This window comes from Antechinus flavipes, chromosome 2 (genome assembly GCF_016432865.1).
Source record: "Antechinus flavipes isolate AdamAnt ecotype Samford, QLD, Australia chromosome 2, AdamAnt_v2, whole genome shotgun sequence".
NCBI classification, from domain to species: domain Eukaryota; kingdom Metazoa; phylum Chordata; class Mammalia; order Dasyuromorphia; family Dasyuridae; genus Antechinus; species Antechinus flavipes.
Genome location: NC_067399.1, coordinates 262649521 through 262721609, shown reverse-complemented (window position 1 = coordinate 262721609; position 72089 = coordinate 262649521). Strand labels below are relative to the sequence as shown.

The window sequence follows — 72089 nt, the reverse complement described above, 5'->3', positions numbered from 1 at the left end:
TAACTTGATAGAATTTTTAATTTTTTTTCTAGCTTATAATGAAAAGGGATTCTCATCTGGATGACTTTCACATAGTTTTGATCAATTTTTATTTAACTATCTCTTCTTTCTCTCTACCTTACATCCTCCATTTTTCCAGCCTACTTCTACTTCTACCATTTTCTCTTCAATTCATTTTTTAAAAAAACAGTTAACATTATTACTTTTGGATTATTTTAATGAAATAATACACTGCTTTAATCAATATAAGATTTAGTTTCATATTTATGTGGAAGGATATGTATTTGGGAAGATAGAGAATTGAGATCTTTTACATTTTAACCACTATTTTTCTTATTTTCTCCAGGAGGATTTATAGTAAAGACATGAATGAATGGCTGAAGTAAATCATTCTACAGTGTCTGAGTTTGTGCTGTTGGGACTTTGTGATTCCTGGGAACTTGAGATTTTCTTTTTTATTTTGATCTTGGTGATCTACTTGATCACTGTTTTAGGTAATATTTTCATTGTTATTTTAGTTATCATTGATCCCCATCTTCATTCCCCCATGTACTTCCTGTTGGCCAATCTCTCTTTTATTGATTTGTGGCTTTCCTCAGTCACTACTCCAAAGATGATCACAGACTTGCTCATGGAAAATAAAACCATTTTCTTTGGAGGCTGCATGTGTCAGATCTTCTTTGTGCATTTTATTGGAGGGGGTGAGATGGTGCTGCTTGTGGCCATGGCCTATGACCGCTATGTAGCCATATGCAAACCACTCTATTATATAACCATCATGAGCCAAAGAAAATGCATTTGTCTTGTAATGATTTCATGGACTATTGGATTTGTGCACTCTTTAAGTGAATTGGTTGTGATTATGGAGCTGCCTTTCTGTGGTCCTAGAGTAGTAAATAGTTTTTTCTGTGACATTCCTCTGGTGATTGAGCTTTCCTGCATCGATTCCCACTCCCTTGGAATCTTATTGAATTCTGATAGTGGTGTTCTTGCTATGACATGCTTCATTATCTTACTGATCTCCTATACTTACATCCTATTCACAGTTTGCCATCATTCCAAACGTGGGGCATCCAAGGCCCTCTCCACTTGCACTGCTCATATCATAGTGGTAGTGTTATTTTTTGGACCCTGTATCTTTATCTATGTGTGGCCACTTAACATAACATCAGTGGACAAATTTCTTGCTGTGTTTTACTTAGTCATCACACCTCTCCTGAATCCAGCCATTTATACATTTAGAAACAAAGAGATGAAAGTTTCTCTGAGAAAATTTAAAAGTCAGTATGTAGTCCTAGGTGTAATTTGTAAGTTTTGTAATAGGTAGTTCTAGATTTTACATCTTAGTGGATCTGAGATCAATGCAAGCATGTTGTATACAATTCCAGATTCTTGATTTGCAAATAAAAGTTTTCAATAGCCACATACACAAAATTAATGTGTTTATAATAAAATTAATAAATGTTATTCACTGCTATCATATTACTCGTTATTATATTATAATTTATAAAAGATAATCAAATAAATGTCTAACTCTAGAAATTTAATGCCTAATTCTCCATGAAGAATGTTCCATAATGACTTGTTTTGATGTCTCAAAAAAAATTCCATCTATCCTGATAAATCTTTATATAACTAGACTTTATCTCTCACATGATAACAGTGGATTCATTGAAACAGCAATTACTTTGGTAACTGTATTCATCCTGAAATTGAACATAGAACGTAAGCTCCAGGGACCATTTAATTTTTGTCTTTGTATCCCTAGCATTGAGTTCATCCCTTGGTTTACAATAGAAATTTAATAAATGCTTGTTGATTGATTGATTGAGGTCTTGTATTTAACTTTTATTATAATTGGGATCTTGAAAATTGTTGGTAATTATGAAAAATTTGTCAAATTTAAGTGACTTTTGGATAACTGGAAAAATAACAGAATCAATACCTTTTCCTTGTTAGCTTTTTCTCCCAGCCATGAAGAAAATGGGAAAATTTTTAAGGGGAAGAAAAAGGAAATATAAGAGACAACAAGGAATGTACAGCTTGTAGATGTCATTTTTAAATATTTTTACTCATTCAAAAAGAATGAAACAATTCTTTTCACTTCCCTTACTAGTCCCTACAGTTTTAAGCACAAAATATCTTATAATTGCTTTCTTATCCATTTGGCTGTGATCTATGAATTGTCTGTGGAGTCTAGTTATCAAAAGCACAATTTGAGAAAAGAACTGTTAGAGTACTAGTTTGTTTCAACTTGTTAATCTTCAAGGTAAAAAATCAAATATCAGAATCATTTTCTTCTGAGATAATTAAATTTGTCATGATTGAATTATAAGAAATTATCATTATTATTTTACCAAACTAATCAAAATATGTGAACAGAGATGATATTTTCTATGTTTTTTACTTTAGAGGGAAAAACCAAAATATAACAAAAGAATCAATGGGCAACAACAAAAATAATAAACAATGTACAACAAATTCTAGCATTTCCATAGCATTTCAAAGTTTGGGAAGTGCTATTTGCAAACTTACCTAATCTAGTAAACTAAATTACTTCATTTGAACTAAATACTATGGAGAACTTTTCCCTTAAAATAAAACTGTTGGAGGACATCATATAATCTCATTGTCATTCACTTTATCTTCACTGAACAGGATGCCAGGGACTAAGAGAATTAGAAATATCTTCATGGTTAATGTGACCCTATGTTGGACCAGTTTTATTATACCAAAGGTTATATAAAGTTAGGGAATTTAAATTAGTTCATTTTAGAGGAAATTGTATCTTTGTTTTGCTGAATCAAATTAGTTGGATAGCACGATTCACACCCCTCAATTTGCCTTTACTTGTACATTGTTAAATATTCCCCATCCTCCAGTCATGGAGGGACTATTTAGGGGCAATACTGTTCTGTATATATTCCCTGGCCTCATTCCTGAGTCTTCTTTATTGATTCAACTCAGTATTCTCCTAGACTTGGTATCAGGAAGACCTGGGTTTAAATCTCATTTTATATACTTACTAACTCTGTAATACTGGTTAAGTCAATTAATGTCTCAGATTCAATTTCTTCATTGAGTGAATAGCACCTACCTCACAGGATTGCTGTCAGCATCAAATTAATTAAATAAAGCTGTTTGTATATTTTAAATTGTCACCTAAGTGTTATTTATCTTCATCATCATCATCATTATCATCCTGATCTTTCACCTCATTTTTTTTATGAAAAACCCAAATAAATGATGATAATTTGAGTTTTGAAAATTCCTTTTGGAGGCCATATGAGTTTGAAAGAAGGAACATAAAACACTTTCAAGTCTAGGAAGTCCTATTTCAAATATGATTGGACAAAGCCATTCTGTCTCTGAGTACCAGTCATGCATGATCTGAGATGGGAGTAGACTCTCCATAGTTACACTGGCATATTTTATTGATTATCAATCCTCTGATTCCAATAGCTGGCTCTAAATTTCCATTGACACTTCTAAAGCATCTCTTATTCCCATGTCTTACTGCCACTGAGGCAATAAATACCCAAATTTGTTACCACTACTCAGGCTCTTTTCTTCATCAAGGTTAGTCCCAATCATGAGCTTTCTCTGTTCTCTCTTTTAACTGTCTCCTCTGAAATTCTCATATCATTTTCAAACAAACTTTAATTCATTTAAGATTTCTTCCTCTCTTGTTTATCTCATCTTCTTTTTTGTATAATAGAGCCTTCTTTCTCATAAAAACTTGGCCTTATGGAAGACACCCCTTGTTGATTACCTGCTTTAAGCAAGATATTCCTTCTCATACTTTTGACCCATTGGGCCAAAAGATTAACCATAGATAAGTCCTTAACTTCTGTTTGCTTCAGTTTTTTCAGCTATAAAATGTCAATGACAACAGTTGGCCAATAATTATTTCGCCAAAGCTGAGAAAGGGATTTAATTCAATCCAAGTGGCATATGCATTAAGCATGTAGTGTATAACAGTCTTTATGCAAATTCCTGAGGATATAAAACTTCATAATGCCACTGTTCTCAAGGAACACATATTCTATTGGTAATATCCAAAGAAATTGCTGAGAAGCATCTGACAAAATGGACTTCATGCTATGGTGAGAACTCTCTGGTCCATCCTTCAAGGAATTTTATTTACCATGGAGGATCTAGGATCAAAAGTTCTCATTAATACATGAGACCTACATCAAATAGAAAAACAGAAAATTTCAACCTGGAAAGTCTCTGTCATAGAAGATACAGGAATGTAATAAAACTGATTAATACATTAAAAAAATCAGAGGCAGACTTCCTAGAGGCAGAGGCAAGATGGAAGCATGAAAAAGGACTCACACTTTTCTAACATTCCCTTCTAAATGACTTTAAAGTAATCAAATCAAATTCTGGAGTGGAGGAGCCAACAACCAAAAAAAAAAAAAAACAACAACAGGATGAGACATTCTTTCAGCCCAAGACAATATAGGAGGTCAGAAAGAGAACTCTGTGATGTAGAGGTAGAGAGAGGCTGGCCTAGAGCTTACTTGGATGCAATATTAGTAATCGACTCAATGGTGGCAATAGACAGCAGCTTTGAGAGCTCTCAGGTCAGAGATGGCAACTTGTCAGAAAGATACTACAAATGACCAGTGTGTGAGTACTGAATGCAGGACTAGATGGTGTTTGGAAAATTCATTGCCTATAAACACTTTTCAGTCACAATTTAAGGGCATAGAGGAGCACTTTTTGTCAAGAAGTAGCAGAAACTCTGAGGAACAGTGTAAATTTTTATCACAAAGGAACAGTGTCCCTGATGGACAATATCACTTCTGGTCCCAAGTGATCAAGGATCTGGAGAAGCAGTATTGAATACAATCCCTGGAGATGAGGGACCCTTCCTCATTAGGAGCATTAGGAACAGAGAAAGGAGAAGCTTTTATTAACAGCTTACTATGTGTCATGTACTGTGCTAAGAGTCTTAAAAAGAAAGAACACAATCATTTGATAAATGTATACTATTTGCAAAGTACTTTGCTAAGATCTTTACAAAGGAAGAGAATAGGTATTTAGTAAACCATGTTCCAGAATTTTCTTTTTACAAATATTATTTCATTTGATCCTTGAGACAAACCTATGAAGTAGGTGTTAATATCACTATTTTTTAATTGAGTAACTTAAGGAAAACAGATTTACCTAGGATTACATTTTAAAATTTTATTTACATAAATTATATACATAAACTATCTATTGTATCAATATTTATATTTGTATATATACACATGAGTATTCTCTTTCCTTCCATTGTTTCCCTTCTGCATGATATATTAAAAATAATATTCTTGTGAAAATACACTTATTCTTCCAAAACTAGTTCCCATATTGATCATGTCCCAAAATGTGCATTTTATTTTGCCTTTTACATCCATCAACTATCTAGCAAGAGAATAGAGAACTACTGTATTTCATTTTTAGTCATCTAATGTTATGATTTGTCATTGTATTATTATTAGAATTATAAAGTGTCTTAAAGCTGCGTTTCTTTATGCTATTGTTGTCATTGTATAAACCATTCTCCATTTCTTATTTTTTCATTCTGCACCATTTTCTCTGACATTGATCATTTTGTCATTTTATGACACAATAATATTTCATTATATTCACATACAGTAATTTGTGTAGCCATTTTCCAATAAATGAACACACCTTATGAATTCTTAGCATCAATGAATGAAAAGCATGTATTAATAAAACAGAGGACTTTTAAGTGACTATTAGTTGGTTGAAGGCTATGTCTTCACATTAAGATTCCTTAAAGAAGATCTCATCTTTTCCAATTGCTTATCACATCTGCACAGGAAAAAAATATTTTCTATGTTTGGAATACAATATATTAATATTGGTCATTCATTATGAAAACTCTAAATGAAAAACTCAAGGACTTGTCTTCAGTGGACACACAGATTATCACTTTGTAGACTGTTAGACTTTTGCTATGGCCTTGGGAATTTATACGTATAGGAATTCTTTCTCAGACAGAGAAAAAGAGAGGAAACATCATTGTATAATAATGAGCATTGGCAGGTGTTAAACCCCAGAGAAATTTATTAAAGAACACCGTTGATTTCCTCTAGGCTTTAAAGCAAAGAATTATTTGTTGTTGTTATACAATTGCTTCAATCATATCTGACTCCTCATAACATCATTTGGGGTTTTCTTGGCAAAGATTCTGGAGCAGTTTGCCATTTCTTTCTCCAGTTCATTTTATAGATAAGAAAACTGAAGCTAACTCAGTTAAATGACTTGCCCAGGATCATATAGCACCTGAGGACAAATTTGAACTAAGGAAAATGAGTCTTTCTAATTTCAAGCCTGGCACTCCATTAGCTCAGGTGCCCTAAAGAATTATTTTCTATTCACTAAAGTGAATAGTGAATTTTGCCCCCCAAATGTAGGCAATTCAATTCAAAAAATCAAATCCCTTTATAATACATATTTGACAGGAGCACTGGAAACTGCTAATGATTTCATTAAAAATAACTTACTTTAAAATTCAATGTTTTCTGAGATAGATGCTTTGTAGTATGTAAATTCAGGATTTTGAATTGTAGTTTGAAACTTTTTTTTTTTTTTTTGGTTTTGCTGTTACTAGGTTCTTGAACGGCCATACCAGATAATAGGAAGCTACTAAAAATCTCATCAAATTGAAAAATCCATGAGGAAATGAATTACTAAGTCTACATGTAGATTAACTAAATCTTGTAAACTGAGGCACACACCCTAAGGATGACTTGCCCCAAGTTACAAATAACTGTCTGAATTTGGATTTGAACTCAGATTTTCCTGACTCAAGGTCCAGCTCTTTGTCTGTAAAGTCACCTAGGAGAACACTGGATTCATCTAGGAAAAGAGAAAATAGGATTCTCTGACTAGATTTGACTTATATGTCAAATCATGAATTCTAATTATTAAAAATTGCTGTCAGTAAGAAATCAAGTTAGCAGTGATGATCATGATTATTTCATTTAGTTTAGCCTTTACTATTTATATTCATTTTCTAACTTTGAGAATTGTCTTCTATTTAGAAAGTTATTTTTGAGTTTCTGGTGAACTCTCAGACTGCATTTTTAGTTTGGTTTTTCACAATCTTTGGTCCACATTTATCATATCACTTACTTTTCCTGAATTATCAGTTATCTTTATAAAGTGCAATTTATTAAATGCACACTTGTTACCTTACAACTGTACTCACTTTATCTCTTCAGTTAGATCAAACTAGTCTTGAGAGTAAAGAACATATTAGAATTTCCCCCCTCATTCTCCACAATGCTATGTATAACACTTGGGGATATTGGGGGTTCACTTAACATACTCTTCATGATAATTCTTTTTTTCAGTTAGTTTTTAAATTTAATATATTTCCCCAGGTATATTCAAAACTATTTTTATTTGTTTTTAAGATTTTTGAGTTCTAAGCTTTCTCCCTTATTTCCAACAATTAAAAAAAATGTGAATTTATCTAAAATATTCCATGGAAGACAAAAAAGAAAGCAGATCTCCCACCTTAAAGAAAATTAAAACCCTCAAGAAAAAATGAGTTAAAAATAGAGAATCAGAGAATGCTTTGATCTGTATTCAAACTCAGTTCCTTCTCTGGATGGGGTTTTTATTGTAAATTCTTCAGAGTTGTTGATGATTGCAATACTGAGAATAAAAAAGTGATTTACAGCTGGTCATAGCAGAACATTGCTACTAATTTGTATGTTTCACTTTGTTCATGGAGGACTTTACATGTTCTTTTTTTCCTGAGAGCCTTCTGTTCATCATTTCCTAGAGAACAATCATATTCCATGAGAGAATTTTTTTGCATTTACTATTGCTAATTATATTTTCCTTTCTCTCCTTTTTATTCTCTCTCCTTTCTCCCTGTCCCTCCTCAAAAGTGTTTTGCTACTGACCAATCCCTCCCTTAGTATGCCTTCTCCTTTGTCACCCCCTCCTTCCCATATTCCATTCCCCTCCTATTTTTCTACAGGGTAAGATAGATTTCTAAAGCCCTATTGAGTATGTATGTTATTTCCTATTTGAGCCAATTCTGATAAGAGTAAGGTTCATTCACTTCCCTTCTATTTCCTTCTTCCCCTCCACTGTAAAAGCTTTTCCTTGCCTCTTTTCTATGGCAGATAATTTGAAACATTCCATTTTTCTCTTTCCCTTTCTCCCAGTACATTCCTCTTTCACCTCTTAATTTCATAATTTTTTGAATACTCATAATTTTAAATACTCATAATTTTTTAAATATGCTCTCTGACCATATGCATTCCTTCTAAATGCCAAAATAATGAGAACATTCTGAATTACCAGTATCATCCTCACATTTAGGGAATATAAACAAATGAACTTTATTAAGTCCCTTATGATATCACTTTCCTGATTGCCTCCTTAAGCTTCTCCAGAGTATTTGAAAATCAAAATTTCTATTCCATTCTTGCTTTTTCATTATAAATGGTTGAAAATACTCTGCTCCTAGAATGACCATTTTTTCCTCTGAAGGATTATACCATTTTGCTGAGGAGGTGATTCTTGGTTCCAATCCTTGCTCCACTGCTCTCCAGAATTTCATATTCAGGTCCCTTAATGTAGAAGCTACTAGAGCTTGTGTTATCCCGAATGTGGCTCCACTATACTTCAATTATTTCTTTCTGGATGATTGCAATATTTTCTCCTTGATCTGGTAGTTCTGGAATTTGGTTATAATATTCCTGGGAATTTTTATTTTGGAACCTCTTTCAGGAAGAGACTTGGTGGATTCTTTCAATTTTTATTTTACCCTCTGGTTCTACAATATCATGACAGTTTTCCTTGATAATTTCTTGACAGATGATATTCAGGCTCTTTTTTTATCATGACTTTCAGGTAGACTGATAATTTTTAAATGATCTCTTTTGGATCTATTTTCCAAATCATTTTAAAATGAGATATTTCACATTTTTTCATGGTTTTCATTTTACTTTATTGTATCTTTATTTCTCATAAAGTCATTAGCATCCATTTGCTTAATTCTAATTTTTGAGGAATTATTTCCCTCACTGAACTTTTATTCCTCCTTTCCTAATTGGCCAATTTTGCTTTTCAGCCATTCTTTTTCTCATTAGCTCTTTGCATTTCCTTTTGCACCTCTCTCAATTCTTTCTCCATTTTTTCCCTCTATTTCTCTTACTTGATTTTAAAAGTTCCTTTTGAGCTCTTCCATAATCTCAGCCCAATTATTATTTTTCTTGGAGACTTTGGATATAAGACCTTAGACTTTGGTATAATCTTCTGAGTGTGTATTTTGATTCTCCTTGTCACCAAAATAACTTTCAATGGTAAGAAACTTTTTATTTTCTGCTCATTTTCCTAGGCTGTTACTTTGCTTTTAACTGTTAAAATAAGGCTCTGTTTCCAGGGTGGAGGGTGCACAATCCAAAGCTTCAGGGTTTTCTGCAGCTGTTTTTAGAAATCTCACCATAAGCACTCTGTCCTGGAGCTTTCAGGAGTGTTCTCATCCCACTGCAGCTGCAAGATTTAGTTCTACTGACTGATGACCGAGCTGTCCTGGACTACTCACTAGACTTCCATCCCATTGCTACAGATCTTCTCCATTGTTCTTCCAAGTCCACCCTGGTGTATCTGGGTTGAGAGGTCCAGATGCCCCCAGCACTATTTCAGATTCAGAAGTCCTGACTGGGGTCTGGGCTAGAGTTGGGCTCAGGGTTGGGCTTGCACTGAGATTGCATGCTTGGTCCCACTCTGGTGACACAGACATTTTCTGATGACCTTCCAGTTCCTGCTTCGTGTCTCTCAGCTGAAAGCTCTGGAAGCCACCAGTACTGTTGCTGATTCAGAGGTCAGAGTATGACTGGCTCTGGAGATTGGTCCAGGACTGCACTCTGGACTTCTACCTTTTATGCTGAGCTTCTAAGTTGCTTTCAGCTGGAAAATGTTTTTCTCCATGTTTTGGGGTGTTCTGATGTTCTCAAATTTGTTTAGAGTCATCATTTAAAGTAATTTGAAACAGTTGGGGTAATAGTTGAAGAAGTTCTTTCCTTTGCCACCTTGCATCCACCTCTGATAACTCTTAAAAAGCTTGAAGATTATACCAAAGTTGTCTTCCTAATATCAAATAAAATGAGCTTTCTATCAGTTAGGGTAGTACCAGGATGGGAAAGAAGCACATTTCTATTTCTTTCACCCCTAAGCCAGCCCAAATATAATAATCCCCTTGATAATTAGTTATTCAACTATTTTCTTTGTTGAGTGGTATACATTGGTTTGTGATTTATATAGGTAACATGGAATTACAATTCTAAGACTAAGGTAACCCCAAACTATTAAATCCAACTTCCTAATTTCACAGTTTAGGAAACTGAAATCCAGAGGTTTAATGACTTGCCAAAGATAATACCCAGTTAGTGAATGGCAGAACCAAAATTCAAATCTAGGTTTTATGAATTTAATTCCAGTGCTTTTTGCATTAAATAATACTAAAATTAGCAATAAGAACTGATTGCAATAATTTGCTACATAGGAATTTTGTTATTAATATTTGAACTATTATTTTTAATAATATTGTGCATATTTAATTTTTAGATTTTGCTGCTGCAACATTTCGACCTAAATTACAACTATGATTTTATTGGTGTAGGGTATACCCTCTACCAATTCAGATCAATAACTATTCTATTTTTTTCAATTTATAAAAATTTATGTTTTATTCATTTAAAATGATAATTGCTTTCATGAATTAAAGTCCTTATTTATTATAAAAGCTGAAAATCAAGCCCATTTTCTTTTCTGTCTAATCTGAATTTATATAACATCATTAATTTAGAACTAGAAGTGATCTTTAAAATCACATCATCCAATTCATTTTACAGATGAGGAAAATAAAAAGCCTAAAAAGATCAAGAGATTTGCCTAATTCTTTCTGTTTATATTTTTTTCTCTTTATTTAATAGTATATCGTTTTTCCAACTATATATAAACACAGCTTGCAACATTCATTTTTATCAGATTTTGAGTTCAAAATTTTCCTCTCCAACCCCTTCCAAAGATGGTAAGCAATCTCATATAGATTATACAGGTACAATTATAGTAAAACATATTTCTACATTAGTTATATTGTGAAAGCAGCATCAGAACAAAAGAGGAAAAAGCATGAGAAGAAGAAAATATTAAAATAACTTACCTTGATTTGCTTTTGGACTCCCTAGTTCTTTCTCTGGATGTGGAAAGCATCACAAGCCTATTGGAATTTTCTTGGATTTCTTTATGGCTGAGAAGAGGAAAGTCTATCAAAGTTTATAATTGTATAATGTTTCCATTACTATATATATAGTGTCCTCCTGTTCAGATTACTTCATTAAGGCATGAATTCATATAAGTCTTTCCAGATTTTTCTAAAATCTGCCAGAGCATCATTTCTTATAGAGCAAAAGTATTCCATTATATTCATATGCCACAATTGTTCGGCCATTCTAGAACTGATGGACATCCCTTCAATTTCTAATTCTTTGCCACCATAAAGGAGCTAATACAAATGTTTTTATTCAATTGAGTTCTTTTCACTTTTTATGATCTCTTTAGGATATAGTCTTAGTAGTACAATTACTCAATTAATGAGTATGGACAGTTTTATAGCCCTTTAGGCATAGTTCTAAATTGCTCTCCAGAATAGTTGGATAAGTTTACAATCCCATCAATAATGCATTATTGAAATTTCCCCACATCTTCTTCAACATTTTTCATTTTTCTTCTCTGTAATATTAGACAACCTGATAGGTATGAAATGGTATCTCAGAGTTGTTTTAATTTGCATTTTTCTAATCAATAATGTTTTAGAGCATTTTATGTGGCTATAGGTAACTTTATTATTATTTTTTAATAACTTTTTATTGATAGAACGCATGCCAGGGTAATTTTTTTTATTTTTTATTTTTTTAAATAACTTTTTATTGATAGAATGCATGCCAGGGTAATTTTTTACAGCATTATCCCTTGCATTCACTTCTGTTCCGATTTTTCCCCTCCCTCCCTCCACCCCTTCCCCCAGATGGCAAGCAGTCCTTTACATATTGAATGGGTTACAGTATATCCTAGATACAATATATGTGTGCAGAACCAAACAGTTTTCTTGTTGCACAGGGAGAATTGAATTCAGAAGGTATAAATAACCCGGGAAGAAAAACAAAAATTCAAGCAGTTTATATTCATTTCCCAGTGTTCTTTCTCTGGGTGTAGCTGCTTCTGTCCATCTTTGATCAATTAAGGCTCTCTTTATCGAAGAGATCCACTTCCATCAGAATACATTCTCAAAAAGTATCGTTGTTGAGGTATATAATGATCTCCTGGTTCTGCTCATTTCACTCAGCATCAGTTCATGTAAGTCTCGCCAGTCCTCTCTGTATTCATCCTGCTGGTCATTCCTTACAGAACAATAATATTCCATAACATTCATATACCACAATTTACTTAACCATTCTTCAATTGATGGATATCCTTTCATTTTCCAGCTTCTAGCCACTACAAACAGGGCTGCCACAAACATTTTGGCACCTACAGGTCCCTTTCCTTTCTTTAGTATCTCTTTGGGGTATAAGCCCAGTAGAAACACTGCTGGATCAAAGGGTATGCACAGTTTGAGAACTTTTTGAGCATAGTTCCAAATTGCTCTCCAGAATGGCTGGATGTGTTCACAGTTCCACCAACAATGTATCAGTGTCCCTGTTTTCCCACATCCCCTCCAACATTCCCCATTATCTTTCCCTGTCATTCTAGCCAATCTGACAGGTGTGTAGTGGTATCTCAGAGTTGTCTTAATTTGCATTTCTCTGATTAATAATGATTTGGAACATATTTTCATATGTCTATAAATAGTTTCAATTTCTTTGTCTGAGAATTGTCAATTCATATCCTTTGACCATTTATCAATTGGAGAATAGTTTGATTTCTTATAGATTAGAGTCAATTCTCTATATATTTGGGAAATGAGGCCTTTATCAGAACTATAGGTAACTTTAATTTTATCAACTGAAAAATGCCAGGTTCAACTCATTTAATTATTATTAAATGGGGAGTGATATTATGAATTTTATTCAGTTCTCAATATATTTTAAAAATGAGTCTTTTATTAGAAACTCTGGAAGTAAAAGTTTTTCCTAGTTTTCTGCTTTCCTTATGATCTTGGTTATATTGGCTCTCTTTTTGTGCATACCCTTTTTAATATAATTTAATCAAAATTAGTCATTTTGCATTTTATAATGTTGTATATCTTATGTTTGTTTTTAAATTACTCCTTTCTTTATAGATGTAACAGGTGAACTAGTCCTTATTCTCTTAATTTACTTATGTGTATTATCTTTAATGTATCTAAACCATATACTCTTTACAACTTCATCTTGGTATACAGTGTAAGGTCTATCACTTGTTTGGTGATATTACTATCACCAGTTGATAGTTGGTCTGTCACTAGTTTTTGCCATACTATTTTCCATTTTTCATAGAAGTTTTTGTCAAATGGTGAGCTCTTACTTAGAAGGTGGGCTCTTTGAATTTTTTTAAGCAGTAGATTTCTATAGATTGTTAAGTCTTTTGTACCTAACATTCCACTAATCCACCAATCTATTTCTTCACTAGTAATTAATAGTTCTGATGACTGATGGTTGATCATATAGTTTTAGCTCTGGTACAGCTAGGCCAACCACCTGTGCATTTCCCCCCATTAATTCCCTTGATATTCTTTTTGCTCTTCCAGATGAATTTTCTTAATTTTTTTTCTAACTCTACAAAATAACTTTTAGTTGTTTGATTGTATAGCATTAAATAAGTAGATTAATTTACAAAGAGTTGTCATTTTTATTGTATTACCTCAGGCTACCCACTAGCAATTGATATTTTCCCAATTATTTAGATTTGAATTGTTTTTTGTAAAAAGTGTTTTGCAATTATGATCATATATAGTATTTGTATATGTCTTGTGAGGTAGGTATCCAGATATTTTATTTTGTCTACAGTTATTTTAAATAGAATTTCTTTATCTCTTGCTGCTGGAATTTGTTAATAATAAATAGAAATGGTGATGATTTGTGTGCATTTATTTTATATCCTATAACTTTACTAAAGATGGTAATTATTTCAAGTAGTTTTTAAATTAATTCTCTGGGATTCTTTAGTGATTCCATCATGTCATCTGCAAAGAGTGATACTTTTGTTTCCTTATTGTCTTTTCTAATTTCTTAATTTTCCTTTTCATTATTTATTGTTAAAGCTAACTTTGCTAGTACTATATTGAATAAAAGTAGCAAAAATGGATGGCCTTTTTTCATCCCAGGTCTTATCAAACATGCTTTAGGTTATCCCCATTACATATAATTCTTGCTAATGGTTTTAAATAGATACTGCTTCTCATTTTAAGGAAATCTCCATTTATTCTTATGCCACTAGTACATTTAAATAGGAATGGGTTCTGGATTTTATAAAAAAAACTTTTTCAGCATCTATTGAAATATTCATATAATTTCTATTAGTTTTGTTATTGATATGGTCAATTATGCTGAACCAACTGTGTACTCCTGGTACAAATCCCACTTGGTCATAGTGTATTATCTGATGAAAAATTGCTATAATCTCTTTGATAATATTTTATTTAATATTTTTGCATTGATATTTATTCAGGGCATTATTTTGTAATTTTGTTTCTCTGTTTTGGCTGTTCATGATATCAGCATTATATTATATTTTTTATAAAAAAGAATTTGGAAGAACTCCTTTTTTGATGTGTTTTTTCAAATTAGTTTGGTACAATTCAATTGTAAATCCATTTCTTTCTTTCTTTTGTAAATGGGGATTAAATGACTTGCTTAGGATCACACAGCTAGGAAGTGTCTGAGGTCAGATTTGAACTCAAGTTCTACTGACTTCAGTGCTGCTGTTCCATCCACTGTGCCTCCTAGCTATCCCTGATTTCCAGTATTTCTAAGTTAGATTTTATTGGGGATTTAAATTTTTTTCCCCTAGCTTTTTTAGTTGTATGCTCTATTCACTAATCCTTCCTTATTTTATTTATGTAAGCATTTAGAAATATAAAATTTCCCCTGAGAACTTTTCTTTTCTGCATCACATAAATTTTGATGTGCTATCTCATTATTGTCATTCATTTTGATGAAATTATAGATTGTTCTTATGATTTGTTGTTTGATTCACTCATTTTTAGGTTTAGATTATTAAGTTTCCAATTAATTTTAGTCTATATTTCCATGGCCTATTATTACCTATAATATTGCATCATGATCTGAAAGCGATGTAGCTAATATTTCTGTCTTTCTGCATTTGTAACGTTTTTATGCCCTAAGATATAGTCAATTTTTGTATAAGTGCCATGTATTATTGAGAAAAAGGTATATTCCTTTATATCCCTTTTCAGTTTTCTCCATAGGTCCATTGTATCTAACATCTCCAGAATGTCATTTACCTACTTCATGTCTTTCATGTTTATTTTGTGGTCAGATTTATTTAGTTCTGAAAGAAGGAGCTTAAGTTCCCCCACAAGTATAGTTTTGCTCTATATTTTTTTCTTATAACTCTCTCAACTTGTCTAAGAATTTGAATATAGTGCCACTTGGTGCATATATGTTCAATATTGATAATTTTGTGTAAAAAACTGAGTGTGTATATTATTTCTTTTTTGAGCCAAATCTGATGACAGTAAGATTCAAACAATGCTTACCTTATCTATTTTTCCCTCTGTTGTAATAGGTTTTTGTGCCTCTTTATATGAAGTACTTTATTCTGTTTGGCCTTCCCTTTCTTCTTTATAATCATTTTTATCCATTTATTTTTTATATCATCACATCAAAGTAAACTCATAATCACATCCTTTGTCTATGTATAACTTTTCTGACTAGCCTATTAAGCATACAATTCTCAAAGATTCCAAGTATCATCTTCTCATTATATCCCTATAGGGATACAATTAGTTTATTGAGTTAGCATATTTTTTCCTTTCCTGTTTACCTTTTTATGTTTTTCTTGAGTTTTTTATTTGAAGATCAAAACTTCTGTCCAGTACTGATTTGTTCATCAGAAATAATTGAAAGTCCCCTATTTCATTGAATTTCTACCTTTTCCTTTGAACAATTGATTATGCTCACTTCTTCTTGGTAGTTGCTTCTCAGTTATAATCCAAATTCCTTTGCCTTCCAGAATATCAAGACCTCCAATCATTTATAATAGAAACTGCTAAAATCTGGATAATCTCAACTATGGCTCCATGATATATGAATTGTTTCTTTCTGGCTACTTGCATTGTTATCTTCTTGACCTTATAATCCTGGAATTTGGATAAACATTTCTTGGAGTTTTCATTTGGCAATTTTTTATTTGACCAATTGTATTTTTTAAAGAAGTTGAAAAATTCAGTTTTTGTCCTTCCTTTTCCAAGCTGGTGGCTCTCTCTTGCATATCTCTGATTTATTTTCCCAATTTTTCTTCTGCCACTCTAATTTGATTTTTAAAATCCTTTTTAGCTTTTTCCTAGAAGGTGTTTTGGGCTTGAGACCAATTCATATTCTCTTTTGAAGTTTTGTATGTCAGCATTTTGACAATGTTATCTTCTCAGTTTGGATTTTGATCTTTATTATAGCCATAACAGCTTTTTATAGTCAAGGATTTTTTTATTTTTATTTTTGTTTCTTACTCATTTTTTGGCTTATTTCATGGCTTCTATAGATCAGTTCTGTTGCTGGGCTTTAGGTGACATTGTCTAAAGCTTCTTGTGCAGAGGGCTAGGAGCACAGACTTTGTGCAGTGGAGCCTCAAGTGTTGAAAGATTGTTCATAACCCTGGGGTGGCCTAAGCCTGTGGTTATAAATTTGTCTTCTGTGCTGGATCTGAAAGCCTCATAGATAGCCTGCTGGGCTACTGGACTGCTGAATCAGAACTTAGAAGTTTTGGTTGCTGATCTGTGTTGTGGCTAAGAGCATTTTGCTGGCTTGCTGAGACACTGTCTGCAATGGGCTTTATTTCCTTTTTGCCCAAGTGAAACAAACCTTTCCTGAAGTCCTTCTAAGTTATTCCAAACTGGAAAATTGCTTCACTCTGACTTTTTGCAGATGCTGTCAATCCTGAATCCATTTAGATGCTTAATTTAATATTATTTCTGAGAAAATCAGGGAGAACTCAGGCAAATTCCTGTCTTCTCTTTCCCATCTTCTTGTTTTTTTTTTGTTTGTTTGTTTTTTTTTTGTTGTTGTTGTTTTTGTTTTTAATAGAAAGTTGTGTGGGGCACTGAGTAGAATATTGACTTCCATGCACAGTGTTACATATTCAATATAGGTTGGAACTGAACACAAATCATGAGTCTCTAAGACTGTATAACTATTTTAACATGCTTCTCTCCATATATGCCATATGGCAAAAAAAAAAAAAAAAAGACCAACAGTATCATAAAAAGTAAAATTTTCCAAGTGCTTTCACATCAATTTGATTACTGTACCTTTTGTAGAAATTATTTAGGAATGATTATGTCATTAAATATGTAGTGGTAGTCTTTCTAAATATTTTCTTTTATCTTACACACAATCCTAGCTTAAGAGGACTAATTATTTTCTCTCTCCAGTCATATAAAAATAAATTTCTGATGCTGAGCTTTGGAGTAACTTTTCTCCATTATGGTCTTAGAGAAAAATTACTATAAAGTCTATTTGATAACATACACATGACACTTTCTTCTTCCTTGTCATCAAGACATTTGAAGAAAAACTAATTATAATTACATAATATATATTTAGATTAAAAGCATAAATATAAACCCCACAAAGTAGAAATGAATTAATTCATTGAACTGAATATGAATGAATTAAATCATTCTGTTTGAATTTAAATCTTTAAAGTGTCTGTTTTCCCCCTTTCCACTCTACTTTTGTGTCAACATCACAAATCTAGATGAATCAACTTGTAAATCAACAAATACTCATTCGTGGTCAATTGAGTACAAAAAAACCAGAGAAGCAAGAGGACACAAAAGAATGTGACCAAAACATCAACTCCAAAATTAGATTAAAAATTAAGATTGAGAAAAGATAATCAGATTTGGCAGTTGGGTAATTATTGATAATTTTGAAAAGTGTAGTTCATTTGAGTTATGAAGTCAGAAGTCATATTGTTAAGGTTTGAGGTTAAGGGAAATGAACTAGAAGCAGCATATATTGAAAATTTTTTCAATATATTTGGCCGAGAAATGTAGGAGAAACAAATGAAATGGTAAATATTAATGGAGAGTTTTTTGTATTGATTTTTGGGATTGAAGGAGATGGGCATGTTTGAAGACAGAATGAATTGGTTGAAATAGGAGTTGAAGAACTGAAGGGGAAATGATGAGGATGCAATCTACTGGAGAAGAAAGTAAGAGATGGGATCAAGTGCACATGTAGAGGGATTGGCTTGGGCAGAGAGAAGGGTTACCTTGTTATTAGAAATTGAGGAGGGGGGTAGGAAATGATATCAAAATATGCAAATGTCAATAGCTGAGAGCAATGAAGAGGTGGAAATAAGCAGGGGGTGATGTTCAGAAGGGAAGAGAAGCTTGAAAGATCTTGTCATTTCTATCTTCACAGCATCCTTCTTATAAGTCTACTTCACTTCACTCACATAATCTAGTAAAACCATCGTTACTTCTTGTCTGCACTACTGAAACAGCCTTTTATTTATACTGCTCATTCCTCATACTAATTCCATTCTTACCATGTCACTCTCTTCCTATCCCAATCCCTCTCCCCTACTTTCACAACATTCTGCCTCTGTCCAGGGCTTCCTATGGTTTTCAGGTCAAATATAAAATCCTCTGTTTAGTATTTAAATATCTTCCCAATTGTGTCTTTTTTTTTTTTTTTTTTTTACCATTCCAGTCTTTCCCAGCCTTATTCTCCTTCATTCAGACAATGAAAGATCCAGTAATCTTGGCTTGTTTGCAATTTTTCTTCACATATAATGCTGCATAGCCCATCTCTATTCTTTGACATTAACATGACTTTTCTTCATACCTGGAATTCTCTATTCTTTTACTGACAGTTTTTAGTTCCCCTCAGTTTCTTCAAGTCTAATTACAAATATGACTTTCTTCAGAAGACTTTGTTCCTTAGCTGCTTATGCATTTTTGTCTTGGATTACTTCCCATTTATCTTTTTTATATATCTAATTACTTTCATGTTATTATAGGTATTATAATATGAGCAACTTGAAAGCAGACACTTATGCTTTTACCTTTCTTTGTATCTCTAACACTTAACATAGTATTTAGCATATAGTAAAGACCTGATCAATTACTTTCACTCATTTGGCAAAACATCCAGTTTTCATGACAGTGAAATAAGTATTTCACTTATTAAACCCCAAAAAGTTTCATTAATATTGAATTTGCTTCTACAAGTTTTTTTTTCTTCCTTTTGTGTTATGTGGAAGAACTATTTCTGGAAAGGAAGAATAGGAAAGGTAAAGAGGATTTACATTTAATCCTAGAAGCAGTGGAGAGCCATTGGAGTTAGCTGAATAGGGGTGGAGTGTGTTGGGGTGACACAGCTAGATTTGCACTTTAAAAAGATCAATTTGACAACCAAGTAAGTGATAAACAGCAGTGGGAATAGACTTAAGAAATGGAGACCAATCATCTTTCTAATGCAATAATCTAGCTAATGAAAATCTGTTACAGAGTAGTGAACCTTTTCTGGAACAAATCCAAATGGAAAATATATGTGTCCTTTTGATACAACTCACTGTCTACTTTAATGACTGGACTATACTTTGCTTTGAAGCCTGGGAAAATTTAGCAAGATTCTTTAATAATACTCATTGGGATTTGCTCTCCAGTTTCCTAGGCTCATTATCCAAAAAGAATATCTTTTTTTTTTTTTGTCTAAGAATAACTTCATATATAGGTCTTTATTAGTGGGGCCACAACAAAATAATCAGTATGGCAGGAATCTTGCTATGTCTTTGTCTCATTGAAGAAGTTGATTCTCAAGGTGTTATTTAATACAGGTAAGTTAAATGAGCAAGACCAAAATACTGAGAATCTTATATTTCTACCATTGAACACACTGATTTCTACATAGGTTTGATAACTATATGAAAAAGATGGAATTTTCCCAACTGGAAATAAAGATAAGGCCATAGTTATGGTCAGCTGCTTACTTGGAATTCTTGAAACTATGAAAACTAGGAGATCTACTCCAAAACATCACAGTTTCATATTATGAATAGAAGACTTTTGATTATTGCATGTATTTGATTAGTACATAGGAAGTAAAAGAGATATTATAGTTTGAGTGGAACACTATTCAATGTTTAATTTTTCCATTATAATTCTATTATTACTATTATAATATTCTATTATCATACTTCTATTGCAATTGTATACTAGAGCCTTAAATCCTCAACCAGGTCAAATTATTCCAGAGATTAAGAAGCTTGTTTCATATTAATTATTTCTCTGTAGTCTTGTAGTATTTAGAATTGTGTTTTGTTTAAACATATGAATATGCTAAATGATATTTAATAAATTGATTTATTGGTCAGATAACGTCCCCATTCTAGATATAGTTGAAGAGTGGAGGCTGTTTTAGACAGGGGCCTTACAGTTAAAATGGCCCAAGTTAAAATCCTGAATCTGGCACAAAATAGCTGTGTGTAAAATTGTTTAACCTCTTGGTGCCGCCAACAACTTTCTGAAACTATCAGTTACAAGTACTTGATGACCGGAATTGGTAGAGGGAGTTGTCACAATAGAATGACATCAATAAAATCATAGATACAAAGCAAAAATTTCAATATAATTTTTGGGATTGTGTTGCATCCATCCTAAATCATACAATCAAATCTATCAATTCAATTGGGAATAAAAAAAGAATTTAACTGTTCACTTTTCTACAAGACATTTTACTTTCTTCCCTCTTTTCTCCCTTTTCCAGGTCAACCCTCCTCTTCACCAAAACAATAGCAAAAGACAGCACCTCTTTTCTATGGTTGGGCAGCCAGGCTATTAGCATTTATTAAATGTCTCTTATGTGATTTTAAATAAATTATTCTGTTGCTAGTTAAACAGCACATTTTTGTGCAAATGATGGTCATACAGTTCTAAACCTTTGTCAGTTAAAAGCCATGGTAAAATCATGTATAGACTTTATCAGTGGCACAAACTGCTCTGTCATGTGCACAACTGTCTTTAGTGCTATTATTTTGTTATTATTGTTATTTTTGGACCAGATCTATATTTGAAGAGCATAGAAAATTCCTCATGTGAAACTTTCTCTAACAATGCAAATGGAACCAGTTTATGGTTTTAGAAAGTTTTCATGGGGCACTGAGAAGTTAAATGATATGTTAAGAGTTAATACATATCAGAAGCAAAGTTTGAATCCAAGAAGACTTTTAATTTGGCTCTTTACTCATTACAGAACATTTCCTTTTATTTTATTAATGTCAGTAATACAATTTTATGTGATTAATGGAGGCTATTTTCTTAAGGTTTGTTAAAATATATGAAAAAACAATCAGTTCATAAGATGTTAATTACAGTAAAAATAATTTCAACAATAGTCCCATAGAGAAAAGTGTATATCATACTTTCACATATGTACTTTCATTTTAAAAGTAAGCAGAATATTGAGTTTGAGGTTAGGAGGATGTGAATTCAAGCTTAGTGATTTTGGACAAGTTATTTTATCTCTTTTATTTTAATTTCTTCTGTACTGTTAGGATAACTACCACTCACTTCATAGTAGTACTGAGAAAATCAAATGACATATTATGTATAAAGTGCTTCGAAAACCTTAAAATGCTCATTAGTAGTAGTAATGGTTGTCATCAATGTAATAGTGTTGAAATCATCATTATTGTAGTAGTGGTAATTTTCTGTTGAGGCTTACAATTTGTGGAAATATTCTTGGAAATGATTATTTAATGTATCATTTAACAGTTAACATTTAGCCTCCATGGCACACAATCCCAGGATAGAAAGTTTTATATTTCCTCCTTTCAGTCATATGGAAAGAGAGTTTTAGGATTGAGCCAAGAGGGCTATTCTTTTTCCTTTTTAGGGAAAAAAAGAAAATTCAACATCTATATAACTATATGCCATCACATCTTACCTTGGAGACCTGGGAAAACTACTCTTTGTCAATACCTAAAATATTATTATTCTTTAAATTGGAGATATACTTTTATTTTTTTTAAGATATTTTATTTTATTTTATAATAACTTTATATTGACAGAATCCATACCAGGGTAATTTTTTTTACAACATTATCCCTTGCACTCGCTTCTGTTCCGATTTTTCCCCTTCCTCCCTCCACCCCCTCCCCTAGATGGCAAGCAGTCCTATATATGTTAGATATGCTGCAGTATATCCTAGATACAATATATGTTTGCAGAACTGAACAGTGGAGATCCACTTTTAAACCTAGAAAAACAAAAAAAAGAAACTAGTAAGTGATTATCTTTAAGGATGAATTTCTTGCAAGAGTCTATCCTTTTTTCCCTTTCAACTTTTCTGTTGGGTTTTGGTAGCATCATACATCTGAATGAAATTTCAAAAAAATTGTGATGACTATTTCTAAATATTTAGATCTTGTACATCATAGACACAAATATCTTTGGGATTTGTTTTTTCATTTTTGTTTCATTAGATATAATTTTACATTTATTCTTCTCTTTTTAAAGAATAATTTTCAAAAAGAAAAACCAATACCTACTTCTTAAATAAGAATGTCACTTTATTTCTGCAGCCTGATTTCTAAGTTAAATTTCTACTAAAAAAAAAGATTTTCTTTTAAATACTATTGCTTTTATACAATAAAATTTCCTTAAAGACAAGGACCATGCAATTTTGGCATCCAGTACACAAGGACTATGCAGCAAATTCTAAAAGTAACTGTTATAATGATGATCACATTATCCCTCATCTCCCACGGTTTATGCTCTTTGAGATATCTTTTATCACATAGAAATTTCTATATGATATTAATTCTTATGCTCAGATTTTAATATAATTCAATAGAATTTTTCTATCACTCATTTTTCATTTATTTATTTATTTTATTGAAGTTTGTTTTATTTTTGTTTTCAAAAGATATGCAAGGATAATTTTTCAACATTGACCCTTGCAAAACCTTGTGTTCCAATTTATTCCCTATTCTCCACGCCCCTTCTGTTAACTGCAATATAGGCATACATATTTGTACAATTATCTTGCTACACAAGAAAAATCACTTTAAAAAGGAAAAAAAATGAGAAAGAAAATAAAATTCAAGGGGCAGCTAGGTGGTGCAGTGGATAGAGCACCAGCCTTGAAGTCAGGAGGACCTGAGTTCAAATCTGGTCTCAGACACTTAACACTTTCTAGCTGTGTGACCCACTTAATCCCAATTACCTCAGCAAAAATAAAATAAAATTCAAACAAACTACAACAAAGAGAGTGAAAATGCTATGTTGTAATCCACTCTCAGTTTCCAAAACCCTCTCTCTGTGTGTAGATGGCTCTCATCATTGCAAGATCATTGGAACTGGCCTGAATCATCTCTTTGTTGAAAAGAGCTACCTCCATCAGAACTGATTGTCATATAATATTCTTGTTGTCATATCATTCATTTTTAAAATATTTTTATTGATGTATGTTAAAAATAACATCACGGTTTCAATCAATATCTCTTCTAGTTCCTATCTCAAAGAACTATTTCATTTAACAAACAGTATTTTTATTTATTTATTTTTATTACAGCTTTTTATTTACAAGATATATGCATTTTTTCAGCATTGACAATTGCAAAACCTTTTTTTCCAATTTTTCCTCTCCTTCTTCCCACCCCCTCCGCCAGATGGCAGGTAGACCAATACATGTTAAATATGTTAAAGTATATGTTAAATACAATATATGTATACGTATCCATACAGTTATTTTGCTGTGTGAGAAGAATCAGACTTTGAAATAATGTACAATTAACCTGTGAAGGAAATCAAAAATGCAACCAGACAAAAACAGAGATATTGGAAATGCTATGTAGTGATTCACATTCATTTCCCAGAGTTCTTTCACTGGGTGTGGTTGGTTCTATTCATTATTGAACAAATGGAACTGATTTGGTTCACCTCATTGAACAAACAGTATTTTTTAAAGAAAAAAAAAGAAATTGCTCTAACTAGTTAATCAAAAAGAATCAATTTTTTAAATAAAAGTATGAAAATGTCTTCAATGTACATCAATTCTATTACTAATTTTGAATCAAGTGAATTTTTACATATATTATGCATTTTGAAGCAGCAATAAAATGTAATTCATTTGAGAGGGAGCAGAGAGGTTGTAGAAAAATGAGAAGTCACTAACTGGCTTATCTTTGTCAAATTTTGGCTTATATATTTTGTGACAGAGAAGATTTTTGACATTCTAACATTATATTGCAGTGAAACTCTAAGTACATAGAAGCATTATGTTAGTTATTTTCTGAGTGCCACTTGGTAAGCATGTTTAATTTTTTCTAATTCTGTTTTCTCAAATATTTTTTATTTGGCAAAGATATTAGTAGAAATTACTTAAATTCTATACTTGATTTATATCAGTTATTCATTTTTTTCTCTTGAGTACATGGATCTAACTGTTATCCTTCTAAGAGATATGAACTTTATTCTTCTAAGAAATGATATAAACTCTATTTTAGTTGCAAGCCAAGTGAACAAGACAATACTGGGCACCTGATTTGTACTAAATCCCTTGTGTATATACTGACTTAATACCAAGGAAGGATGTTACTAAAGTGAAATACAACAAAAAATCATCTGTACTTTCATTTTGGTGAGTTAAATGTGTATAATTTTGCTTAGTAAAAAATTATTAGTTTCTGATGACTATGACCAGTGTGAAACAATTCCTAAGGCTCCATTTCCTTGTTTGTCATTGTATTAGATGGATCTTTGAGTTGCCTATCATATATAGAGCTATGATCCCTCAAATTAAAAGAAATTTACTTTAAAATATATAATTGTGATTTTTTATTAAGATGAGGGGTGAGAGAGAATCCAAAAATTGAGGAATTGATAAAATTTTGACAAAGAAATATAATGGCATATCTTCAAATAAATTTTGAAAAGAATAGTTTTAGATAAACATGAGCCCTTATATAATAATGACATTATAAAGATGAAAGTTTTTTTAAAGATTTAAAAAATCTATTGATCTAGATAGGCAACCATGACTTAAAGAAACTCAAATATTGAAATACTATAGTAGTAGTAGTAGTAGTAGTATTTGTAGTGTTGGTAGTAGTAGTAGTTGTAGTAACAGCATAGAAAAGCGTATAAGCATCAGAAATTTAATAAGAACTGAAAGTAATGTATAGTACAGCCCTGCTTAATTGTTTAAGTAATAGGAGATTTAGGTATTCAGGTACCTCTGGATTTGATAAATCTCTACTGTTGTGAACAAGAATTACCAAATGTTGTCTGAGTGATAATCACAGAAATATCCCTCATAGTGAAACAAATTTCTTTTGTTAGATGGGGAATGTCTTAGAGTCTTCTTGCTGAAGGAGGAAGACTAGCTCTGTCTTACAATTTAAAGTCAAAATAAATTAGTAATTGCAAGTGACTAGAGTAGAAGAATTACAGAAATGGCTTTTCTGATAAAAGAAGTAATTTTTACTTCAATTTGAAAAAAACTATTATTATAAATATGAGGATTTATAGTTATATGCTGTTTATTGTTTCATAACTAAACATGTATGTCCTATCTGAAATTAAAAATGTGTTTCATCTGCATCTTAAATTTAGATCAGTCATTGTAACTGAATTCACTAATCAATTGAAGATTTTAATTATTTGTCTATTAATATGCAAAATCAGTTAGTGACTAACACAGCATATAATTGGTTAGTGTCTGATCACTTTAAAGTATTAAAACCAAAGTGTAATGTGAATATATCAAATCATACAAAATGACATTTTCAGCATTTGTTTTAATTATTTCATATGTTCTAATTTCTAGTTTGGGGAAATGAATTAATTCAACATTTCTACTAATAATTAAGACTGATTTTTTTTCCCTACTTTCTTCAAAGCTATCTCTAGGAGACCAATGTCAACTTTATATATGTCCATATAAAGATCTGAATATCTTCAGAAAATTTTTGGAAGTTTGGAGCAGAATAAATGGATCTGAAGAATGACTCTTTGATATCTGATTTTGTCTTGTTAGGACTTACCAGTATTTGGGAACTTGAGATTTTCTTTTTTGTAGTCTTCTTTCTGGCCTATGCATCAATCATGACAGGAAACATTCTTATTATAATTATGGTGGTTTTTGACTCCCACCTCCACTCTACACCCATGTATTTCCTTCTGGCTAACCTTTCCTTTTTGGATATGACTATTTCTACCATTACTGTTCCTAAGATGATCACAGATTGCCTTAGTGAACAGAAAATTATTTCCTTATGGGGCTGCATGGCCCAAATGTTTTTCCTCCATTTCTTGGGGGGTAGCGAGATGACTCTCCTTATATTCATGGCAGTTGATCGTTATGTTGCAATATGTAAACCCCTCCATTACACAACTATCATGAGCCATCGAACACTGATTGGCTTTGTGTTGCTTTCCTGGGCTGTGGGTTTTGTACACACCATGAGCCAAATGGCCTTTACCATAAACCTGCCTTTTTGTGGCCCCAATGTGGTTGACAATGTTTTTTGTGATCTCCCTTTGGTGATCAAGCTTGCCTGCACTGACACCTATGTCCTGGACTTGCTTGTTATTGCTGACAGTGGCCTGCTCTCACTCATTTGTTTCATCCTCTTGTTTGTCTCCTACACTGTCATCTTGATCACTGTCCACCGCCGCTCTTCTGGTGGGCTCTCCAAGGCTATGTCAACTTTGTCTGCTCACATCACAGTAGTAACTCTATTCTTTGGGCCATGCATTTTTATATATGCCTCACCATTTAGTAGTTTTTCTGTGGACAAATTCCTCTCAGTGTTTTACTCAGTCATCACTCCTCTCCTGAACCCAATCATCTACACTTTGAGAAATCAGGAGATGAAGGCAGCTATGATAAGACTGCGGAACCGACATGTTGGCTCCAGACAGACTTTGTAGGTGAAGTTCGTGTTAACAATCATGTTAAATACAACTAAGATAAATCCTATTTCAGAAGGACCTATTGCTCTTCACAAATATATTAACTTTTTCACAAATATATAAACTTTTACTAATAAAGATAATGTATATTTATAATGTGGTCCATCATTGCTATCCTATGCCTGTATTTTAGGAGTATGGGTGTTTTTGTGTTTCTTTAAATCAAAGGACCAAATGATTGAACATTAATTTGCTTTTCCAATGATAAAATATACTGAAACTCAAGAAATATTTAGAAAGAAAAAAATTTATATGAACTTGAAGTTTCTTCCTTCCCTAAAATATTTTGATCCTCTAATATCATGAAATATCAAGGCATCACAATCTTATCAATCCTCCCTTATTGTGTGGTTGGATAAGCAACTGAATTTCTATGAACATCAATTTTCTTACATATAAAATGGGGATAATGAAAGCTAATAATAGTTTTTTTTTCTCACAGAGATGTTGTGTGTATTGAATGAAATAATATATGTAACACAGGTAAAACCCCCAAAAAACAAGTTTGGAATCACTCCACCAAATAGTACAAGTATATAAATGGAAAAATGGAAAGGTGCAATGGGTAATATGTACTTCCCTACAGAGTAAAAGTTCTGTAACTGCATATTGCATGGAATAAAAATAGCTAGCTTTTACATAGATTTTTAGGGTTGGAAAAATATCTTACACATATTTTTTACTTGACCTTCACAACAATTCTGAGATATTGGTACCATTGTTATCTACATTTTATAGATGAAAAAATTGAGATACGTAGAGCTTAAGTACTTTCCCATGATCACATAGATAGTAAATATCTTGAGTCTTGAGCTAAACATAGGTTTTTATTTCTCCAGCTCCAGTACTCTGTCTACTATACCATCTAGCTATACAGGAGAGAAAAGCTCTATTTTGAAGTATGAGCAGATCTCACAATGGGTAGTACCATGTCATGACCAGAAATCTCATATTTTTGTCATGAAATAAATACACACACATTTGTGTGTGCACAACATTCTTCTGATTGAAATAGAAACCTCTAAAATTAGCACTAGCTAATACAATCACCATATTGGTGAGAGCGGAACTATATTTTGTCATACTAATAATAAAAAAGAAAGTTTGTTTAACATGCACAAACCCTAAATAAAAATGAAGCTATGGTCATAAATAATGCTTTTATATATTAGTTTCATGGTCTATGGTTAATGCTTATAAGGAACATTTTATGGCAGGACAAAGCTTTTCCATGATGTGAAACTTACAGCCTAGGGATATGTCCAGGTGATAAGAATTTTTTAATAAGACAAATTTATCTTTTATTAGGGAGTTTAGCTTTGAGATAGGTAAAAAGGCTTAGCTATGGGTTTGAACACTGGCTGAGTGAAAATGCCCTTCAGTCTTTAGCATACATTGACTTTATTTATACCTTTATAAAGGAAGTAACCAGATAGAAATTATAAAAGATCTGTGCCTAGGTATTTTATAATTGTTTGCTAGAACTAATATCTGTAAATAATTCTATATACCACATCAAATTCTTTAAATCTTGATCTCTAAGGTTTTTTCCTAGATCTGAATTTATGATCATATCATAAGAAATTTTTTCTTTTTGTTTTATGGGTAATTGCTATGTATAACTAACTTTGGCTTTTAATAAAAGGTCATTTCCCCTATTTTGTTTTTTTTTTTTTTGTTTTCTAATGATTTTTTAAGATTAGGATGTTGTTATTCACTTGTTCAGTCATAACCAATTATGGATTACATCATGTCAATAAGTTTTCCTTGATAAAGATATAGGAGTGTCTTACCAATTCCTTCTCCACTGAATTAAGGCAAACAGAGATTAAGAGCATTATCCAGTATTATATAGCTAATAACTGTCTGAGGCTAGTCTTCCTAAAACCAGGTTAAGTGCTCTATCCATTGAGCTATCTAACTGCCTCCCCATGGGAAAAAAAAAATTGAAAAAAATATCCTTTACTAGAGCAATTTTTGAAAAGGCAAATTTGATTTTAATAAAGGAAAGAAAGCAACAATAAAATAAAAGTTAATTGATAGACTATTAATGAGAGAAACAAGAGGAGGCAGATATTCTGATACTTAGTGTAGTGAACATTAAAATAACTCATGTGGTTAATGGATGAAAAAAATAGCTCATTTAAAACATCAATTGAATAGTGAAGTGTCATCACCACCATTCCCCACATACATGACAATTGTCTGATCACACATATTTCCCAGGAAAAATGTTACAAAATAATCTGAGAAGGAAGGAATATTTGGATCATGCAAGGATCAGATCAGAAGATTGCAGTTAGCATCTCCATCAATAAATATGCATTAAGCATCTACCATGTTCCAGGCACTCTAATTAGTTCTGATGATATCAAGAAAGGCAAAAGACAGTTTATACTTTCAAGAATTAGACCAGATTTTTCCATTAGAATGTGAGATTCTTGAAAGTAACTCACATTCTAATGGAAAAGCCTGGTCTAATAGGAAAAGCTCAATGTCTTAGACAATATACTAGGTTAAGAAAGAAGTTACACCTAGAATCCCAAAATCAAAATCAGATTCCTAAATCAGAAGAAAGTAAGACTGTGCTCAGTTTGAGCTAAGAAATGATATAATATTAGAGGACTATTTAAAAAAGACTGATATTCCTCTCCTATTTTTAACTTTCCTCCAAATAAGTTTATAATACTAACTATTGATAAGATGAGTGATGCTATATTTGAAACTGTCTCTAGATTTTTGGTTTATTTGACAACTTTTTAAAATATATGTTGATACCAATCAAACTGGCAAAGTTATTTTATAGATATATAAAATGATAAAATTTATCTGGAAAAGGAAAAGCTCAAGAATATCAAGGAGATTAATTTTTAAAATGTAAAGGATTGTAGCATAGAAGTAACAGACCTAAAATTCTATTATAAAGCAACAGTCATTAAAAACACATGTTACTGACTAAGTAATAGTGTTGTAGGTCAGTGGAATAAATTAGATACATATGATCCAATAATAAACTGTAGTTGTGAAGTCTAGGCTAGCTCCCTGGAGGCCTCAGGAACAGCTGGAGTCAGGATAAGTAAAAGTCCTTGGTTTTTAAGGAGAGAAGTGAATAAGACAGACAAACTGCCAAAAGCTCACCACCAACCTCTTTTCTCCTGGTCCTGTTGCAAAGTGAAGTTCTCTTCCCTCTCTCACCCCACCCTCTAATCCTTACCTACAATTCTCTTAACCCCAGATATTGAGCCAGCATTAACTGTGAGAAGAGCAATTCCAAATATATGCTAATAGAGTCATTGTCAAATAGGTAATTAGCCTTAAGTGCTTGATTGTCTGATTCAAGTGCACCTATTCAGAGTTTCAGCCCTTTTCATCTAGTAATCTAATCTTTGATAAACTCCTGAGTCTTCTGAGATAAGAACACACTATTTGATAAAAATTGCTGAAAATAATGAAAAATGATATGTCACAAAGTTAGCATAGACCTTCATCTCACATTCTCCTACCAAAATAAGGTCAAAATGGATACATGATTTATGTGTAAAGGGTGATATTATAAGCACATTAGGAGAACAAGGGATAGTTTATCTATCAAATCTTTGGAGAAGGGAGAAATTTGTGACCAAAGAAGAACTGGAGAACATTATGAAATGAAAAAGGGATATTATTGATTATGCTAAGTTAAAAAGTTTTTGCATAAACAGAACCAATGCAATCAAGATTAGAAGGGAAGTAGAAAGCTGGGAAAAATTTTTACAATGAGTGTTTCTCATAAAGATCTTATTTCTAAAATATATAAAGAACTGCGTAGGGAGGCAGAGCCAAGATGGTGGAGAGAAGAAACATCTTTATCTGAGCTCTTCTTAGTTTTCCTCAGACCAACACCAAATTAAGCCTGTGAACTGGTTTTGGAGTGACAGAACCCACAGATATTTGGAGTGTAACATATTTCTAGAAGAAGATATTTTGGAAGAACTTCAGAAAAGGTATGTTTCAATCGGTCAGTTAGAGAGGCTGCTGAGCACAGATGCAGGGCAAGGAGCTCAGAGCAGAGACCCAGGGCTGTACAACATGCCACACAAAGGAATCTACTGGGAGGCTCTTAGACTACTCTGTCCTGGTTATGAGCCAGTGGATCAGAAGAGAATTTGTGAGACACCAAAGTAAATACAAAAGGCAAATAGTGAGTCTCTGAATCCCAGAAAAAATGTGGGATTTGGCTATCCCTACCTAGCACCAGAAGTTAGGTAGCAGCAGGCCCTAGGGCAACCTAAAGAAGCTGCCATCCCTTTGCCTTAAGAGCAGACCTCAATCTTTAAAAAAAAATAAGCAAAAAAGCAAAAAGAAATCTGACCATAGACAGCTTTTAAGGAGAAAGAGAAGAATAGACCTCAAACATTGAGAATCCTAAAGGCAAATCATCTTCAGATGAAGCCCCCAAAGGGTGATATGAGTTGGTTCCCATTTCATAAGATTATCTTGAAAGAAATCAAAAAGGACATTAAAAGAGAGTTAGAAAAAATGGGGAAATGAAAACTTGGCAAAAGAGTTTGGAAAATGAAAAACAAATTATCTGAAGAAAACTCTTTACAAAATAGATTTAATGAAATGCAAGAAGCAAATGATTTCTTATGAAATAGATTTGACAAAATTAAGAAAAGTATATAATTACTTACAAAATATATATGAAAAAGAAACCAATTCATTGAAAAGCAGAATTTATGAAATGGAAAAAAATGCAATGAACACAAACACCTCATTTAAAAGTACAATTGGCCAAATGCAAAAGGGGATAAAAAAGCTAACTGAAGAAAATAATTCATTAAAAATAGAATTGAACAAATGGAAGTGAATAATTCAATGAGACTTCAAGAATCAGGCAAAGAAAACCAAAAGAGCAAAAGAAAATAATAAAAGAAAATGTAAAATGTCTCCTTGAAAAAAAAACCCACCTGGAAAATAGATCTAGAAGACATAATCTAAGGATTACTGGACTTCCTGAAAACCATGATGAAAAAAGAGCCTAGAAATCACCTTTCAGGAAACCATCAAGGAAAACTTCCCTGATATCCTAGAACCAGAGGGTAAAATAGCCATTGAAAGAATTCAAAAATCACCTCCTGAAAGAGATCCCAAAATGAAAACCCCAAGGAACATTATAGCTAAATTTCAGAATCATCAAAATTAAGGAGAAAATATTACAAGAAAAAAAAATATTGAGGAGCCACAATCAGGATTACCCAGGACCCAGAAGTTTCTACTTTAAAGGAGTGCTGGACATGGAATCTGGTATCCTAAAAAGCAAATAAACTTGGATTGCAGGCTGGAATCAACTATTCAGCAAAATTGAGCATTATATTTCAGGGGAAAAGATGGACATTCAATGAAATAGGTGAATTTTATTTATTTCTGATGAAAAGACTAGAGATAAATAGAAAACTTGACCTTCAAATACAGAACTCAAAAGAAGCATAAAAAGGTAAAAAGAAAAGAAAACAATAGCTTTCTTTTAAAAGTTAAAAAGCTTTTATACCTTTATGGGAAGATGATATGTTTAACTTAACTCTGTTATGGGTATATTTAGAGGATGCAGGTAAAATTTGATTTTATTGTGAAGATATAAAAATAAACTAGAGGAGGAAAAGTGATTCTACTGGAAGAAGAAGCAGTATAGCATCCACATTCCTACAGGAGAAGTTAAAAGAGCTGCAGGAATAATTAGACAGCAAATCTATACTAGTGTGGAATCTCAGTCTTGCTTTCTTAGAACTAAATAAATCTAATCACAAAATAAATAAAATAGACATTAAGGAGGTAAACAGAATTCTAGAAAAGTTAGATATGATAGATGAATCTATCTAAGAAAATTGAATGTAGACAGAAAGGAATATACATTTTTTCTAGCCAGTACATGGAACCTACACAAAAACTGACAGTGTATTAGAGCATGAAAACCTCAAAATCTAATGCATAAAAGCAGGAATAGTAAATGCATTTTTTCAGATCATGATGCAATAAAAATTACATGCAATAAAAGGCCAGGGGGAAATAGATAAAAAATTAATTGGAAACAAAATAATCTAATACTAAGGAATGAGTGGGTGAAACAACAAATCCTAGACCCACTCAGTAATTTCATTCAAGAGAATGACAATAATGATATAACATACCAAATTTATGGGATGTGGCCAAAGTAGTTCTTGGAAGTTTTATATCTCTAGATGCTTACTTATATAAAATAGAGAAAGAGAAGACCAATGATTTTGGCTCACAATTTAAAAAAAACTAGAAAAAGATAAAATTAAAATCCCCAATTAAACACCAAATTTGAAATTCTGAAAATAAAAAGAGAGATTAATGAAATTTGTTGGAATCCTTACTAACTGCTAAGTAATTAGAGTTGATCTAATCTTACAAGAAGATGTTTTGGGCAGAACCTGAAACAAGGTACTAAGTAGAACTACCCATAATCCCTCTCTCTGGAAGGAGCATAAATAGGCCAATGGGCCAGTCGGAGAGTTCTTCAGAGAGGAAGACGCTACAAGTGGAGATTTCACGGGAATGACATGAAGATTGGAGCTGGCTGGAGGCTGAAGAAAGCAGAGGCAGAAGCAAAGGACAAAGCGGCAAGAGCTCTTGGAACCAAGCAGAGAGATAGGCCTCTAAGCTAACTGGGTTATATTGGAGATAATAAAAGATTTGAACTTTTATCACCTGGCTGCGTTTTGAGAAGAAGAAGCTCACCACATTTTGGCGCCCGAACAGGGACCGATTCAGATCCATCTGAACCAGATCACAACATTTTGGTGCCCTGAACGTGGGACAAACAGACCCCCTCAGTGGATTTCAGTGGAAAAGCTCCGATCCTGATTCAAGTGGAAAAGCTCCAATCCTGATTCAAGTGGAAAAGCTCCGATCCTGATTCAAGTGGAAAAGCTCCGATCCTGATTCAAGTGGAAAAGCCTCTGATCCTGATCCAGTGGAAAAGACTCTTCAACCCAGAAATTAGAGTGAGTACAACAAAGAAATTTTGTTAAAAGAGTTAAAGTAGAATTTCAGCTAAGATGGGACAGATATTTAGAAAACAGCCTGTTTCTGTTCAAGGAAAATGTTTAGAGAGCATTGTCAAAATTATGGAAAGCCAAGGTTTAATTATAAGTTTACAGCAAATCACTGAACTTTTACAAACTGTAAAGGACATATGTCCTTGTTTCTCTCTTGATAAGGAATTAGATCTAAATGAATGGAAATTGGTTGGAGAGGATCTTTGTCAATTCTATGATAAAAATGGGCCTAACTCAATAATTAATACATATAATGTAATACAATTGGCTATAAGAAGTTATTTAAGTGATAGAATGATGAAAAGGAAAGTACAGGAGGAAGTGCCAACTTTACTAGGTGAAAAGGAGGACAAATCAGATGAGAATGGAGTTAATTACAATTCTGAGTATGATACTTCCCAGAAGGAGGAATTAGGTGATTCCACATCTCATGACCCTCCCCCTGCAATTAACCCTTCATGTGTGGAACAAGGGGGAGGGAGAGAGACAGAAACACAGTCAGCTTCTCCTGTAAAGCAGAATTTGACAAGATTAGAAAAAGCATTAATTAAAGCAAAAAATGAAGGAGAAGATATGTCTGATTTTATAAATGCATATCCTGTGATTGAAGAGCTCAACTCCTCAGGTCAAAAAGAGAGAAAATACACTCCTTTTAATTTGGGAAAAATTAAAGATTTGAAAAAGGATTGCACTCTTTATGGGGCTACATCATCTTATGTGAAGATGTTACTGGATAATTTGTCTTATGAAATCTTAACCCCAAATGACTGGAAATCCATCACTAAAACATGTCTTGAACCGGGACAAAATTTATTGTGGCTTTTGGAGTTTCATGAATTATGTAGGATTCAAGCCCAACGCAATAGGCAAACAGGAGCTGATGAAGGTCAGTATGCAGAAAGTTCAGAACAGATTTATTATCCCATAATAGTGTATGAGCAAATTTCTAAGGCTGCAATAAAAGCTTGGAATTCTCTCCCTGGACAGGAAGATGGAAATAATGCTTTCACAAAAATAGAGCAAGGTCCCAATGAACCTTTTGCAGATTTTGTAGGACGTTTACAAACAGCTGTAATAAGAACCATTGGAGACAATGCAGCAACAGAAATAATGACTAAACATTTGGCTAAGGAAAATGCCAATGAGGTTTGCAAAAGAATTATATGGGGGCTAGACAAAGATGCTCCTTTAGAAGAAATCATAAGACGCTGTGCCACAGTGGGCACAAATGCTTATTATGCCCAGACTATGATGAACATGGAAAGACAAGGTCCTTCTTGGCAGAGGAATTCTAGAGAAACTCGTCGATGTTTTCAGTGCGGAAAAATTGGACATTTGAGAGCTCATTGTAGATATGGAGATAGAGTGAGAAGACAGGGTGAGAGAAAACCCAAAACCCCATGTCCAAAATGTAACCGAGGCTTTCACTGGGCCTCTAAATGTATATTGACCCAGAGGAATGAGAGGCAGGGCCCAGCTCTAAAGTATCAATCAAAGGACAGGTGGGGCATGATAGCAGTTGAGGTTACACCCAGAGAGACTTTAGAAATTCAGGATTCTGATGTCATCAACCAACAGAAAAGCAATCAGGATTACAGTTGGGAAGAATACAGGCCTTTTAAGACAACAAGACAATATCCAATGCAAACGACTCCAATGTAATTACCAGATGATGAGGAGAAATCCCAAATTTGGTAAATAGAAGGGAATTAGATTAACTGCTTGGGGAAGAGGATCTGCTTATATTTCCACAGATGGAGAAAGAATCAGATGGCTGACTATGAAACTGTTAAAAAGACTTTTAAAAGCTTCAGGAATCATTGGATTTCCTAACACAAGATGAAACTGTTTTACTTCTTGAAAAACCAGCAAGAATCATTGGGTTCCCTGAGATGAAAAATTGTTGATGAGACTTTTGCAGTACTTCAGGGCTTACAGGAACTATTGGATTCCTGGCACATGAACTAATGGACAATGGAATCCTATTGGACTGTTTCTAGGACTTATGGACATGTGTAAATTTTTAGGTTGATTCATGTTGTTACATTACTACTAGCCTGTGTTATATTGCTATGTACTTATGTAAATTATGTATAATGCCTCCCATATTGATGGATTTATGTATACCATGTATATCTGTTACAAAGTTCTGGCCCATATTGATGGATTTATGTGTACCCCCTCAGAAACCCCCTATGTTTTAAAACAAAAGAAAGGGGGAGATGTTGGAATCCTTACTAACTGCTAAGTAATTAGAGTTGATCTAATCTTACAAGAAGATGTTTTGGGCAGAACCTGAAACAAGGTACTAAGTAGAACTACCCATAATCCCTCTCTCTGGAAGGAGCATAAATAGGCCAATGGGCCAGTCGGAGAGTTCTTCAGAGAGGAAGACGCTACAAGTGGAGATTTCACGGGAATGACATGAAGATTGGAGCTGGCTGGAGGCTGAAGAAAGCAGAGGCAGAAGCAAAGGACAAAGCGGCAAGAGCTCTTGGAACCAAGCAGAGAGATAGGCCTCTAAGCTAACTGGGTTATATTGGAGATAATAAAAGATTTGAACTTTTATCACCTGGCTGCGTTTTGAGAAGAAGAAGCTCACCACATTTTGGCGCCCGAACAGGGACCGATTCAGATCCATCTGAACCAGATCACAACAGAAATTGAAAGTAAGAAAACTATTGAATTAATAAACAAAAATAAGAGTTAGTTTTATGAAAGAAAACTAACAAAATGGATAAAACTTTAGTTCATTTGATTAGAAAAAGGAAGGAAGAAAATCAAATTGTTGCTATCAAAAATGAAAAGGGAGAACTTTGCACCAATGAAGAGGAAATTAGAACAATAATTAGGAGTTATTTTGCCCAACTATGTGTCAATAAATCTGATAATCTAAGTGAAATGGAGGAATATCTACAAAAATATAGATTGCCCAGATTAATAGAAGAGAAAATAAATTACTTAGTTTTATTTTTGAAAAAGAAATAGAATAAGCTATTAAGCAACTGCCTATGAAAAAATCGTACTAAACATTTAAAGGACAATTAATTCCAATACTATGCAAAGTATTTGAAAAAATAGAGAAAGAAGGAGTCCCATCAAATTCCTTTTATGACACAGATATGGTGCTATTACCAAAACCAGATAGTATCAAAAGAGAGAAAGAAAATTGTAGACCAATTTTCCTAATGAATAAAGGTACAAAAATCTTAAATAAAATATTAGCAAAGAATCATTAGCAAAGCAAGTCATTCCCAAGGTAATACACTATCACCAAGTAGGATTTATACCAGAAATGCAGAGCTGATTCAATATTAGAAAAAACTATTAGCATAATTTACTATATCAATAACAAAACTAACAAAAATCATATGATTATCTCAATAGATGTAGCAAAAGCATTTGACAAAATCCCCAAACCTATTCCTGTTAAAAACACTGGAGAATGTAAGAATAAATGAAGTTTTCCTTAAAATGATCAGTAGCATCTATTTAAAACCCTCAGCAAGCATCATATGTAATGGGGACAAACTAGAATCATTCCACATAAGATTAAGGTTGAAACATGGTTACATTACTATTCTCTATTGTATTAGAAATGTTAGTTTTGGCAAGAAGAGAAGAAAAAGAGATTAAAGGAATTAGAGGAGGTAATGAGGAAAATAAATTATTAATCTTTGCAGATGATGTGATGGTATATTTAGAGAACCATAGAAAGTCAACTGAAAAGCTACTAGAAACAATTTTTAGCAAAGTTGTAGGCTGTAAAATAATTCCACAGAAATCATCAGCATTTTTTCTTTCATCATTTAAAAAATGATGAAAAGGCTGGTTTTAGAAAAGCCTGGAAGTATTTATATGAACTGATGCTTAGTGAAGCAGACAGATGCAGGAAAACCTTGTACACAGTTACAGCAAGATTGCCTGATGATCAACTATCATAGACTGGATTTTTCTCAGCAATTCACTGATCCAAAACAATTCCAATAAACTTTGGGTAGCAAATGACTTCTGTATCCAGAGAGAGAGCTATTGAGACAAAATTTGGATCAACACACTATTTTCAACTTTTTTTTCTTTCTTGTGAGTTGTGAAAAATATGTAAATGATGAATGTACATGTATAATCTATAAAATTAAAACAATAATTGAAAAATAAATTATACATTGAATTCTGAATTTCTAGTGTATCATTCCTCTGCACACTTATTATCATTCATTTATCATAGTCATGAATATTTACTTCATTGATATAGATCTTGACATTTAAAAAATTATTTTCCTTCATATTAATATAGGCATAATAATAGCTAGCATTTATATAATGCTTTACAGTTTGTAAAGCCCATCACATATGTAGTTTTATCTGATCCTCATAATATCCCTATGAGATAGGTACTATTTTTTCCCCTCTTTTTATGTATGAGAAAACTGAAGTAGAAAGAGGTTGTGATTTTTCCAGGGTCATGCAACTAATATTATTTAAGGAAAGATTTAAACTCATTCCTTCTTAATTCTAGGCTATCACTCTATTCATTATGCCACCTATTTGTCAATGTAAACTATTGAACTAGTTCTAATTTTACTCTGAATCGGTTCATTAAAGTCTTTTGAAGTTCCTTTAAATTTTTCATGTTTATCATTTCTTATGGTGCAATCATATTTCATCATATTTATATGTCAAGTTTTGTTCAATCATTCTTCAGTTGAAGGACATTTTGTCATTTCCAGTTTTTATAACACAATGTGTGGTTATATGAATGAGTCCTTTCCTTATTTTTTCTTTCTCTCTTTGGAGTATATAATGGTAAATGAAATGGAGGGACAAATTATGGTTTAATGATACTTAAAATAAAATTTTAAAATGGTTTTCAGAATAGTCTGAGAAATTAACAATTCTGCCAATAGAAGACTGGTATATCTGCTCTCTCAGATCTCCTTCAAAAAGTTCCATTTCCAAGTTTTAGATTTTTGCCATTTTTCTGACTTATTTTTTCAAGCTGATTATAACTTACTCTCACTCAAGTAGTTATATGATTCAGCCATAGTGCCATAGTGCACACTATAAAATTTTCCCTTACCTCCTCCTCTAGAGGACAAGTAGTTCAATATATGTTACTTCTCTAATCTAATCCTAGTTCTTTCCTTATTCTTTTTTCTTTTCCTGCCCAGAGTAGAACTTAATGGCTGGAAAACTTTCTAAATCTGTTGGAGAGAAGATGCTAGTGAAAGATTTGACTTTATGGGTATCCATTCTATTTTTTTCTCAAGTCAAACAAGACTTTCCTTTATACAGATGGGTGGTACTAAGAATAGCTAGGGGGCACAGTGGATAGAGCACAAGCCCCAAAATCAGGAGGATCTGAGTTCAAATCTGGCCTTAGATACTTAATACTTCCTAGCTGTGTGACCCTGGGTAAGTCATTTAATCATAATTGCTTCAGAAAAAAAAGTAGGTGGTACATTAAAATGTTATCTCTACAATCTAGAAAACCTAAACTGAAATGATCCCAGAAATGAACTAACCATTTGAATCTTAGAAATTTACTTAATCACTCAATTTGGCTTCAGTTTTCTTTTCTGTCACATAGGAATAATAATACTTATCTCACAGAATTTTTGAGAGAACCAAATGAGATATCAGTAAAGTATTTTGTAAATATTAAAGTACTTCATAAAATGTATCTATTATTAAATGTTATGCCAGCCTAAATGCTTGCATGGTAGTGGGGTACATTTTTATCCTTTTGTGTAGAGATCCAGAAATGAGTCAATTTCTATGTATGGGGGGAAATCCTGGGATTAGGGACAAACAAAAGAAAAAAGATTCTGATTTTCCTAAACGAATTCTTGGGAAGAGATTTAAGCCAAAGACAGATTTTATGCAAGCCCCCCCACACACATTCACCCCTATTCTTTTAAACTCTGATTTGTCCTTGATTGTGTTATATAGATGAAACTTTCCTTGAGCAAATTCTGACAGATAATATACCTATCTCTTAGGTGAAATTTCCATTCACTTTAATGACCAAACAACAAATACCTCTCTTGAAGACTAGGGAAAACCATGGCTCTCTAATGATTCCCATGAGAATTTTCTCTTCAGATTTCTATGCTCATTATTATCTAAAGGTGTTTCTAATTTTTTACTGCCTGTTTGGGAGATGATATATATCTCTCTTCCTGAAGCCTCAGGAAACACATCATCTTCATTGTGTCTCTGTCTCATTGGAGAGCTTTCTCCTTGATGTCTTCATCTAGGGGTGGTAGGTTGAATGGCTAATATTATGTCATGCATGGATTTTTGTATTATAGCCATGTAACATTTTTATATAGACTTGGTAACTGAATAGAAAAGATGGATTTTTATCAATAAAGGATAGTGAAGACACATTCATCCTCATTTTAATTAGATAACTATTTATATGTCCTATTGAATTAAGAAAACCAAAGTTTAGTCATTTTTCTTCTGGATAAAAGAGTTTCATTTACATTCTATTCTATAAATATTTATTAACTATCAGATTCTATTCAATTTCTCAATCATGGGGGATACATACAAAAACTTGAAGAAATTTGAATAAGATCGATTAACATACTCCCTCCTCTCCTAAATCTATGACTCTAGTGGGTTTTGTAGCTACTTTAAGCAATTATACCAACAATGGGTGACATATGGTAAGGGGTGTTTTATGGTTTGTATAGAATTTGATATGCATTGTAAATGAAATAAATGATTCAAACCAAGTAATGTATATAAAAAACCTTGCAAGTTGTAATAGTATTATATGCCTGTAAATGACTATTCTAATAGTACCTTCTATTTGATGCATGATTGTAAAGAATGTAAATTCACTATTTTGTTATTGAGTATAATAACAACAGTGAAGGAGGTATTGCATCTACCATTCTAATTGTACAGTTGAGGAAGTAAATTGTGAGAAGTTAAGTGTTTTGCTTATGATCAAACAGATTGGAACTCAATTCTCTTCTGTCTCTAAATCTTTCACTCTTCAGAGCTGCTTCTCATGCACACATAAATATTGATTAGTGTAGAAGGCTAAATGTGATAAGAACAAAGTAGAGAACATAAAAGCAAGCAGGATGTGACCAGTTTTAGTAGGGTTGATGAGAGAAGGCTTAATGAAATAAGAATCGCTAGAGTTGATGAGTGGAAGTGATGAATAAGGATTTTCTATGCATGGCAGAAACCTGTGCCATTATGTTTACATAATAAGTTGAGATGAAAAAACACACAGTTATTCTGTTTTGTAACACTGGGAACATAAATCACCCTAAAACAAGACTAAAGAGACTATATTTTATTCTATTGTCAATAGGAAACCACTGATGAGTTTTGAGATGGGGACTAACCTTTTACTTAAGAATATAATTTTGCCAGCTGTGTAAAGAATAAATTACAACATGGATCTTTAAGGCCTGTGGATTTTTTTTTCTAAAAATATGTTTTGATAATGTTATTTTAATGTAATTGGTTTCTTTTGAAAGCAATTTATTTTATTTAATGTATATGAGAAGTTCATAGATTCCCCTCAGCTGCCAAAATGATCCGTGACACACACCAGAAAAACAAAAGAAAAGAAAAGAAAAAATTCTGTATAAGAGATGAGACTGGAAGCAAATAAATCTCTTTAGAGGCAGTAAAAAGTCCAATTCAGTCTCTCTTTCAAACCGTCCAATAAACATCAAGGTGAAAAATGATGAGAGCCTGAACTAAGTTATTATCTCTGTGAAAGAAGAATAGAGGAAAAATTTAAGTAATATTGTAGAAGTAGATCTAGAAGTACTTAGTAATTCTCTGGCACTGACAAGGGAGAGAAAGGGAGAAAAGAGTCCAAAATAACTCTACTTTTCCAGGTTGGGTGATTAAGATAAGTTGGAGAAGAGGCAGGTTTAGGAGGGAAGAAAACAGTGAGAAAAAACATTTGATGTTCACCAATCTCATTTAATCTCTTGCATTTATTCTTTTTCATAAGTCATCCTCCATATTTGATTTCTCCTTCCTTCCAACTTACTATATTGATTACTAGTATCATTTTCTCAGTCAAACAGAATTATATATTCAGTCACACAGAAATATATATATATGTATATATATATATATATATATATATATATATATATTATATATATATATATATATTCTGGAAAACAATTATTTTTTATTTATTAAACCTTCTCCCTTCTCCCACTCATATCTAATCAGTGGCCAAATGCTTTCAGTATTACTTCTAAAATATCCCACGAATCTATTTCCAACTATGGTTTACATAGCTTCTAAAGAGATCTTCCTAAAGCTCTCACTAGACCTTATTCCTCCATTACTTAAATACCTTTTAAAGCCTTCCTTTTACACTTAAAATAAAACAAAAATTTATTAGTTTAGTATTCAAATCTCTTCATAATAATAATAGTAAAGCACCATATGCATGTTTATTATTATTATTTTTGATCCTTAAAATGATTTCATGATGTAAGTTAATTATTCCCTTTGTATGGATGAGTCAACAGATTAAAACAATTAAATGACTTGCCCAGGATAACACAGTTAGTAAACATCTGAGAAATAATTTGAACTTCAGTCTTTTGGACTCCAATACCAGGTCTTCCTTCCTTCCTTCCTTCCTTCCTTCCTTCCTTCCTTCCTTCCTTCCTTCCTTCCTTCCTTCCTTCCTTCCTTCCTTCCTTTTTTCCTTCTTTCCTTTCTTCCTTCTTTCTTTCCTTTCTTCTTTGTTCTTTCTTTTTCAGGTAATTTTCCTCTTTTTCAGGTAATTTTCCTCTTTTTCTTCTCAGTTCTTCCCTTTCACTTTTTTTCCCCCTTTCACTTTTTAAAAAGAAAAAATGAGGCAGAGAAGAAGAAAATAACAAATAGGATCAACAGTAGTCATTGTAAATGGAAGTTGTCTGCCCTTCTCTCTAGCTTTTTCTTACTTCATCAAGTAAAAATTTAAATTCCTGGTTCTTTTTGATGATGTCTAGATTTAGGATGGTCAGGGAACCAAATGATGAGATCTATATTTTGGGATTCCCTTTGGTCAGGGAACCAAATGATGAGATTAGATTCAGGGAACCAAAATGAGAGTTAAATGATGAGGTCTAGTGACAGGATTGGGGTTCAGGGAACCAAATGGAATCCCCTTGGGATTTGGCACATGGGTAGGGAGTTTGGGAACCCCACTTCTGGTGGAACAGAGATCCTTTGTAAGGAAATTTATGAACCCAAAAACCTAAATTGGTAAAAGAGGCTATTTATAGGCATTGGGAAGTCAGCTTTTGCTGTGCATGAATAGGAAAGGCTGGATTCCTCAGTGGCAAAGTCCCAAAAGGGAAATAAAGTAGTGAAGGAGTCCTGGCAGAAAAGTAAACTTTCTAGTAGAAAATTCCTGACAGAGAGATATAAAGTCTTATTAGGGAAATAGGTGAGAATAAAGAGAGGGTAGTGCTAGAGAGAATATCATCTCAGCAGGCAGAGGCTTTCTAAGCCAAGGATGGCATGTTAGCTCCTCTGCAAGGAGTTGTTCCAAGTTGACTCTTTTTAATCTATAAATTGGGTTTCAGCTTGAGTTGGAATTTGAATAGAATTGAATAAGTCTCTTTAATTCAATAGGAAGCTTAATCAATAGTGAGTGCTATCAATGGGGGTGGTGCCCGTCTCTCAGGATCTTTTACAGAGGCTAGAATTCAAGGAGAATCTGTCCTCCAAGAAGTCTTAGAGAGCTTTGGGGCTCCTCTTGTCATTTTTATATCTTTCCTTTTCATCTTCCCTTTATGAACTGCTTTCCATTATTGAAGTTTTCTCTGCTTGACTCTTCCTTCCTCAAGTCTATCTTCTATCTTAAACCCCATTTATTCTTTTTCATTTCTCCTTGTGTCTCCTATCTTTATTGAGCTTACTACATTTATATAACAAATTTCTTGTATATTTGTGACTGTGTGTGTGTGTGTGTGTGTGTATGCGTGAATGTGACTCCTTTGCCTGGGTCAATTAAAAGATTTCAGAGATAACCATTTCCCCCAACCTTCATCTCTATTTTAGCATACTTTTCTTTTACCCACTCTAATTTGAACAATTCTTGTTCCTCTATTTCTATTTTTCCCTTGGTATTCTTCCCCTTCTCCCTCTCCCCCATCCCCCCAGCCACAGCTGTTTTCCTTTTCTTCACTTAATAGAAACAAAACATAAAACAATCAACTTTGCTTGTCTTTCTTCACTTCCTCATTGACCATTTAAGACAGCAGGATTCTATAGAGACTTTTATCTCTTCTCATGCATTAAATAATAAGCACATGATCATGATTCACACTTTTAAAATTTCTTAATACATCACACTGTATAGGTTACATATGTGATTCTAGAGACAGGAAAAGAGGGATTCAGTCCTACTTTGAATGTATATGAACTGTGTAACTTTGTCCAAATTGCATTCTCTCAATGGTCCAGGTGCTTCTCTTATACTTTACATTTGAAAGAGGATTTTTGTTTGCCTTGATAGAAGAATTTGGTCATCAAAAGCTAATTAAAGCCAAGCCTAGGAACAAAGTTTCTATATCTATATCTTTATATATGTGAGATTTCACTATATATTTAGCATATATCTCTATATAACTCATTTCTTTCTTTATCTCTATTTATCCAACCATCATCTCTCTGTCTCTGCTGTATCTGTTATCTTTATTAAAAGCCTATTTTTGTCTTGTAGGATTATGCTATTTTGCAGGATGTTACCCTTTTGTAGAAAACTTTTTTGTTCACTTTTTGGTATACTTTATTTCAATATTTACCTTCTTTCACCAAAATTATGGCATAATATAGTGTGACTTTGGCTGTGTATGTAGTTTATTTTGATATTTGAATCTTTTTGTATTTTTTAAAAATTCTGCAGTATGTTTATTCTTCTGGATTTTGACCATAGAACAATTTTGGACATTTTCATTTTTGGGTTTATTTTGAATGTTAACTGATAGATTCTTCCTATTTTCATTTTTCCTCTGGTACTAAAAATTCTGGTATAGTTTTATTATTTCCTCAGCTATGACTAGGTATTTTGTCTGTACAGGTTATTTCAGGGAATCTGACAATTGCTAAATGACTTCCCTTTGATTTATTCTCTGTGTTGAGCCTTTTTATAATAGATATATAATTTTTCCATTTCCTGATTTTTCCTAATATTTCTTTTTTTACATGGAATATTGAATTGTTTGCTTCATTCTATGAGGTATTAATTATTTGGGTCATATTTTTGACTTTCTGTTCTAAGCAATGCATTTTTCTTATGATGTTTTCCTCAATATTTATAATTTCATTTTATCTCTTGATTAATTTTTTCTATTCACTTTTGGAGTCCTTGTGGAAAAGTCAATTTCCTCCCATGGTCCAATTGTACTTAATTTTGAATTATTTTCTTTTATTTGTATTTACTTATTAAACTTCTAACTCATAGTATTTGTTCATTGTTTTAGAAATTTTTTTCTGTTTGATCCTATTTCCATACTCAGTCCTTAGATAGAAATTTTTATCCTGGTTCAATTTTCTCCTAGTCCCTAAAGGAAGGGATGGTTACTCTCTGGTATTACCATACATAACATGCATAAATAATTTTGTTACTTTCAATATCCCCTATGTCTTAACTATTCTTCATATAGCAGACAAAATAATCTTCCTAATAAATATGACTGATGAAGTCATTACCCAAAGGAATGACACATATTTATAATATGCCTTGTGCCAATAATCTTACTAGTTTCTGTGAATACAAGACAAAAAACAACAGGTATTAATCGTAAGCATGTATATAATGTATACAGGGTAAATGCAAAGTAATAAATACTAACAGTTATTTAATTTTTTGGAATGATTAAATGAACAATAATAATGATGATGATGATAGATGATAACTAAGAGCTTGTATCTTAAATATTGTGTTGTAGAAAAGTGATGCCTAAATTGTTAAAAATATGAGTATCTTTTCTTAATATGCAAAAATTATTCAAAATCCACTTGTTGGAGCTAAAGATAAGTCTGATAATCCTTAGTGTCCAACTAAAATTTATTTAAAAATGCTGATTTGAAAATGTCAAACAGATCTGTGGCCCACACAGGGAGTCATTGGTCAAGAAGTGTGTTTATCTAGGTGGACTAATTTGAGCATTTTTATAGATTGTTGTTCTGTTCCACATTTGTAACTGAAAATAAAACCCAATTAATACCTTATAAATAACGATATGGAAGGTGTATTATAGGTTTATAAATGAAAGCAAAATTAAAATATGTGGTACTACCTTTTCAGGACAAATGGCAAGAAGACTGAGGCCCGGTTGGTAAATTACTTGTTATTGTTTCGTTCTACCAAAATGGTCAGAGTTGTAAGGACACAGTCTGTCCTTTTTCCCAAATTTAAATTATTCTGATTGTCATATGATATTTATGCCTAATTTTCTTTTACTCAATATACCATCTTAAATATTTCTGGCATTAATGAAGGTCCTGACATATATTCCAAACAATTTTTTTCTTTTTTTAAAATGGGTTTTTATTTTTTCAAATACATGCAAAGATAATTGTCAACATTTACTTTTCCAAAACTTTGTATTGCAAATTTTTCCCTCTTACCCACTCTGGTCCTCCATCCCCATTAATCTAATATAGATTAAAGATGCACAATTGAAATTGTTTTTAATATTCAGTATTTTCTGTATTAAGCCAAAAGGCACTTTCCCTATTTAATATAAAATATGGAATAGTCAATCTCACTCACCTAAAACTTTCTTTTTCATATTCTTCCCTTCAGAGAACTTTTGGATGCTTGAAATACATAAAATAGGTGAAGATGAAGAACAATTCTATGCTAAATGAATTTATTTTATTGGGACTCACCAATTCTTGGGAGCTTGAAATTTTCTTTTTTGTGATCTTCTTCCTGGCGTATACATCAATCATGGTTGGAAACAGTCTTATTATAATTATGGTGATTTTTGACTCTCATCTGCACTCTACTCCCATGTATTTCCTTCTGGCTAATCTCTCTTTTCTTGACATGACTCTTTCTACTGTTACTGTTCCTAAGATGATCACAGACTTCTTCAGGGAGAAGAAAATCATTTCCTTATGGGGCTGCATGGCCCAAATGTTTTTCCTCCATTTCTTGGGGGGTAGCGAGATGACTCTCCTTATATTCATGGCAGTTGATCGTTATGTTGCAATATGTAAACCCCTCCATTACACAACTATCATGAGCCATCGAACACTGATTGGCTTTGTGTTGCTTTCCTGGGCTGTGGGTTTTGTACACACCATGAGCCAAATGGCCTTTACCATAAACCTGCCCTTTTGTGGCCCCAATGTGGTTGACAATGTTTTTTGTGATCTCCCTTTGGTGATCAAGCTTGCCTGCACCGACACCTATGTCCTGGACTTGCTTGTTATTGCTGACAGTGGCCTGCTCTCACTCATTTGTTTCATCCTCTTGTTTGTCTCCTACACTGTCATCTTGATCACTGTCCACCACCGCTCTTCTGGTGGGCTCTCCAAGGCTATGTCAACTTTGTCTGCTCACATCACAGTAGTAACTCTATTCTTTGGGCCATGCATTTTTATATATGCCTCACCATTTAGTAGTTTTTCTGTGGACAAATTCCTCTCAGTGTTTTACTCAGTCATCACTCCTCTCCTGAACCCAATCATCTACACTTTGAGAAATCAGGAGATGAAGGCAGCTATGATAAGACTGCGGAACCGACATGTTGGCTCCAGACAGATTTTGTAGGTGAAGTTCGTGATAACAATCATGTTAAATACAACCAAGATAAATCCTATTTCAGAAGGACCTATTGCTCTTCACAAACATATTAACTTTTTCACAAATATATAAACTTTTACTAATAAAGATAATGTATATTTATAATGTGGTCCATCTATCCTATGCCTGTATTTTAGGAGTATCGATGTTTTTGTGTTTCTTTAAATCAAAGGACCAAATGATTGAGCATTAATTTACCTTTTCAATGACAAAATATACTGAAACTCAAGAAATATTTAGATAGAAAAAATATGTGAACTTGATGATTCCTAAAGTTTTTTTTTTCTTATCCAGGAACTCCTTTGCTAGAACTCTTTCTTAAGTTCTTTGATCCCCTGAATTTTTGTGATATCATGAAATATTGATGGATTATAATCTGATCAATTCTCCCTTACTATGTGACTAGATAAACAGTTCAATTGCTGTGAGCATGTCTCCTTACCTATAAAATGGGTATAATAAAAACTAATAATGCCTTTTTTCTATCATAGAGTTGTTGTGAGGATAAAATGAAATAACATATATAAAGCACATTGACAACACTAAAGAAACACTACATAAATGCCACCCACCATCATTAGGAGTGGAATTACAGAGCCATTTAGAGAATCCAAGTCCAAGTTTGGAATCACTCCACTAAATAGTACAAGTATATAAATGGAGATATGGAAAGGTATAAAAGTACTTCCAGACAGAGTAAGAGTTCTTTAACTCCGTATACTGCATGGAATAGAAAATTGCCTTTTATGTAGTTCTTTAGGTGTGAAAAGTGTCATATATATACATATATATAAATGTGTATACACACACACACACACACACACACATACACACATATATAAAAATCTTGCTTGACCTTCATAGCCTTCCTGAGAGGTTGGTACTATTATTATTTCCATTTTAAGAATGAAAAAATTGAAATAGATAGAGGTTTAGTATTTGCCTATGGTCACAGAGCTAGTAAGTATCTTGAGTTTTGAGCTAAACTCAGGCATTCATTCCTGCTAGTACAGCACTCTATTTACTGCACCATTTAGCTACAAAGGAGAAAGTGAAAACATACTTTATCATGAAACACATACACAGAATACACACACACCTTTATCCCATCCTTCTGAACGAAACAGAAACCCCTAAAATCAGCATTGTCCCATAAGAGTAGAGGTATTTTTTGTAATACTAGTGATAAAAAAGAAAGTTCAGCCAACCAAACTTTTGCTTAACATACACAAATCCTAAAGGATATTAAAGTTATGGTCATAAATAATGCTCTTGTATATCAAACTCATGCTCCATTGTTAATGGTCATATGGAACATTGTATGGCAGAGCAAAGTTCTTTTCTGTGATGTGAAGCTTAAAGCCTAGGATGTATCCAAGTGATAAGTATTTTCTTTATTCATATCTTTTTTGCTGAGGCAACTGGGGTTAAGTGACTTGCCCAAGGTCACACAGTTAGGAAGTGTTAAAGTGTTGTATCTGAGATCACATTTGAACTCAGGTCCTCCTGACTTCAGGGCTGGTGCTGTATCCATTGCACCACCTAGCTTCCCCAAGTATTAGGATATTGTTGTTTTGTTTTTCAGTCATGGTCAACTCTTTGTGCCCTATGGACTACATCATGTTACTAAGTTTTTTTTTGGCAAAAGTAGTGTAGTGCTTTGCCACTTCCTTCTCTAGTGGATCAAGTCAAACATAGGTTAAGTCCATTGTCCAGGGTCACATAGTAAGTGTCTGAGGTTGGTCTTCCTGACACCAGATCCAGTACCTATCCATTGAATTTCTTACCAGCTACCCATATTGGGAAAGCAATTGAAAAATATCATTTCAAGAGCAATTTTTGAAAAGACAAATTTAAATGTGATATAGATAGGAAAGCAAGAATAAAATGTGAACTGAGGGAAAATTAATGAGAGAAGCAATAAGAGGCAGATATTCTGATACTCAGGTAACTGAACATTAAAAAAAAAAAACTCTTCTAGGCTAAGAGGTAAAAAAGCACATTAAAAAAAAAGTTGAATAACCAAGTGTCCTCCCCCCAATTCTCCACATACATGACAGTTGCCTGATCACACATATTTCCCAGGAGAAATGTTGCAGAAGAATCCAAGAAAGGAGTGAACATTTGTATCCTGTAAGGATGATGATCAGAGATCAGTAAATATACATTAAGCACCTACCATGTGTCAGGTCTGATGATTCTATATATGGTCTGATGATTCTAACACAGTCCATGTTTTCCAGGAACTCACATTCTATTGGAAAAACTCAATCTAATAGGGAAAGCTCAGGTGTAACAGACAATAAGAAAGAAGTGATACTCAGAATCCCAGAATTAAAATGAGATCAACAAATCATAAAAAGTGAGACTTTGCTCAGTTTTTATAGAAAAAAATGCTATAATATCAGAGAAGTATTTCAGGAAGGCTGATATTCAATCCTTTCATATTTTTAACATTCCTCTAAATAAGTTTGTAATACTAAATATTGGCAAGATGGGTGAAAACAATATTTGACACTACCTCTAGATTTTTTATTTACTTTAGCACCTTTTAAAATATATGTTGATAGCAATTAAACTTCCAAAAATTATTTTTATATAGTTAGAAAAAATAATAACAAAATTCATCTAGAAAAAAAGGATAATAATATCAAGGGAATTCATGGGGAAAAAAACACAAAGGATTATAGCCTAGAAGTAACTTACCTAAAACTATTATAAATCAGCTGTCATCAAAAACATATGACATTGGCTAACAAATAGAATAGTAGATCACTGGAATAGATTAAATACTCATGACACAATAATCACAGCTTAAAGTAATATAGTATTTGATAAACACAAAGACTCCAGCTTCTGGGATAAGAATGCCATATTTTACAAAAATTGCTAGAAACAGAATGTCACATACTTAACATAAACCTATGTCTCACATCCCATACCAAAATAAGGTAAAACTGGGTGCATGATTTTTATCTAAAGGGTAATACTATAAGTAAATGAAGAGAGAAGGCATAGTTTAATTGTCAGCTCTTTGGAGAAGGGAGAAATTTATGGCCAAAGAATTAGAGAACATTATAAAATGCAAAATGGATAATTTTGATTATGTTAAATAAAAAAAAGTTTTTGCACAAACAAAACCAAAGCACCAAAGTTTAGAAGGGACACAGAAAGTTAGGAAAAAATATTTACAGCCACAGTTTCTGATAAAGGTCTCATTTCTAAAATATATAGATAATTGGTAGAAATTTATAAGAACACAAGTCATTCCCCAACTGATAAGTAATCAAAGGATATATGAACAGACAGTTTTCAGTTGAAAAAAATTAAAGCCAAAGTAATATGAAAAAAATGCTTTAAATCACTATTGATTTAAGAAATACAAATTACAAGAATTCTGTGGTACAACCTCACTCCTCTCAGATTGGCTAAGGTGACAGAAAAAAGATAATGATAAATATTGGAGAATCTATGTATGAAAACTGGGACAATAATGCATTTATAGTGGAGTTGTGAACTGATCTGATTTCCATTCTAGAGAACAATTAGGAGCTAAGCACAAAGGGATATAAAATCATGCATATGCTATACTACTGAACACAAAAGGATTATTTTGCTGAATAATAATAGCTGAATGAGTTATGGTATATGAAAGTGATGTAATATTGCAACTCTATAAAAATGAACAGGCTGATTTTAGAAAAGCTTGGAAAAATATATATGAACTGATACTGAGTGAAGCATACAGAGCCAGGAAATCATTGTCCTGGTTCTGCTCATTTTAATTTGCATAAGTTTATTAAAGACTTCTCAAGTTCCTTTGAATTTTTCATATTTATCATTTCCTATAATGCAATCATAATCCATCATATTTTTGTCAAGTTTTGTTCAATCCTTTTCCAGTTGAAGAGCATTAATGTTGTTTCTAGTTCTTTATAATAAAAAAGTTTGGCTTTACATATTAGTAAGTATTTTTTCTGTGTTTTTAGCTCTTGGGAGTACATGATGGTAATTGAAATGGAGGGCCAAAGGGCTTATATATATTTTATAGCTTTTTATTTACAAGTTATATGCATGGGTAATTTTACAGTATTACAATTGCCAAACCTTTTGTTCCACTTTTTCTCCTCCTTTCCCCATTCTTTCCCCCTGATGACAGGTTGACCAATACATGTTAAACATATTAAAGTATAAATTAAATACAATATAAGTATACATGTCTTAACAGTTATTTTTCTGTACAGAAAGAATCAGACTTTGAAATAGTGTGAAGTGAAATATTAGCCTGTGAAGGAAATCAAAAATGAAGGTGGACAAAAATAGAGGGATTGGGAATTCTATTTAATGGCTCATAGTCATCTCCCAGAGCTCTTTCCCTGGGTGTAGCTGATTCAATTCATTATTGCTCTATTGGAACTGACTTGGTTCATCTCATTGCTGGAGATGGCCACATCCATCAGAATTGATCATCCTTTGACCATTTATCAATTAGAGAATGACTTGATTTCTTATAAATTAGAGTCAATTCTCTATTTATTTTGGAAATGAGGCCTTTATCAGAACCTTTGAATGTAAAAATGTTTTCCTAGAGTATGGCTTCCCTTCTAATCTTGTCTGTTTTAGTTTTGTTTGTACAAAAACTTTTCAATTTGATATAATCAAAATTTTCTATTTTGTGATCAATAATGATCTCTAGTTCTTCTTTGGTCATAAATTCCTTCCTCTTCCACAGGTCTGAGAGGTAAACTATCTTAAGCTTTTCAAATTTATTTATAATCTCATTCTTTATGCCTAGGTCATGAACCTATTTTGACCTTATCTTGGTGTACGGTGTTAAGTGTGGGCCAATGCCTAGTTTCTGCCATACTAATTTCCAATTTTCCCAGCAATTTTTGTCAAATAGTGAGTTCTTATCCCCAAAACTGGGGCCTTTGGGTTTGTCAAATATTAGATTATTGAAGTTATTGGCTGTTTTGTCCTTTGAACCTAACCTATTCCATTGATCAACTAGTCTATTTCTTAGTCAATATCAAATGGTTTTGGTAACCGCTGCTTTATAATATAATTTTAGATCAAGTACAGGTAGGTCACCTTCATTTGTTTTTTTTCCCATTAATTCCCTTGAAATTCTTGACCTTTTATTTTTCGATATGAACTTTGTTGTTATTTTGTCTAGGTCATTAAAATATTTTTGGGGGAGTTTGATTGGTATAGAGCTAAATAAATAGATCAGTTTGGTAGTATTGTCATCTTTATTGTATTTGCTTGCCTGATCCAAGAGCATTTAATATTTTTCCAGTTGGTTAGATCAGACTTAATTTGTGTGGAAAGTGTTTTGTAGTTTTGCTCATAAAGTTTCTGATTTTCCCTTGGCAGATAGATTCCTAAATATTTTATACTATCATTAGTTGCTTTAAATGGAATTTCTCTTTGTAACTCTAACTGTTGGATTTTGTTAGTGATATATAAGAATGCTGATGACTTATGTGGGTTTATTTTGTATCCTGAAACTTTGCTAAAGGTGTGAATTGTTTCTAATAACTTTTTAGTAGAGTCTCTGGAGTTCTCTAAGTATACCATCATATCTTCAGCAAACAGTGATAATGTGGTTTCCTCATTACCTACTCTAATTCCTTTAATCTCTTTCTCAACTCTTATTGCCAAAGTTAGCATTTCTAATACAATATTGAATAGTAACAGTGATAGTGGACAACTTTGTTTCACTCCTGATCTTACTGGGAAAGGTTCCCAGTTTTTTCCCATTGCATATGATGCTTACTGACAGTTTTAAATATATGATCCTGACTATTTTAAGGAAAAGTCCATTTATTCCTATCCTTTCAAGTGTTTTTATTAATAATGGATGTTGGATTTTATCAAATGCTTTTTCTGCATCTATTGAGATGATCATATGGTTTTTGTTAATTGGGTTATTGATATGGCCAATTATACTGATAGTTTTCCTATTGAACCAGCCCTGCATTCCTGGTATAAATCCTATTTGATCATGGTGTATGATCCTGGGGATGATTTTCTGTAGTCTTTTTGCTAATATTTAAGATTTTAGCATCAATATTCATTAGGGAGATTGGTCTATAATTTTCTTTCTCTGTTTTCAACTACCTGGTTTAGGTATCAGTACCATGTCTGTGTCATAAAAGGAATTTGGTAGGGCTCCTTCATTCCCTATTTTACCAAATAGTTTATATAGCATTGGGGCTAATTGTTCTTTAAATGTTTGGTAGAATTCACATGTAAATCCATCTGGTCCTGGGGATTTTTTTTTAGGGAGTTGATTAATAGCTTGTTCTATTTTTTTTTCTGAAATGGGACTATTTAAGCAATTTACTTCTTCCTCTCTTAATCTGGGAAGCCTACATTTTTGGAGGTAGTCATCCATTTCACTTAGATTATCAAATTTATTGGCATAAAGTTGGGCAAAGTAATACCTTATTATTTCTTTAATTTTCTCTTCATTGGTGGAAAGTTCTCTTTTTTCATTTTTAAGACTGCTAATTTGATTTTCCTCTCTCCTTTTTCTAATCAGATTTACCAAAGTTTTATCAATTTTATAAATTTTTTCATAAAACCAACTCTTAGTTTCATTTATTAGTTCAATAACTTTTTTACTTTCAATATTATTAATTTCTCCTTTTAATTTTAGAATTTCAAGTTTAGTAATTGATGGAGGGTTTTTAATTTGGTCTTTTTCTAGCTTTTTAAGTTGCAAGCCTAATTCATTGATCTTCCCTTTCTCTATTTTATTCAAGTAACCTTCTAAGGATATGAAATTTCTCTTTCTTAACTCTTTGGCAGCATCCCACAGATTTTGGTATGATGTCTCATCATTGTCATTATCTTGAGTGAAATTGTTAATTGTGTCTATAATTTGCTGTTTCACCCAATCATTCTTTAAGATGAGATAATTTAGTTTCTAATTACTTTTTGGTCTATTTATCCCTAACTTTTTGTTGAATATAGTTTTTATTGCATCATGATCTGAAAAGAAAGCATTTACTATTTCTGCCTTCCTGCATTTAATTTTGAGGTCTTTATGTCCTAATATATGATCAATTTTTGTGTAGGTTTTTTGAACTGCTGAGATGAAAGTATACTCTTTTCTGTCACCATTCAGTTTTCTCCAAAGATCTATCATACCTAATTTTTCTAATATTCTTTTTACCTCTTTAATTTCTTTCTTGTTTGTTTTGTGGTTTGATTTATCTAATTCTGAGAGTGCAAGATTGAGATCTCCCACTATTATAGTTTTCCTGTCTATTTCTTCTTGCAACTCTCTTAACTTCTCCTTTAGGAAAGTTAGATGCTATACCACTTGGTATATGTTTAATATTGATATTGCTTCATTGTCTATAGTACCCTTTAGCAAGATATAGTTTCCTTCCTTATCTCTTTTAATTAGATCAATTTTTGCTTTTGCTTAATCTGAGATAAGAATGTCTACCCCTGCTTTTTTGACTTCACCTAAAGCATAATAGATTCTGCTCCAGCCTTTTACCTTTACTCTGCATGTATCTTCCTGCTTTAAATGTGTTTTCTGTAAATAACATATTGTAAGGTTCTGACTTTTGATCCAATCTGCAATCCGCCTCCTCTTTATGGAAGAGTTCATCCCATTCACATTTACGGTTAAAATAGCCAATTCTGTATTTCCTGCCATCCTAATATCCCCAGATTATACTTTTCTTTTTCTTGCCCTCCTTCCCTTCTTCCCTAGTATTGAACTTATCGGTCCCACTAACGTCATGCAACTCTCCCTCTTTAGTATCCCTCCCTCCTCCCTTTGAATCCCTTCCCCTTTCTTGTACTCTTCCCTTATTACTCTTTCCCTTTTCCCTTTTTCTCTCCCACTTTTTAATGAGGTGAGAGAAGATTCTCTGTAAAATAAATGTCAATTATTTTCTCTTTGAGCCAACTCTGATGAGAATAAGATTCACACAATGTTCCTCCCCCTTTCTTAGTTCCCTCAGATATGATAGGTTTCCTTTGCCTCATCGTGGGATGCAGTTTCATTCTTTTTATCTCCCATTTTCCCTTTTTCTGACACTGTCCCCTTTCCATTTCTACTTCCCTTTTTATGTTATATCCATAAAATCGAATTATACATATGGTTTTATGTATATCCACAACAGAAACACAGTTCTTAAGAGTTCTTTTTACCTTTTTCTGCTTCTCTTGAGTCTTATGGTTGGAAATCAAATTTTTTGTTTAAATCTCTTTTTTTCCTTAGAAACAAATTGAATTCCTCTGTTTCATTAAATGTCCATCTTCTTCCATGGGAAAAAAATGTTCAGCTTAGCTGGGTAGTTGGGTAATTTATTCTTGGAGGGCTTATATTTTTTAATGACATTTAAGATAAAGTTCTAAAATGTTTTTCAGAATGATCTTAGAAATTGACATTTTTGCCAATTAAGGATTAGTGTACCTGCTCTTCCAGACTTTCTTCAAAAATGTCCATTTTCAAGTTTTATTATTTTTGCCAATTTTTCAGCCTAAATTTCTAAGCTGATTATAATTTACTAACTCTGAATTTTGTTCCTGAGATATTACATAAGAAATTGTTTTGGTATCAGTATAGAGGATGGCCCAGGAAGGGAAGAGAATTGAAGGAAGCAGGGAAATCAAGAGATTATTAAAATAGTTTTGTGGAATTAAGGTCATGATATTATTAATGTAATAGTAAGGGAAAATTGGAGGAAGCAGATTTTGAAATGGAATGATCTTGGAGGGTAAGAGAGAGGTAGTAATCAAAGATAACCACAAAATTTGGACTTTTGGATGACCAGAAATATGGCAAAATTTGCCTTCATTCTAACTTCTTTTCTATAAATATTTCTTTTTGTCCTTGAATGTGTTACATAGATGAACACTTTTCTGGAGCAACTTCAGACAAATTAGATCCCTTTGGTGAAATTCCATATACTTTAATGACCAAAGAACAAATCTCTCCATTAAAGCCGAGGGAAAACTTTCATGGCTCTCTAATAATTCCCGTGAGAATTTGCTCTTCAGCTGTCTATGCTCATTATTATCTAAAAATGTTTCTATTTTTTTCTGCTGCCTGCTTGGCAAGACATATATGTTTGTCTTCTTGGAGCCTCAGGAAACCCATCATCTTCATTGTATCTCTGTCTCATTGAAGAGCTTGTTCCTTGATGTCTTCATCTAGGGGTGGTAGGTCTAATGGCCAATATTAGGGTATACAGGGTTTTTTGTATCACAGTCAAATAACATTTCTATATAGACTTGATAACTGAATAGCAAAGATGGATTTTTCTAATGAAGGATAGTGAAGACACATTCATCTTCAAGTATCATCTGGATAATAATTTCTAGATTTTATTGAATTAAAAGAATCAAAAATTTGTCATTCTTCTGAATCAAAGTTTCACTTAAATTCAATTCTATAAAAATTTATTCACCAACTACCAGGTTATATTCAATTTCTTAGTTACTCTTTCACTTCTAACTCTGTGTCACATTGGGTATTGTTTAAGCAATAATTGTGGCAATAATTGGTGACACATATGCTAATGGGTGTTTTATGTTTGTTTAGAACTTTATATGCACTATTTTAAATGAAATAAATGATTTAAAGAAACTAATATATGAAAACCTTTCAAATCTTAAAAGTATTATATATCTGCAAATAAGTATTCTATTATTATTATTATTAATTATTGATAATATTCTAATAAATTATTCTAATAATGCCTTCTATTTGATTGCAAAGAATCTATTTTGTTGTTGAATATAACAATACTGTGAAGGAGGTCATGCATCTTTCATTCTAATTGTACAGCGGAGGAAATACACTGTGGGAAGTTAAGTAATTTGCTTATGGTCAAACATAATTGGAACCCATTTCCTTCTGCCTCTAAATCTACCATTATTTAGCACTATTCCATTCTGCTTCTCATGCTCACATAAATATGAAACCAGTATAGAAGACAAAATGTAATAGAAAAGTAGATAACATGAAAAATCAAACAGAATGTGGCCATTTTTATTGGAGTGCATTAGAAGGTTTAATAGAATAAGGGGCACTAGAGCTGATGAGTGGAAATGATGAATAAGAATTTTCTATTCATGGCAGAAACCTGTGCCATTGTGCAAATGCAGAAAAGAACAAAATGAGATGAGGAAATATGCAGTTATTCTGTTCTGTAACACTGGGACCATTAATCACCCCAAAACAAGATTAAAGGGACTATATTTTATTCTATTGTCTGTAAGAAACCACTGATGGGTTTTGAGATGACTACTAAGCTATTACTTAAGAATATATTTTTCCAGCTATGTAAAGAATAAATTAGAACATGGGACTTTAACTTGGAGCATGTAAACTTGTTTTTCTAAAAAATGAATTTTGATAATTTTCTTGTAATATAATTAATTTCTTTTATCAATCTCTTAATTTTATTTAATGCATTTACAAACATTCTGAGTTCATAGATTTCACTATATTGACAAAAGAATCCATTATACACAGCAAATAAAAAGATGAAAAATTTCTGAATAAGAAATGAGAGAGAACAGAAGCAAGAAAAAGTTATTAAAACAGTTTAATTCACCTTTTCAAATTCATACAATAAATTTCTAAGGGAAAATCAGTGAAAACCTGAACTAAGTTATTATCTCTATGAATGGAGACTAAGGGAAAGATTTGAGTCATATTAGAGTAGTAGACCTGGAAGGACTTATAATTATCTGTTTTGGTAAGGAAGAGAGAAGGAAGAGTTCAAAATAACTCTACTTTTCCAGGTTGGATAATTGAAATAAGCTTGAGATTGAGTGGGTTTAGGAAGAAAAATGAGAATAAAAAAAATTCCATGTTTTCCAGTCTTATCACTTATTTTCTGGAATTTATTCTTTTCCATGAGTTACCTTTAATGTTTGACTTGTCCTTACTTGCAACTCCTTGTATTGATTACTGGTATCATTTTCTCAGTCACACAGTAACTAAAACTAGAAAAATGAATTGTTTTAAAAAAATTATATTTCTCCCCTTCTCCCACTCATATCTAATTAGTAGCCAAATGATTTTCATGTTATCTCTAAAATATCCCTTGAGTCTATTTCCAACCATAGTTCACACAACTTCTAAAGAGACTTTCCTAAAGTTCTCATCCAAAACTTTCCTTCCCTCTTCCCTTCCCTTCCCTCTTCCCTTCCCTTCCTTCTTCCCTTCCCTTCCTTCTTCCCTTCCCTTCCCTCTTCCCTTTCCTTCCCTTCCCTTCCCTTTCCTTCCCTTCTCTTCCCTTCCCTTCCCTTTCCTTCCCTTCTCTTCCCTTCCCTTCCCTTCCCTTCCCTTCCCTTCCCTTCCCTTCCCTTCCCTTCCCTTCCCTTCCCTTCCCTTCCCTTCCCTTCTCTTTCTTTTCCTTTTCTCACTTTCCCTTCTTTCTTTGTTTCTCTTCTTCCCTTCTTCCTTCCTTCCTTCCCTCCTTCCTTCCTTCCCTCCCTCCCTCCTTCCTTCCTTCCTTCCTTCTTTACTTTTTCTTCCTTTTTTTTCTTTCTTTGTTTCTTTCTCAGCTAAGGGCATCCTACTCACACTCAGAGTTATGATTATAATTGTGTTTCCCCTTAGACATTGCTCTTATAAATTTTCTGTTCTTCATTCCCAGTCCTATACCTTTTTTCTCTTCAAAAAAGTGAAGTAGAGGAAAAAATAGTATCAACATTAGTTATTTTAAAATGGAATTTCTCAGATCTTCTCCCTAGTCTTTCTTCCTTCATCAAATTTACATTTAGATCCCTGCTTCCTTTTATATCTTTTTGCTCCATCTTCCATTTCTGAACTGCTCTCTGTAATCAGTTTGCTTTGCTTGATTATTCCCTTCTTAACTCTACCCTTGTTTTAAATCTCAGTCTATTCTATTTTCTGTCTCCTTGTGCCTCCAATCTTTGTTTAATTTAATGAATTTATGTTTCAAATTCCAGGTGTGTCTGTCACTCTGTGTGTATGTGTATGTGTGCGCACGTGCGTATTTGCCTCCCTTGCCTAATTTCAGAGATGTTCATCTCCCTTAACATTCATCTATATGTTCATATATTTTTCTTCTACCTCACTCTGATTTTGAAAAATTCTTAAGTTCCTCTATTTTCTATTTTCCTTTTATGTATTCTTCCTCCCTTTTTCTTTTCTTCACTTTAAAACAAACAAAACATAAAATAATCAATTTTGCTTGTCTTTCTTCACTTTTTCATTGACAAGACTGTAGGATTTTATAGAGACCTTTATCTCTTCTCCTGTATTAAATAATAAGCACTTGGTCATGATTCAGACTTTTAAAAAATTTCAATACATTATGCTGTACAGACTATACAGCTGATTCTAGACACAGGAAAAGTGGGATTCAGTCCTATTTTAAATGGATATGAACTTTGTGACTTTGTCCAAATTGCAACCACTCAATGGTCCAGGTACTTCTCTAATACTTTGCATTTGAAAGAGGATTTTGATTTCCTTTGGTAGAGGATTTTGATTTCCTTTGGTAGAGGAATTTGGTCATCAAAAGCTAATAAAAGCCAAATCCAGGAGTAAAGTTTCTATATCTACAGCTGTCTTTATATATTTGAGGTTATATATATATATTAGATATAGATACAGGTATATAGATAGATATCTATATTTTTAGCACCTATCTCTATATAACTTTTTTTTTCTTTAGCTCTAACTATCCAACCATCATCTTTCTCTGCCTCTCTGTTTTTGCTATCTGTATCAAAGAACTATTTTTGCCTTGTAGGATTATGCTATTTTGCAGGATGTTACACTTGTGTAGAAAAATTTTTGTTTGCTTTTTGGTATGCCTTATTTCAATATTTATTTTCTTTTATAATAATTATGGCATAATATTGTGTGACCTTGGCTGTGGTTTCTTAGTATTTGAATCCATTTTGTATTTTTTAAATTCTACAATATGTTTTTTTCTTCTGGATTTCAATTATGCAGCATCAATTTAATTTCTTTTGAGAGTTAATTGACAGATTTTTCCCAATTTAATTTTTCCTCTGGTTTTAATAATTCTAGTGTATTTCATTATTTCTTGAACTTTTGTGACTTGTTTATTCAGTTTTTGCAAGGGAACCTAATGATTCTTAAATGACTTCTCTTTGTTTTCTCCATGTCCCACATTTTTCTAATAGATATATCACATAATTTTTCCATCTTTTTAATTTGTCCTAATATTTCTATTTTTCTTTACTTTGAATGTTCATTTTTTTTTCAGGGCATCTCTTACTTGAGTCATATTTTTGATTTTCTGTTCTAAGCTATGCATTTTTCTTAAGATATTTTCCTCAATATTTCTAATTTCATTTTAACTTTTGAGTAACTTCTATGCACTCTGGGAATCCTTGAGGAAAAGTTATTTTTTCTTAGGGTTCAATAATTAATTTTAGGTTATTTGTTTCTTTTCTATTTACTTTTTAAACTTATAACTCATGGTATTTCTTCCTTGTGTTAGATTATTTTTTCTGTTTGCTCATATTTCCAAGCTCAATTCCTGTATAGAAGATTTCATGCCAGGTTCTATTCTTTCCTATTCTTTCTGAGAGAAAGGGATGACTAGACTCTGATATTAACATACAAAAGATATATATATGATCTTGTTACTTTCAATACCTCTCATATCTTAACTACTCCATACACAGTAGAAAATTAGTCTTTGTAATGAGTAGAACTAATAAAGTCTCTCTCTCTCTCTCTCTCTCTCTCTCTCTCTCTCTCTATATATATATATATATATATATAGACACACACACATATATATATGTGTGTGTGTGTGTGTGTCTGTGTGTTTATATATATATAGTATATGCAGTAAATCCAAAGTAATAAATACTTGGTTATTTAATCATATATAACAATTAAATTATTAATAATGGTAATAATAATAATAGATGATGACTAAGCATTTGCATCTTAAATATTGGATTATGGAAAAGTGATTTTTAAACTTTTCAAAATATGAATACCTTTTCATAATATACAGCAATTATTCAAAATCCACTTATTAGAACTAAAATTCATTCTGATGTCCAATCCAAATTTATTTGAAAATGTTGAGTAATAATTCCAAAAAAACAACATAATCTACATGGGGGAGTCATTGGTCAGGAAATCTATCTAAGTGTACTAATTTGAACAGCTTATGGGTAATCATTTGGGAAGATAGAATTATAGCTCTACCAATGAAAGCAAACTTTAAAGCCATCTGATATAACTCCTTATGTCTAATGGCAAGAAAACTGAGGCCCAATTAGTAAATTACTTGTTATTGATTCATTCTACCAAAACAGTTAGCATTGTAAGATAGTCTGTCTTTTCAACCAAGTTTAAGTTACTCTGATTGTCATTGATTTTTATGCCTATTTTTTTTATTATACAATATACCATCTTGAATATTTTTTGGTATTAATGAAGGTGTTGACATATATTCCAAATGTTTTTTTCTTTTTTCAATTTTAAATAGCTTCTTATTTTTCCAAATCCATTCAAAGATAGTTTTCAACATTCATCTTTGCAAGTTGTTCCATATTTTCTTGTGTTTCAAATTTTTCTCCCTTTGTCCCCTTTTGTCCTCTAACCCCTAGACAACAAACAATCCAATATAGGTTAAATATGTGCAATGCAAATTGTTTTTAATATTCAGTATTTTCTGTCTTAAATCAAAATATACTTTCTATAATTCTCAATAAAATTCAATAATACTCACCTAAAAATGTTTCTTTTTCAGATTCTTCCCTTTAGAGAACATCTGAATATTTGAAATATATCAAATAGGTGAAGATGAAGAATAGCTCTATTCTAAATGAGTTTATTTTATTGGGACTCACCAATTCTTGGGAGCTTGAACTTTTCTTTTTTGTGATCTTTTTCCTGGCCTATACCTCAATTATGGTTGGAAACAGTCTAATTATACTGATGGTGACCTTTGACTCTCACTTGCACTCTACTCCCATGTATTTCCTCCTAGCCAACCTCTCCTTTCTTGACATGACCCTTTCCACTGTTACTGTTCCCAAGATGATCACAGACTTCTTCAGGGAGAAGAAAACCATCTCATTATGGGGTTGTATGGCACAGATGTTTTTAGTTCACCTCTTAGGAGGCAGTGAGATGAGTCTACTTGTTGTGATGGCTATTGATCGATATGTTGCAATATGTAAACCCCTCCATTACACCACAATTATGAACCGACGAATTCTGTTAGGAAGTGTGTTTCTCTCTTGGGTTGTTGGCTTTGTGCACACCATGAGCCAAATGGCTTTTGTGGTGAGTCTGCCTTTCTGTGGTCCCAATGTGATTGATGATGTTTTTTGTGACCTTCCCCTGGTGATGAGTCTTGCTTGTACGGACACCTATATCCTGGACCTCCTTGTAATTGCTGATAGTGGACTTCTCTCATTGATCTGTTTTATTCTCTTGCTTGTCTCCTATTCTATCATCTTGCTCACTGTCCACCGCCGCTCTTCTGGAGGGCTGTCTAAAGCTCTGTCTACACTGTCTGCTCATATCACAGTTGTTACTCTCTTCTTTGGACCCATTATCTTAATCTATGCCTGGCCAGTTAGTAGTTATGCATTGGACAAATTCCTCTCAGTGTTTTTCTCTGTTATTACTCCTCTCCTGAACCCAATTATTTATAGTTTAAGGAACCAGGAGATGAAGGCAGCCATGATTAGACTGAGAAATCAGCATATCAGTTCCAGGCCAATTTTCTAGGTAAGGCTTGTAATGATGAAAATTTTTACTATACAACCAGGATAAATTCCTCCTCTGAACGACTATTTGTTATTTGAATTCATTTTAAAATATATTTACTTTCACAAAGAAAATTAAATTGTATTTACAAAACTGTCAATAAGTAATATGTTGGGAATGAGTTTTGGTAGTATGATTGATTGCATATGTGTATGTGTTTGTGCTTTTCAAAATTAAATGATCTATTAATTATAATTAAATTCAATTTTATAATTTTAAAATTTAGCAAAATTATTTGCATGTAAGAAATTCTCCATGACTATCTTGAACTATAATCTCTCTTCCTAGATTAACCTCTGCTTTTATTTTCTTTAGCTATAATTATAAACACAACTTGCTTAAAATCTGACCACCATCAGAAAAAGCAATTAATTTGAAAACTTGCAGAAGCCATTAGTCTGGAAATGGAGTCTCTTTACCAAATTCTCCCATAATATCAAAGAATTAGTGAGAGATGATGAAATATGCTCATTAAATGTCAGTCAGAATGATTGCTTAATACTAAAGGCCTCTGACTCATATTACATATTACAGAGCTGGGAAGCACAGGGGCTAAAATTCCCACAAATACAAGCATCCACTGACATGAAGCCTATACATACCATTCAATAAGTAGATTCAGAAACTATTTTAAGTAGCTCTCTTCTCAGGTATCTCTATTATTTGGGAGGTCAAGAGACATCTGGAGGGTAAACTCATAAAGTTATAAATAGAAGTCTGGAAGGGGCTTTTGAAATTATTTATTACAATCTTTCATTTTAAAAATGAGATGCATATAAAAATTATATGTGAATTTATTCAAGGTCATAAAACTTGTGGAATTACAATTTAAATTCAAGCCTTCTAACTAAATGTGTATGTTGCAAATTATGTCTACAGTGAAGAAAGAAACAGAAGCGAGATTGTCATGGGAATATGATACCTTCTCAAAGACTCAGATAATATTCACTTTCCTACCAAAGTCCTTATCATTTTTACTTCAAAAACTAGTAATTACTTGTTGGGTGAAACCAGTGTCCAAATACCAATCCTCTGGTTCTTCTTTTCTTTTTTGAGGCGAGCCACTATTATTTTATTTTATTTTATTTTTGGTTATACATGTAAATTTGTTTCTTAAAAATATTTATTTAATATTTTCCCCAGTAATATTCTTTTTTCCCATTTATTTTCAATTTCATTTTTTGTTAAAGCTTTTCATTTTCAAACATATGCATGGATAATTTTTCAACACTGATGGTTACAAAACCTAGTTTTCCAAATTTTACCCTTCTCCCCCATCTCCCCTCCCCTAAATGACAAATAATCCAATATATGTTGAACATGTTAAAATATATGTTAATTTCAATATATGTATATACATATTTATACAATTATCTTGTACAAGAAAAATCAGATCAAAAGGGGAAAAAATGGGAAAGAAAACAAAATGCAAGCAAACAACAACAAAAAGAGTGAAAAGGCTATGTGTAATCCACACACAGTTCCCACAGGCCTCTCTCTGGGTGTAAATGGCTCTCTTAATCACAAGATCATTAGAAATGACCTGAATCATCTCATTGTTGGAAAGACTTATATTCATCAGAATTAATCATCATATAATCTTGTTGTTATGTACAATAACCTCCTGTTCTGCTCATTTCATTTAGCATCAGTTCATGTAAGTCTCTCCAGGTCTCTCTAAAATTGTCCTGCCAATTGTTTCTTGTAGAAGAATAATATTCCACAAAATTTATATATCAAAACTTATTCAGCCATTTTGTAACTGATGGATATCCACTCAGTTTCCAGTTTCTTAACACTACAAATAGGGCTGCCACAAACATTTTTGCACATGTGAATCCCTTTCCTTCCTTTAACATATTTTTTGGATATAAGTCCAGTAGAAACAGTGCTGGATTAAAGCATATGGAGAATTTGATAACTTTTTGAGCATAGTTCCAAATCACTCTCCAGAATAGTCTGATACATTCACAATTCCACCAACAATGTATTAGTGCCCCAGTTTTCCCACATCCCTCCAACATTTGTCATTATTTTCCCTATCATTTTAGCCAATCTAAGAGGTATATAGTGATATCTCAAAGTTGTCTTAATCTGCAATTAAGATTACCAAAAGAAGTCCATCAGCAATAGATACAAAATTCCATTAAAAGTAACTGTTGATAGTATAAAATATTTGGGAATCTATTTTCCAAGGAAAGTCAAGAACTTGATAAACACAACTACAAAACTTTCCACATAAATAAAGTCAGAGCTAATCAGTTAGGAAAATATCAAATGCTCGTGAGCAGGCCAAGTGAATATAATAAAAATTACAATATTGCTTAAATTAATCTACTTATTTAGTGTCATACCAAACAAAGTCCCAAAAATTATTTTACACATCTTAGAAAAAAATCATAACAAAATTCATCTGAAGAACAAAAGGTCAAGAATTTCTTGATCTGATCAATAGAGATTTAGAGCACCTTTTCATATGACTAGAAATGATTTCAATTTCTTCATCTGAAAATTATCTGTTCATACCCTTTGACCATTTATCAGTTGGAGAATGGCTTGCGTTCTTATAAATTTGAGTCAGTTCTCTATATATTTTAGAAATGAATACTTTTTCAAAACCCTTGAATATAAAAATATTTTCCAGTTTATTGCTTTTCTTTTAATCTTGTCTGCCTTAGTTTTGTTTTTCCAAATCTTTTATACTTAATATAATCAAAATCATCTATTTGATGTTCAATAATGAATTCCAGTTTTTCTTTGGTCACAATTTCCTTCCTTCTCCACAGATCTGGGAAGTAAGCTATCCTATGTTCTTCTAATTGCTTATAATATCCCTTTTTATGTCTAATCATGAACCCATTTGAACCTTATCTTGATATCTGGTGTTAGGTGTGGGTCAATGCCTAGTTTTTGCTATACATTCCAAAGTTTTTGTCAGTAAGTTCTTATCCCAAAATCTGGGGTCTTTGGGTTTGTGAAACATGAGTTTGTTAAAATCATTGACTATTTTGTCCTATGAATCTAATCTGTTCTACTGATAAGCTACTCTATTTCTTAGCCAGTACCAAATGGTTTTGGTGACCACTGCTTTATAATATAGTTTTAGGTCTGGCACAGTTAGGCCAGCTTCATTGGTATTTTTTCATTAATTCCCTTGAAATTCTTGACCTTTTGTTCTTCAGATGAATTTTGTTATGATTTTTTTCTAAGATGTGTAAAATAATTTTTGGGACTTTGTTTGGGTATGACACTAAATAAGTAGATTAATTTAAGCAATATTGTAATTTTTATTATATTCACTTGGCCTGCTCACGAGCACTTGATATTTTCCTAACTGATTAGCTCTGACTTTATTTATGTGGAAAGTTTTGTAGTTGTGTTTATCAAGTTCTTGACTTTCCTTGGAAAATAGATTCCCAAATATTTTATACTATCAACAGTTACTTTTAATGGAATTTTGTATCTATTGCTGATGGACTTCTTTTGGTATAGCATAAAAATGCTGATGATTGTCGTGGATTTATTTTGTATCTTGAACCTTTGCTAAAGTTGTGAATTGTTTCTAGTAGTTTTTTAGTTGATTCTCTAGGGTTCTCTAAGAATACTATCATATCATCTTCAAAAAGTGATCATTTGGTTTCTTCTTTACTCTAATTCCTTTGATCTCTTTTTCTTATCTTATTGCTAAAGCTAACATTTCAAATACAATATTGAATAGTAATGGTGATAGTGGGCTGTAATATCCGGAGTAGCTCTCTAGGGGATCTCTGGATAAGCCTTGGTCTTAGGTGAAGGAGTGATGAAGGCAGGAGAGCTGCCAGGAGGATCTCTATTTCTGTCTCCATCCTCTGTGTCTGAGTATCTTCTCTCTGTGTTTCCTCTGTGTCTGAGTCTGAGATAGAGCTTGAGCTCTCTTTTCTAGTCCTCACAGCCCTTAAATACCTCAGTCTGATCACACCATTACATCACACTAAATATATATCAACTAGAGTGATTATATTATTCTATCACACTAAGTATATGTAAACTAGAAAACCACGATCTCATCACTCTGAGTAAGGGCTTACTATAAGCACCCTGCTGTAAGTATCCTTGCTTCAAGTAGAAGATGGGGACTTCTCAGGGAGGGAGGTGAGAAATTCCATGGGGAAAATGGGGAGCCAAATGAGATATTTTTAGCAGATTTCCTCTGGGATGAAGAGTCTTACACTTCACTCAGAATTCCTCCACTATCTGAGGCCCTCTACAGTGGGCAATCTTTTTTCACCTCTGATCTTATTGGGAATGGTTCTAGTTTGTCCCCATTACATATAATTCTTGCTGATAGTTTTAAATAGAAACTGCTGATCATTTTAAGGGAAAGTCCATTTATTCCTATACTCTCTAGTATTTTTAATAGTATGGGTGTTGTATTTTTATCAAATGTTTTTTCTGCATGTATTGAGATAATCATATGATTTTTGTTAGTTTGATTATAGATATAGTTAGTTATAGTAGTAGTTTTCCTAATATTGAACCAGTTCAGTATTTCTGGTATAACTGCTACTTGTTAAGAGTATATTATCCTGGAGCGGACTTTCTGTAATCTCTTTGCAAATTTTTTGCATCCATAAATTCAGTAGGGAAATTGGTCTATAATTTTCATTCTGTGTTTTCATCCTACCTAGTTTAGGTATCAGCAACTTATCTGTGTCACAAAATGAATTTGGTAGAACTCCTTCTTCCCCTATTTTTTCAAATAGTTTATATAGTATTAGAATTAGTTGTCCTTTTAATGTTTGGTAGAATTCACATGTAAATCTGTCAGGCCCTGGAGATGTTTTCTTAGGGAGGTGATTAATAGCTTGTTCAATTCTTGGGACTATTTGAATAATTTATTTCCTCTTCTGTTAATATAGGCACTCTATATTTTTGTAGCTATTCCCCCATATCACTTAGATTATCAAAGTTATTGACATATAGTTGGGCAAAATAATTCCTAATTATTGCTCTAATTTCCTCTTCAGTGGTGGAAAGTTCCCTCTTTTCATTTTTGAGACTATCAATTTAATTATCCTCTTTCCTTTTTTCTAATCAAATTAACTAAAGGTTTATCTAGTTTGTTGTATTTTTTCATGAAAACAACTCTTCATTTTATTTATTAATTCAATAGTTTTCTTATTTTCAATTTTATCAATCTTTTCATTTTTAGAATTTCAAATTTGGTATTTTATTGAGGGCTTTTAATTTGTCCATTTTCTAGCTTTTATAGTGGTAAGTCCAAATCATTAATCTTCTCTTTCTCTATTTTATGCAAGTAAGCTCCTAGAAATATAAAATTTCCTCTAATAACCACTTTGCCTAAATACTGCTAATTTTGGTATGTTGTCTCATTATTGTCATTCTCTTGGATGAAGTTATTGATTGTGTCTATGATTTGTTGTTTTACCCATTCATTCTTTAGAATTAGATTATTTAGTTTCCAATTAATTTTTGGTTTATTTCCCCCAGGGCTTTTATTGCATGTGATTTTTATTGCATCATGATATGAAAAAATGCATTTACTATTTCTGCATTTCTTCATTTGATTTTGAAGTTTTTATGCTCTAATACATGGTCAATTTTTGTATAGATTCCATGAACCACCAAGAAAAAAATATACTTCTTTCTTACTGAATTTGATTTTTATAAAGATCTATCATACCTAACTTTTTAAATATTTTGTTCATCCCTTTAATTTCTTTCATATTTATTTTGTGGTTTGATTCATCTAGTTCTAAGAGAGCGAGTTTGAGGTAGACCACTAGTATAGTTTTGCTGTCTGTTTCTTCTTGTAGTTTTCTGAACTTCTCTAGGAATTTGGATGCCATACTACTTGGTGCATGTATGTTTAATATTGATATTTTTTGATTATCTACAGTATCCTTTAGCAAGATATAGTTTCCTTTCTTTTCTCTTTTAATTAGATCCATTTTTGCTTTTACTTGATCTGAGATGAGCATCACTACTCCTGCTTTGTTTTACTTCAGCTGAAACATAATAGATTCTGCTCCAACCTTTTACCTTTACTCTGTATGTACCACAGCTTTAAATGTATTTCTTGTAAACAACATATTGTAGGATTCTTTTAATCCAGTCTGCTCTCCATTTCCATTTTATGGGAGAGTTCATCCCATTCACATTCAGTTAAAATGACTAATTCTGTATTTCCTGCCATCTTATTTACCCCAAGTGATGCTTTTCTCTTTCCTTTCCCCCTTTTCTTCTCCTCAGTATTTTGCTTCTAACCACTACTTCCCTCAAACAACCCTTCTCCTTTACAGCTCCTCCCCCTTTATTATACCTTTCCCCTACTACTTCTTGTTTTTCCTTCTATTGACCTTTTCTTTTCCTCTCCCCCCACTTCCCTATAAGGTCAGACTAGTTTCTTTGTGAAACCAAATATGTCTGATGTTTTCTCTTTGAGCCAAATCTGAGGAGAATAAGACTCACAAAATGTTCATCCACTTCCCATTTTCCCCTCAATTATAATAGGTCTTCTTTGACTTCCGGTCAAGATGGCAGAGAGGAGGCATACATCTACCTAAGTTCCGCATTTTCTCTCAGAATTTAATTCATGACAAGGCTTGGAATTAGTGCTTGACTGAAATAATTACCAAGAGAAGACATCCTTGAAATTCACCAGAAAAGGTCTGTTTTTGCTCAAGAGCGGGGATGGTTTTAGATTGGATACAGGCTGAGGGCAAGCTGTGGCAGCAAGAGCACCGCAGGCAGCTCACAGCTGAACAAACTGGAGCAAGGTGGGTTGTGATCTCAGCCATCTCTGTAGTAAAGCTTACAGTATTGCATACTTTGCCTTGGCAGCAAGCCAGTAGACAAGCAGAGAAGCTAAAAACACAAGGGGTGAAAAATTAAATTCCAAAAAGCTAGGGTCTCTCAGGACCTTGCCACACTTACCCACAGTGTCTCAGCATACTTTCAGAGTCTCAGAGCACAGATGCAACATAGCCATTGCTGTCCTGCTAGTGTCTTGCTGCTGCCCCCCATAGTTTGTAAAGGAAGCTCGGTAACACCCCAGCCCCAGCCTACCCCCCCCCCAAAAAAAGTAGATTGCATTTGTTTTTTTTTGTTTGTTTGTTTGTTTGCTAGTTTGTCTTCTTTGATTCTTCTCTGACAAAATGAGCAAAAAATTTAAACAGACCTTACCCCATTGATAGCTTCTATATGGATAGAGCAGACTTTAAATCCTGAAGAGACTAAAAACAGACTGTCTCCAGATAAATTCCCAAAGGAGGATATGATCTGGTCCTCAACACAGATGAATCTCATAGAAAAAATTAAAAAGGCTCTCACAAGAGAGCTAGAAGAAAAATGGGAAAAGGAAAGGGAAGCTTGGCAAGAGAGTCTGGAGAAGTCATCCCACTCATTTAAAGATAGAGTGGATAAAGAAATCAAATTCTTGAAAAACAGAATTAGTGAATTGGAAAAAGAAAATAGCGCTCTAAAAAATAAAATTGGTGAAATGGAAAAAAATTCCATAGAACAAAACAACTCACTTAAAAACTCAATTGGACAATTAGAAAAAGATATAAAAAAGTGAGTGAAGAAAATACTTCATTGAAAATCAGAATTGAACAAATATAATTGAATGACTCGAGGAGACACCAAGAATCAGTCAAGCAAAACCAAAAAAATCAAACAATGGAAAAAAATGTCAAATACCTTCTTGGGAAAACAACAGACCTGGAAAATAGATCTAGGAGAGAAAATCTGAGAATTATTGGACTCCCTGAAAAATATAACAAAAAAAGAGCCTGGACACTATTTTCCAGGAAATTATCAAAGAGAACTGCCCAGAAGTTATAGAAACAGAAGGTAAAATAGAAATTGGAAGAATTCATCAATCACCTACTGAAAGGAACCCTAAAATCAAAACACCAAGAAATATAGTGGCCAAAGTCCAGAACTATCAGATGAAGGAAAAAATAGTGCAAGCTGTTAGAAAAAATCAATTCAAATATAGAGGAGCCACAATAAGGATTACTCAAGACCTAGCAGTGTCCACATTAAAGGATGGAAGGGCCTGGAATATGATATTCAGAAAGACTATGCAATCAAAAATAACTTACCCAGCCAAAATGAGCATCTTTTCCCAGGGAAGTATATTGACATTCAATGAAATAAGCAAATTTCACCTTTTTTGATGAAAAAAACCAGAACTTAACAAAAAGTTTGATCTAAAAATATAGA

At 32.7% G+C, this 72089-nt stretch overlaps 4 protein-coding genes across 4 annotated transcripts; all 4 read left to right on the top strand.

The window, feature by feature from the left end:
- Positions 1-373: 373 nt before the first annotated feature.
- Positions 374-1327, top strand: LOC127546619 (olfactory receptor 4K2-like). The gene has a single exon (XM_051973645.1). The coding sequence runs from the start codon at positions 374-376 to the stop codon at positions 1325-1327; it is 954 nt and encodes a 317-aa protein (XP_051829605.1).
- A 24885-nt stretch (positions 1328-26212) lies between these two features.
- LOC127552517 (olfactory receptor 4L1-like) lies at positions 26213-27154 on the top strand. Its single transcript, XM_051983026.1, has one exon. The coding sequence runs from the start codon at positions 26213-26215 to the stop codon at positions 27152-27154; it is 942 nt and encodes a 313-aa protein (XP_051838986.1).
- A 19950-nt stretch (positions 27155-47104) lies between these two features.
- On the top strand, positions 47105-48040 carry LOC127552516 (olfactory receptor 4K13-like). The gene has a single exon (XM_051983025.1). The coding sequence runs from the start codon at positions 47105-47107 to the stop codon at positions 48038-48040; it is 936 nt and encodes a 311-aa protein (XP_051838985.1).
- Positions 48041-62885: 14845 nt separating this feature from the next.
- LOC127552515 (olfactory receptor 4K13-like) lies at positions 62886-63821 on the top strand. The gene has a single exon (XM_051983023.1). The coding sequence runs from the start codon at positions 62886-62888 to the stop codon at positions 63819-63821; it is 936 nt and encodes a 311-aa protein (XP_051838983.1).
- Positions 63822-72089: the final 8268 nt, after the last annotated feature.

What these genes read in the sequence shown, in the direction of transcription:
- LOC127552515 (XM_051983023.1), top strand. Translation starts at nt 62,886, where the DNA reads ATGAAGAATAGCTCTATTCTAAATGAGTTTATTTTATTGGGACTCACC.
- LOC127552517 (XM_051983026.1), top strand. Translation starts at nt 26,213, where the DNA reads ATGGATCTGAAGAATGACTCTTTGATATCTGATTTTGTCTTGTTAGGA.
- LOC127546619 (XM_051973645.1), top strand. Translation starts at nt 374, where the DNA reads ATGGCTGAAGTAAATCATTCTACAGTGTCTGAGTTTGTGCTGTTGGGA.
- LOC127552516 (XM_051983025.1), top strand. Translation starts at nt 47,105, where the DNA reads ATGAAGAACAATTCTATGCTAAATGAATTTATTTTATTGGGACTCACC.